Raw genomic sequence first — 72,089 nt, 5'->3', positions numbered from 1 at the left:
GAGTTAAAATGAGTAAGAAATACTTAATCACTTAGTGTAATCTGAGCTATGATTATTGATTATTAATTATGGCATGGGCAGATTGTGATTGTGCTGTTTGTGGGCCTTGAGCTTGTGTGGACTCTTGGCATTAGATAGTAGCTTACAAGGTAAGCTTTCGTGTCCTCGGTTTAGCCATGTTGTGGTTCCACCATGTCCCATGGGGGTGTGGTCTTATGCATGCTGTGTTACATGCTTTGAATATACGAAATGTTGATTGAACTTTACATGTAATGGCTTTTAATATGTATGTGTTGTTTCATCTTGATGGGAAGCCTGAGTATGTGGAGTCATACAATACGGTGGTCCGGGGTGAATGCAAGTGGTACTTGCACTATGTGTAGGTGATAGACGTACACCTGCACTATCTCTGGCCAGTAGAATAGTAATTGACACACATGACATGATTATCTGCTGCATTGCACTGTTTTGGAATGATAAATGATAAACTGCTTTTGAACTTATATTGCACATGTAAGTGAGCTTGGGGTGGAAGATCCTTGAGGACTCACTGACTTACTGAGATTTCTGGTTTAGAGATCTTACCCCATGTTTGGGGAATGCTTATTTCAGGATCAGGTAGTATGGGTACTGATGCCTTAGGCGGCAGGAGGCCGGAGCTTAGCTGATTTATGTTTACTGCTTATTTGCTAGCATGACTGGATTTGGATGTTGTTTATGTTTTCAGCTATTTATGATTATGTTATTTGAGTTGAGACTTATGTTGGGCTTTGTTGCCTTATTTGTGTGAGCATGAGACTTGTCCATGACACATTGTCTTTTTATGTCTTGTTTTATTTAAGGTTGTAATAAATGTATCAGGATATTGTCCGGACTACGAGTTGTAGATCTGTGACTTAGATACTCACTTCATGTTATTTATATCATGAGGTATTTCAGTTAGCTGTTTTATTGCAATCACATACAGGAAATGTTTTATTTGAAAAGAAAAAGATATTCTGCATTTTAAATTAAGCGCAGCTTAATACGATAACATGATAACATTATCGGATATATACGGGGTGTTACAGTGGTGGTAGGTGACGTGGCAGGGGTGGTGTAATGGTGGCGATGATGGTGTTGGTGACAGTAGTGGCTGTGACGATGGTGATGGTGGTTGGTGGCGGCGGTGGTGGTGACGATAGTGGCTGCGACAATGGTAGCGGTGGCATCGTGGCGGTGGCGTCGTGGTGGTAGTGGTGGCGATGGTTGGGGTGGTAGTGGCATGGTGATGGCGATGGTTGCGGTGACGGTGACGGCAGTGGTTGCGATAATGGTGGTGTCGTTGATGGCGATAATGGTGGTGACGGTGGCATGGTGATAGAGATGGGTGGAGGTGGCATCATGGTGGTGGGAGGTGGTGACGACGGCACTAGTGGTACGATAGCAGTGGGGACGATGGTGGCGGTAGTCGTGTCGGGATGATAGTAGAGGTGGAGAGTGATTGAGAGAGATAAGTGTTTTTCATTTTGTGCCCGAGAACAAAAAAACAGAAATTTTTTATTCTTTTTTCTGTTCTCCAGCACAAAAATTAAATTGGTTCATCTCGGGAACAAAAAAATAAATTAGTTTTATCAAACGAGTTTTCTATCCATTTCTCTTCTCGAGAACAGAAATTAAAAAAAAAAATGATTCCGGAAAGGTTTTCATGCACACCCTAAGTCTCATGGACTTTGATCCGTCGTTTATAAAGAATAACAGTAACAATTGAATTTTTTACCAATTACTGGGTATTCTCTTTATCCTATGTTGTATCGAGACTGATAGGAATACAATATGCGATATAATACAACACTCCGACACGTTAATTTTAAAAAATATTAGATTTTGACACGTTAGGACATGTTTTGATTTAAATAATACTTTTTATTTATGTAGCGTATATTATTATATTTAATATTTAATAATTGTTTACCAAAAAAAGTTCACTAATTTAAAAAAATAAAGTTAAACTTATAATTCTTATCAACTTTGCAAATAAACATAAGATATCATAAATATTATATTATATTAAATTCAATAAAATGATAATTGTAATCAAATGAATCTAATAATTGGAACTAAAAATGCAATACAACACAATCTTTGAAGTGTGGGACACGACACATCAGATTTTTTGAAGTATTGATGCATCATAAGTTTCCTGTATTAATTTCCTTTAGGCATTTTTTTAATTTAGAAATTCGCAATGCTTTATTTGGCCACCAATGCCTCTGGTGAGCTTATGGCTAATGACTATGAGTGTGAAACAAATATATATTTTATTATTCCATGATTAGGAGAAATTATCCAACTCTAAATTCTAGAATTCCTAAATTTCATATGCACATTTTTAGTGCATAAGGAATAGTTACTCCATTTCTCAAAAAGGAAAAAAATAAAAAATAAATAACTATAAAAATAAAAATTATATAAATATATATGATATCAAAAATATTTTCAAATTCCAATAGTTCGTAAAGAGATAAATTCTGTTATGGACTGGATTATATCTCAACAACTTATCCAATAAAAGATAAGGTCTATCCAAATAAGATCCTAGATAGCAAAGGATAAAGAAATCACACTCCTAGGAGGACTCTAAACCTACAGGTAATCTCTTCTATAAAAAAGAGTTAAAACCTGTCAGATACACATTTATTAATTTATTTACTCTTACTGCTAACACTGAGCACACACATTCACAACTTAGCTATAAGCCTATTATTTGTGCAGAGTGATTAATATATTGGTCTTGAGTCAATTAGATATCTTTCTCATAGATATCCACTCTCTCCCACCATAATTTCCATTATTTATCTTTTTTTCTCACTTAAAATGACATAATTTTATATTCTTTAAAAACATAAATACTAATCCCTTTAAATAAGCACCGAGTTTAATGATATTTTTACACTAATTTCATCACACCATTGTTTGTTTATTAAATTTTGTAACTAATATTTGTGGGGAAAAAAAATTATCCTTTTGAAGGATTATTGTTCATTTCAGTCACCATTGTAAGCACAAAAGCGTCAAGTAATATAAATTCATGCAAGAATAATGAATTTCCACCAAAATGGTAACTAATTGAAGGAATAAAGGACAAAAGTTATTTTAGAATAAAAGTGGATTAAACACCCAAAAGAACAGAACTAATAAAAAGATAAAGAAAAAGCATCAAATAGTTTAAATTATTCGACAAATAAAGAACAAAATAACAAGTAAAAATACAAATAAAAAAGAAGTCGCAAAATTAATTATCAATATATTGATTAATCGTTGAGGAACATACGAAGTAAATTATAATGGACTTACATTGAATTGAAAGTAATTCATAAAATTAAAAGAGATTGAAGGAGTAAATATATGACAACTGTCATTTGCAACAAGATTGCTAATAGAAGTTGGCACGCCCAACATAATTTAATTAGTGCAGATTATATTTACAAACTTTTTTATTTACAAACTCTTACAAATTATACTATCTTTTCTTGGGAGAATATAGTACAATTTGCAAAAATTTGTAAAAAAAACTTGTAAACGAATCCTTCCCCATTTAATTAAAGTTGGCATGCCCAACGAATTAGTCTCACATTTTAATATGGAAAAAATATGTATCATTTTAAATAACACAAGTTCTGTCATTTTATAGACAAAAAAAAAATAGTATCTGTACCTTTATTTATTTTTCTTTATATTTTTTTAATAAAACTCACACCTCTTTGTATCTATGAAATGACGCAATTTATGTTATTTAAAATGACATACATTTTTTCCTTTTCATATTTCGATATAAAAAATTTAGTATCTAGTTTGGATAAATGTAAAGACCCATAAGATTGAAAGCCCATAAAGGGCCCAAGAGGCGCAATGATCTTTTAGCGCAGGATGCATGAGCCAAGCATTGCGCATGTTATAATATTAAGCCGCCTTACAACTTAAAGGTTAAGGAAAGGCTTTGCAACAAGTTGAGTTCTATCACACATAAAGACCAATGCAAGGAAGCAGCTCCAGGTTGCTACCACTCTATGAAAACAGCAAGTATATAGACTTGTTTACCAAAAAAATAGCTAGAAAGGAACCATCTAAGACAGAGGCTACAGCCTACAACAACCAATAAGAAGGTATATTGTCAACCAAAGGCGGCATAAAACTTGCTATAAATACATAGGGTTCAAACTCAGGTATAATTATTTTATTCCCATTGAATATAACATAAACCTAGTATTGATATTTAACTTGAGCATCAGAGTGTCTTTGCTGGTACCCACAAGTTACTTCCATTGCGTCATAAGTATTCAACAATCTTCATATACACAGTGAACATTTCAAGTCCACAAAATACAACATATAACCCAAAGTTTTCATCTTTCAACCGTGTATAACTTAGCCTAATCCATATTTGACTGGTCCGATCAATATCATTGTCAAAAAGAGATAAATTTTAATCCACAAAACCTGGTTGGGAGGTGCCTACATATAAACAAACTTATATGTAGACACGAAAACACGAACAAGAAATATATTTATAGCATCATAAATAAAGATTACTAATATTATTTTTTTATTAAATAGATTATTAATATTATTTAAAAAATTATCATATAACATTTTTTTTATAAAATTTTAAGTTCTTTTATAATCTGTAAATACATATCAAAATTTGCATAATATAAAATTTTAAATACATAAAAAGAAATATCATATAATATACTAATTATTGTCAAACTTTATATAAAACTAATTAAATAATTTGACAAAATACATTTGATTTCATAGATAATACATTGTTTGGTACATGAATTTTTTTTGAATTTTTGGAAAATTAATTTTTTTTAAATTTTAAATTTTCAAATATTATCGTTAATAGAACGTAAAAATTATATTTTTAAAAATCAAAATTTTTGAACAAATAAAAATTTCTCCGGTGCCAAACGCCCCCTAAAATTGAACTCAAAATATTCACATTAAAAATAAAAAACTAATATAAGAATAATTTTTATGAGATAGTATATTATTTTTATTTTTATTTTTTAATTTACTCTGAAAAAGAATGTTATTTTAAATAACACAAATTGGATCATTTTATTTACGCAAAGAAATGTAAACCGCACCGAAAAAAATAAAAACAAAAAGAAATAAAAATGTCATTTGCATATCTTTATCTTTATGAAATATCTATGAAAAGACATATCTTTTTTCATTTAAAATGATACATATTCCCTGTATGAAGACATCAATCACAAAGAGGAAAAAATCTATAAATCTATTGTAGGGGCGCGCAGATGGAATGGGCCACATTAGCGTATACTAGAAAAATAAAAGCAACTTTTATATATTACACTGTGTCTTACGCATTGATGCACTGTAGATGCTCTCCAAAAAGTGATGAATGCTAGACCCATTATATTGAGCTCATTCGGGAATGGACAAGACACCACATAGAATATACAATATGGCAAGAATTAATCCATCTGGATCTATCCCAACTCGGGAGCGAAAATTATGCATATTTATTTATATGAACGGAGTACAATAAATACATAAGGATAAAAACACCTGTTTTGATGTTTTTTTTTTTTTTTTTTTGGAGTTACCCAACCCTAATTATCTCTTTGAGATAAGTTGGCTCCCTCCGGTATCCCACGAGCTTCGACTCTTTGATGTTCTTTGTTTGACTTGGAGAATCTTCTTACACAATTACAAAAAAATTATCTCGGATTCTCTGCATTCGAAACTACTTGCAAACAAACAAGCAGTATCCCTACAATTACCCCATTATACAGTAAGAACCAAAAATTGTTTATGCCATGCACGCCTCATATCCCTTATCCTCTCCTCCTGTCATGCATCTACAGAAAAATCTGGCGCAACGTTATCATATCTCGTAGTTCCAGCATAAACAACAGTAACGCACAAAGTGAGAGACTATATATATATATATATATATATATATATATATATATATATATATATGAAGCTGATAAACAAGCTATTAATGAAAGGGTGTATAAACAGCATTTTATTCATAAAATATGATACTAATTCAAGTTGTTGCACCTCAAAATTTTCAAGCTTAGTCGTTCAACAGTTAAACATAATAACTAATCTGCATAGAAGGCACTTTTGGTTGTTGGAACCCTAAGCAAGTAAAGGAAGGAAACACAATCAACGGAATTCCAACTCCCATTATTGCAATCAAGACAAAGTAAATCAGTTTGTGTTGAATCAAGGGAAAGATGAAAAAAAAAAAAAGCATAATGGAAACAAAAGCAATTAAAAGGGAAAATTAAAATGTATATAGTATATGCCTGCCATAATAGAAATTCATAAAGAATGTTCTATGCTAACACAGTGATTTAATAGTTATACGGATATACTCACCTTTGGTTTTTAGGTTTGTGAGTTCCAGATGTAGAACATTGTTAAGAGTATATTGGTCTCCAAATAGGAAGGAGTGAGGCTAGCTCAGCATGACCTAGTCAGGGTTAGCACTATGCAGCTCCCACTAACCAAAGCTAGATCATGCTGGCAGCTTCACTTTTTCCTTTGTGATCTTTTCACCATAAGATTGCTATGCTACAGGAAGTAATGTACCACCTCTGCAGGCATATATGGTTACTACAGAAAAGGAACACGGTAGCACACATCTTGAACCACGTACAAAAGACAAAAGGAGGAATGTAGATCAAACACTTACAACATGCCCAATGTGAAAAGAAAAGAAAAGTAAGGAGATAGAACTAATATCGAATGAACTAAAGAAACATTATGATAGAGGAAGAGAGGATGAGAAACCCTGAGGCTAAAAGGACAAGGGTATTTCATTAAAAACTATTTAAGCAAGAGGAAACAGCGAGATGAATCTTTAAAGGGCTTGAAAAGAAAAACAAAACTCAAGTGCTACAACAATACAAAAAATCTGTTGGTTTAGTAGAGAATATATGTAGAAGAATTGAAAAAAAAGGAGGAAATAGGTGATCGATCATAAAGAAGTAGCATAGCACACATTGTGTAACAGTGAATTAAAGGAAAGTATCATACATGCACAGTGCAATGAAGAACGGAAAATAGAAGGGTACAGCTATGAAAGTTTAGAAAGGAAGAAGCATGATGAGTTGTCTGGGGTAAGAAATCATAGAGCCATAGCTAGCTACATAGCTAGGGCGGCATGGCAGTAGAGGGATCCTGACGCTCTCAGCTTTCTTTCCTCTGTGCACCTATTCAACCCAAGATTATTATATTCCCTTAGTTTTATTCTAGGGATTTATTACTCTTATGTTGCATAAAATATAATCTATCTCCTACACACAAACTCAAAATGGGTCCCACTTTACTTTTTCTCTCTCTTCCCCTAAAAATGGATCCCACTTGCACCAATGAGTGTGTAGGAGATAATACATATCTTCTACAACATAAGAAAACTATTACCTTTTATTCTAATCATTTTAAAAATAATATTTGATGTTCTAATAAATTAAAAAAAAAAAAAAAAAAACTCTGCATTAAATTATAAAATAATTGAAAAATAAGAATAATAAATTTTAATATATATTATATTATTAATCTCAATGGTTAATATAAATATCAAATTTATTAATTATATAAATTGTTATATGCTAATGAGATCAACCATTAAAAGCGAATTAGTAACTTGTAAAATAAAAAAAGCTAAAGGGTGCAGTAATGATTGATTATACATGGTTTATAGTAAAATGATGCTACCCTAAATATAAAAGATCAACTTACATTAATATAAAATTAATAAATTATGGAAAAAATATTTCTGCTGCAGAAATATTATCTGCATTTATTTCTAAAATAACGTTCATTTAGTATTGAAATCTTAAAAAATTATAAATTTTAAAAAATTATAAATATAAAAATTATTATAACTCTGAAATAAATTAAAATTATAAAAACAATATGATTTTCGTTCAAAATAACGTCGTATTAGACTTACTTTATTTGCAGTAACTGCAGAAAAAATAATCCATAAATTATATATCCAATTTTATTTACTGATTTATCTATATTTAATATCATCTTTAATTTATTAATTATATGAATAATTAAAATCAATAATTAAGATTAAGATTCTCCTAATAAGTTTATAATTTTTCATTCCGCTATCGGTGTCTCGCATCAAATGTATTAAGCACCTACCTTATCAGGACGAGGCATGCATGGCCAATTACATATAAATAGGGTCACACTCACAATATAAATACACTGTTGCTCCTTCTGGCGAGGGACAAAAAGGCCCAGACCCTACAATTATTGGGTTCCGGAACAAAAGAAGAGGCTCTCGTTCGGGAAAATATTTTTGGTTGTATTGAGCATTCGGTATATTTTTTATTAAATATAAAAATATAACATATTTATATTCCCAAAGATAATACTTATAAAAAAGTAATATATTTATAAAAAAAATAACATATTAATAATTATTTTCTTACGTATTTTTTATTCCAGAAAAGGTAATACTTATTTCGTGAATACCGAAAATATGCTCCTCGTTCAGAATTTCTATGCAATTTTTGGCTCGTTTTGGATGTATGCATAATAACTGTACTGAGATCAACCTCAGTTGTCAATTCATGTTTTGGGTTATTTCAATTCAATGTCATTTCTGAATTTTCACTTCCCAGCAATCGAGAAAAGAGCAGCACCAACAAATGCACATCACTTTCCTTTTAGTACGATCATTTACAGTACCGAGTCCTGACTTCACCATTTGATTTCAACCAATTTCTTATGGTCAACCAGACAATGATGCATCTACGATCCATGTCCTATGACCACGGGATGTATGTATGTCTGGAGTGGATTTTTTTATATGAAAAAGTGGTCATGTGATCATGTTATTTGATCATAACCATTCATTGATGATAAAATAAGAAAAAAAATTATATAATTTTTAAATAAGTGGCTGTGATCAAATAATATGATCACATGATCACTTTTTCACATAAGAATATTCACTCTCATGTTTGTCTATTATTTTGCGCTAACATATTTCTTGTCTTTTATTTAATTAATATATTATCCAGTATGTTTTAAAATATAAATTTATATATAATCTAAGTATTCTACATACTAATTGCTTATTTCATCGACATATTACATAGATAACTGTTTGGATCCTTTTTAATTAGGAAAAATATTATCTTATGCTGTAGGAGAGTATTTTTTTCTCCTACACATACATTGACTCCCGTGTTATTTTTTTTCCTTTTTTTTTAAGTGAGCAGGTCCTACTTATAACTATCTCTATGACATATGAAAACTTCTCTTATGTCGCATGAGATTAATAAAATCCTTTTAATTAATGATAAATCTTCTATTTAATTAATGTTTCTCTCTTAGAAATCCTTATGAGTTATGACGAATTAATTGGTGAGGCTGAGGCTCTATTTCCTTTGACGATTCCCACTGAGCCTTTGCATGCGTTGTAAAGGTACGTGATTTTGTGACAGCTAAGTTCTGTAAACTCTGATTCGAGCTGTGGGAATAGGCCCATAGACCTGTAAGATATAGACAATCCAATTAATTATCCAGTTGGCTGTGTTATAGATCTGAATTTATATATACTTGTTTGTGCTGTGTTAGTGTTAGACAGCTTCAACTGAGATGTTCACACTTCACACATCTACAAAAGCTACAACTACTCAGAATGGCCAAGTAATTGTCTGGCATATTAGAAATATCGACAATTCGATTAAATAAATCGATTAAAACATTAGTTTTGACATCATGTTCTGTTTTCTACTGATTTTTTTTGACTTAAACGAGTTTCTAAATTCATTAACTTAGTTAATGTGACTCGGAGAACATGTTTTCAGACACAAAATACAAACGTGCATGTTCAATTCCCTAAATTCCATCAGATTGTACTTTGACGTTGGTTTAAGAGTGTACTAAAACATTAGTGTATTTAAAAAAAAAAAAAAAACATTAGTGAACCACACATGATACCTAATAGTGATTGTTCTGACTTGTAATGAAATATTATGACTTGTTGCATTAGTCATTTACCTGTGTTGAACAATTTAGCACAAGAGTGGCGTATATGTCATTTGTGGGTAATTGATTACAACATAAAAGTATTTTCCATAAACGAAAAGAAACATTAATTTTATTACATCAAATAGTTTGGTAAATAAAAGAAATACATGAAATAAACCAAAAACACATTAACTAAAAATTAAACTCTAAATCTAATCTTCGTCCTCATCAGATTTCGTCTCCTTGTCCTCTTCATCTGACACATGAGCCCCCTTCCCTGCTGGCTCCTGAACCTCGTGTCCTCGTGCAAGCTCCAGATGAGCAAGCCTATCCTCTATACCCTTGAATCGACTCTGAATGTGCCTAAACTTTTCATTCCCTTTCTAGATATGACTCTTCCTCCATTTTTTTTTTTGTTTATGCATCATCTTTCCTATCTTCTTAAGTGTGGCATTTATGCCCTTCATGACATCACGCAAGGATAATCCACCCTTAGGCTCAGCTTTCTTGTTGCGACTTCAACAAGTGCACCGGTCGTACAAATAATAAAGTAATAAAATAAAGTTGTCGATCCCACGAGGACTGATGACCCATCACTAATTTACCTATTCAATTAAAGTTGGATCCATCGTAAAAGTTTTTCTTGAGAATATTCTAATTTAATTAAAACTGAATTTTTAAACTACTTATTTTTAGTTTTCAATATTTAAGAAATTAAATTCAGAATTAATAATGATAAAAATTTGGTTTTAAGTTTTAATAAAAGACGTAGCTAGAACTCGACTTCCCCAATGTTTTCCTAACGAGTTTACCTATTCTTATAATTAACATTCAAGATAAGTTATCAACAGTGCTTTCTATATTTAATTAGATCACAATCCCTTGGTAATCTGATCTTTTACTTCACTCAAAAGCCTAATCCCTAACCCCCAAGGGTAGCTCAGTTGGGAGCTGAGCTCCCAAGGGATTGCTTGGTGCAGGGATCAAACCCTGTCTCAAGCAGTTTCTTGGAAAATCTTTGGGGGCCAGAGGATAAGCCAAAAAATCTTCGGTTGGGGGATTAGTCTCGTCCTTTCTCCGGTTGCGAAGCTTAGTGCACCCACTGTTACAATGAGGGGCTAGCCCAAACGGGCCGTACCCCGAGGGCATGGTGCCCGGAGAAGGTTGAATGGGGATACCTCCTGGCAATGTACCAAAAAAAAAAAGTCTAATCCCTTAATACTTTTTCATAAAGCAAGCATTAACGCAAAAACTATACAGTTATAGAATTTATAAGTCTATCCCTAGATCATATAAATTTTAGCAATTAATCAATCGGAATCAAAACACCAACATTCCTATTGTCATGCAAGATTCTAATGCTCATCCAAGATTGGCCATATCATAAACGAGACTAGGAATTTAAAACAGATTAATTGCATAACTTTAAATCAAGAATATAAATCATAAGAAAGGTAAACAGCGTTTAAGAACCCATTGGTTTCGTCTCGCCCTAACTACTTAAAGAAAATTAGCCTGACATAATCAGGAAAACAAGAACAATAAATGAAAAGAAACTAAAATTCATAAAAGAAAAATAAAACCCGATCTCCACGGTGAAGCTTTGACCGTTCCTCCGCTCCTCTACCTCGTCCTCCGAATTTTTGGAATGAGCCCTAACGTGTGTTTTTTTATAGAAATAAAAATGGGCTTTTTAATTTGGACAGGCTCATTGAAGATTAATTTTGACTAATTCTTTATTTTTCTTGATCCTTATCCTTTGCAACTGATCCCAACTACCTTTCCATCAGATTAGTGATTTGTTACATTGAACCTGAAACAGTATGAAAAGATATCAAAATCTTATCTAGTTGTTAGAATCTTAATATCTTTTGGATTTATTAATTAACACTATATTTTTAATTATATTAATCATTATTTAAGCTAATTTTAATCTTAAAAATATAGTGTATATGACACTTATCATATCTCCTGCAGGTCAGCCTCATCATCCTTCTCCTCCTCCCAGTCTTCCTCTTCAGGCTCAATCATGTGTGCATTTGGGGCAACATCAAGCACCTCTACCTCAACCGTACCTGAGAACTGCCACACACCCGCCCTGTTCTTGGAGATCTTGCACTGCTCCAGTAGACACTTTCCAAACTTGGCAGTATAGCCTGTGGGCCTCTTCAGCTTCTCAGTGTCCATGGGAACACCAAAGTGAACCAATATCTTCTGAACCAGACATGCAAATGGAAGTGCACCTTTATGTTTGGCCTTATACATCATCCAGCAAATATAGTGCCTCCAGTTCACTTGTACGTCATGACAGATAACCCACATGATAGGAATGTAATGTTCCAGCACCCTAGAATGATTGAAAGCTCGCGAATGAATGGTTCGCCCACGTCTGATATCAGGCCTCCTGGCCTCCTCCACAGAATCACCTCGGACAAATCCAGGAAGTGATACACTGTTATCTGCATCATACTCTACAGTGGGCTGAGCATCAAAGTCATAGCCTAATACCTCCAACCATACCAGAGCCGTCATGACTATGTCCACACCGCAGACGCGGGACCTCAACTCTCCCTGTATGTAGCTGAGGTTGTGGTAGAAGGCCCTCACCATAACCTCTGAATATGGATATAGCATCTCAGCCAACTCTCTCAGATGTGCTGCCTCAAACACCGCCACAATCTGAAATCCCTCCGTCATAAAGAATGTCGTATCCAACGATTTTGGTGCACATAAGGGTCTGTTCACATGGTCATGTAGAAATGCAACATGTACCGACGGGTCATCCTCAAACAGGTGCCCAAATGGGAGGTCAACGGGCTCAGGCTCAGCGTCTTGTGGTCTCGAAGAAGAAGGCTGGTCTTGTCGTTGCTTCGTTCGTCTCTCACCGTCGGTGTTGCTTGATCTTCTGCGACCCGCCATTGCAAGAGAATCCCTACAATAACAAAATAATGCATCAACAACCAATAACAACAATAAAACAGAATAATAATAAATAAATAAAAATCATAAACATGCATAATTCGTCCAAAATTAATAAAACTTTAAAAACCATGAAAAAAACCTTAAATTCATCAAAACACATAACTACACAACCATGAAAACATAAAACGGCCTTATATATCATGCCAATAAAACAAACCCCCTACCCATTCGGTCCACACTTCTTAAATCCGAACAATAACAATTTTTTTTTACAAAACGAAGCAAACTTACCGTGGAGGATGGAGAAACTAATAGGAGACCTTGTTTTCTCAATCCACACGCTTGGACGAAGATTTGTGGAGTTAGATTCAGAGTTGGGGCTTTTCTTTCCTCTTTAATCTATTAGGGTTTGAAAATAACTCCCTCTTCCAAATGGGATTTTTTTAAAAAAACGTACCTGCCGATATTTAATCAATTAACTAAAGGAGTTAATCGATTAAATATCCCGAGTTTTGATCGATTAAGAGGGATATTAAATCAATTAAACATCGGGTCAACGTTTTTTTTGCGTATTTTGACCATTTAACCGATTAAATATTTAAGTTAATGATTAAAGAGAGGCAGGTTGGTAGATAATTTTGGGTAAGAGGAAAAATGGTTATTAATTATTAATGAGGGACAAAAAAGTCAAAACACTTGTTGAACAAGGTATGGTCATTGGTTTTGAATTCATATATTTTATATAATCATAAACAATAACTATAAGTAAATTTATTTCTAACTTCACAAGTATATAAAATATAATTTTATTCATATAAGTTAATTATTCAATAAGATAAAAAAATAAATTAATAAACAATAGTATTTATAATATATTCCAATTATACTTTCCATAGTAGGTGAAAGTATTTTAAATAATAAGTGAAATTCAATAGTACTTCTCTCTAAATAAATTTGATTTTTTTAATAATTTAAACTTTTTAAGTCCGTAAGTCCATATTTAGACAAAATTGTGTCATCCAATCTTGTGTTAAAAGACAATCAGATACAGATACATAAAGTACAGGAATAGATCCTCTCATTTAAAAAAAATATGATATGATTGTTTGAGACAATTATAATTATACAAAAATAAATCAATAATTATAATTTAATAACTATTTATTTTAATATATATTTTCTCTGCTCTTTTATTATTTTTGATCTACTTTTATATGATTATCATATAATCATATCGTGCCTTTTTTAACAACAAAAAAATCTACTTCCTAGAGTACATGTATATGGAGAGAAAAGAACCTCGAGCCAGTGATCTTTCCCAACATCAACATTATAATCTTTTTGCAATATAAATTGCTCCACGAGAGTATTTATAATAATCCTGACTCATTTATTTTTTCTATTGAGGAATTGTCACTTGTAAAAAAACAAAATTCATCTATTCTTCACATAAGCAAATCAAAAAATATTTAATTTTTATTAAATTAGACCACTGAATTATATATACACCTGGAGCATATTAAACATTTGTCTTGCTCTACATGATCAATAGCAGTATTTGGCCGTTGAATGGTTACATCAGGATCGAGAAGGGCATTGAGAACATAAATGAGACAGCAAAATATACCATAGTCAAGTAGAGATTGCTTGTCGATAGGCTGCAATAAATGTAGATAAAAGAACTACTGCTTAATGCTCACAAGAATATTTAAGGAATATACAATGGAAGGGGCTTATATTTTTATTTTATTTTTTTCTATTTTCAAATGAGTTATATGGGTTGCACAAATTTTTATATTTATGTAAAAGTTAAAGTTATCTCTTATAATATGAGAAACATTAATCTCATATATAATTATGCAAATAAAATTGGTTTTACCACACAAGACGACAAACCTAATCATTTTAATCACTAATGAGTAAAAGTAGAGAACAAATTCTCTCGTATTAAAATTTCACATCACCTAAGTCACTAAGGGAGGTGTATTGAATTATGATTTTAAAAGATTTTTTTGAGCTAAAAAATCTTATAAATTTTAAAAGACTATTTAGAATTGGAGAGACTTTAAAGACTTTTTTTACAATCGAGATTTCATAAGAGTGGATTTTAAAGGATTTTAATAGAATTTATAAGATTTGAAAGGACAATATAGATTTATAAGATTTTAAAAAATCATATGAATTTTTAACAAACATTCGAAATTACAAGAGTCAATAAAAAAAGGAAAGATTATACTTACAACATATTTTTGTTTACAACATTTTACAATCATATCTTAACTGTTGATTTCTGTTAATCAACGGTTATCATACATTGCAAATTAAATATTAATTAATGAGTTTGATTTGCGAAAATAATAATCGTTGATTGACGAAAATCAACGGTTAAGATATGGTTGTAAAAGGTTGTAAACAAAAGCAGGTTGTAAGTATAATCTCTCCAATAAAAAAAATAACAATGAAATGCAATGAAATTAATAAAAAAAAGTAAAACCTAATATAATTTTCTCAATCAGTAAAACATAATATAATTTTTAACAAACATTCAAAATTACTAAGCAACAGCTTTTCACATATCTAATGGGTTGAAAATTATCTTCTTTGTTTGGTATCAAAGTTCATGATAAAATTTCGTTTGAAATTTTTTGCAGTTGATCTTGAAAACTTTGGGGTTTGTATTTTACATGATGAGGGTTTTCTAACCATATATCATATGCATATTTTCATTGAATATTTTAAGAAAATTTTGAATCTGAAATTTTGGGTTTAATTACATGAAAGTTTAGAAAATTTATCAAAAAAATTTCAATTGATATATTAAAACCTTAAATTGCTTTGGGGCTTTTTAAAAAACAAACTTTTAGTTATCTATTAACACAAAAATTGTTTGAAATTTTTTCCTATAGAGAAGGAATTTCATTCATGAATGTATTGTTACGAAATATAGGGTTCATATTATGAAAGTTTCAATTTTTCTTTAAATTGATATTGTTTCATTGATGTAAAACGAAAATTGGTTTGAGGGTGTTAGTTCCCCTGTTATTTTTTCACTGTTTTATGTTGTTTTTTTCACTATTTTATGTTGTTTTTAATACAAAAATCACACGTTTTTGTGCCAAGAAAAACTGCGACCCATAGCTTGAAAAATCACTTTCCAAACTTTCAAAATTTCTCAAAAATGGCTCAAAAATATGTTATTTTTGAGATAGATTATATTAAAATCTCGTTGGTTTGTTGTTTCTGGGTTGCTTTGTGATGAAAATCGCTAAAAATATGCTCTTTTTTTTTTTAGTTTTGACGAAACTCCCATGGCAAAACCCAATTTCAAGCGGTCAACCTGCCAAAGGAATAAAAAAATACTGCAATAGAAGAATCTCAAGAAATCCTAGGGGTTAGGGTGAGATTGTGATAGAGGCATCCTATTTATATTTTTCACTAAAAAGTTTCACGAAATTCACACCAATAAAAAATCCATTAAAATCGTCGGATTTTTGAATACCACGAGATTGTGATTCCATTGTTTAAAATCCTAATTGAATATCAACAAATTTGGACGGATTCTAAAGTAATCCTTTAAAATCCTAATCGAATACCACGATACTTTTTTCAATCCATTAAAATCCTAATCGAATATCAACGGATTTTTTTGTCCAAAAACAATCCATTAAAATCTCAATCTATTACACCCCCATAAAATTTGGTCTAACAGTGAGGGATTTGAATAATTTGTATTATGTTATATTTCAATTCCTACCATTGTATCAAAAAAACAAAAATTCATTTGACTTGGTCATGTGAAATTTGTGTCTATCTTTTTCTTTTTTTTTGGGAACTGATCCTAGTTATTCCTTTGAGGCGAATCAGAACCCCCTGGTATCTCCACAGGTTCGACTCTTTGAGCCGCTTATGGGACTAATTCAGAGTTCGGGTGCGAGTCCAAAGATTACGGTACTTATGCCCCTCTCCAGATGGTATTGGAGGGAAATTCGAACCGAAGTCCTCTCCCACCACTCAGTCCCTATGCTACCAACTGAGCCACCACACTTGGGTGTATTTATCTTTTTCTTTATTAATGATAATTGAACCTCACCTATTTAATATATATATATATATATGAAGAAAGAGAGAAACACAAATTTCACATCTACTGATCTAACAAAGTGGATCTGCTCCCGTAAAAGTATGACAGACCAAGATCACCAATATTAATCAAACTGAGATTTCCATCCAAACAAAAAATAGATGTCAGATGGAAACACAACTGCATGTTTTCTGTCAATAAAGTAATTAATATGATACTAAAGCTCCTAATATAGTGTCTTGACACCAAAACTTTTTAAGACGCATACCCCAGGTACAAGGATTTCCACTTAAGTTAATAAATTTGCTCATGGACTCATGTCCATGGTAGTTAAAATTGAAATTTTACCTAAAATTGGAAGGAGGATAAAAAATCGTAAAACATAAAATTCTAACATAAGAAAAATCGTAAAAAATCGTAAAATCGTAAAAGCGTTTGGAATTTTGGTACATCGTTTTGATTGACAAAAATCGTAAAATCTAATATTTAAATCGGAATTTTAACTACCATGCTCATGCCATCATGCACGGAAGGGTATGACTGTAAATTAATTATTATTATTTTTAAAAAAAAAAAGGGTAAGTAGCAAAAGCCAGTCATACCAAGAAAGAAATGTCCAAGACAAACCTTTGTGAATTCGGAGAAAAACTTTAGAACTTGAGAAACATCCAAAGATCTTGTTTTGCTGCTGATTTTTAATCTCTCTATATCTGCCACAGAAGCTCTTCCCACACCAAAAGAGAATATGAGTTTCAGCTAACCTGTTCATCATCAACATGTCAAAAAAAGTCAGTTAACAAAATCCAATCAGCAAGATGAATAACATATTTTAGTATCTTTAATAATAGCACATATCTTTAAGCAGGAACGATGCAGTCTATGCTTTTCAAGATCCTCGTAAGGAAAATGGGAAGATATGAAACAAGCTCTCAAGTTTATGACAATGGTATTTATAGATCTACATCTACTCAAGAAGGAACAAGACAATTTTTTCACATTTTAACTAAAAATACCATCCTTATTTTTATAATATGCTTTTAATCTTTTGGAACACAAAGTGCGTCAGCTATAGATTAAAAGTTCATTTGATCACTAAGAGAGTTTCCATTTCAAGTCCACAATTTTGCATATAATAAATCTTCCCAGAATCTCTTGAAGTCCAATTCCACTTCATGTTTGTCCCTGATTTAATGGTACCAAAGGTCATTATCATATCTGTTCTGGATAGCCCACATGTATAGGCCCACTACTAGGCCCAATCTAAAAGGCCCAATTCTAGAAGGCATCATAGGATACCCCTCTTCCCCATGCACACCAGCTGCCCCTGCACAAGGGCAGGGGTTCAGCATGCCTAGCCTGAAAAGGTTAGGCTGGCTAGGTTGACTAAGGCTCTTGCTCTAAATACCCCCTCTCACATTGAGGAACAGGGCTTCTTCTTCTCCACTCAGCCACTACGGCTGTGACTATGGAGAGCCACCTTAGCCACTTCACCATGAGAAGCTCCACTAGTGCTTGGTTTCTACCATTGCCACTATGGACATCCCCTATATCAACATATTTCACCCTCCATGTGAGACATTTATGTACACCAATAGTACAATATCTAACATAATTAACCAAAGCACGTCATAATAGAAAAACAATCCATGAGAATCAGTTCTCACCAATTAAGGAGCATACAAGAATTTGAAATTAGATACATCAAACAAAAGGATTTCAATATACGGATTCCTCTTTATTTTGCATATGATGATAAGAAGTGATTAAAAGGAGATCTTTTTATCACAATATTTCAAATCCTAGAACTACACGAACGCACCCCTTCAACAAAAGCCTGAAAGCAAGAAAATAAGTTTCTAAAAACATTTCAAACTAGCCCATTGGAATATGCTAGTGAAGTGGTAAAGCTGAACATAAACTACATGATTATAATATATAAACAAAAATTATGAAATTAGAAGTTAGAACTACATGATAATATCTATAAACAAAAGGTATGAGATCAGCATTGCGAGACAAGTTCTTTGACATAAAAAAGTATTAAGATTTTAAAGTTAACGACATACAGATGATGCTTGTGGATGTTTTTGGCTGTGCTTCTATTGTCGTTGACCAAAAGGAGACCAAATATCTAGAATTATATAAGCAGCAACAACATGAATATTCAAACATCAGAACTCAGAAGCACAGAATCAGCTCAAACTACTCAACAAAAGCAATATTTATAACACTTTTGCCAGTTGCCACTATAATGACCGCCAAGAAATATACCTCACTTTACCTGCCTAGCATGTCTATGAAGTTGTATACTGTGCAATGGAATAAGTCCTTATAACGAAAGAAAACAATCATAGATCCATTGGCAACCATTTGAAATAATAACTGAAGTGAATCATCCTCTATCAAACTCTGTTGCTGATGGATGGGTTGCTAATGCTTTCATGATATGCACTACACTTCCCTCTAACTGCTTAAGCAAAATAGTTTAAAATGTTACCTGCTTAAGCAAAATAGTTAAAAATGAAATTTAACAAAACTCACATACATGTGACATAACATTAGTTAGAATTTCTTTAAGAAATATACAATTATGTATTTGGATTAAGAATTATGAGGAGAAAAAGTATTTGCATTTTTAATTTTGGAAGGAGAGCATGTTTAATTATGTTTTTTTTTTTAATTTTTTTTCTATAAGATTATTCATTACAATTATTTTATACAATAAAAATATACAAAAATTATTTAGTAGGTCTTATTTTAAGAATAAATTTTGAAAATTTGATGATGATACACGTGATTTCAAACCACCAACTGTCATCCTTAAAAGAAGATTACTAACTAGTAACTAGTATTGAGTACCAGTTTCGGTGTTATGTTGACTGAGATGTCATAAAGAGACTAAAAATTTGAGGATCATTTTTTAATGACCGCGAGAAACAGGAATGAACCAGAGAAGTTTAGCATAATATATTTTCATATAATAATCAAAGTGTTCACCAGAAATCTCCACATGAACAAATTCCTCTTTCAAAATGATGGAACCTGTTGGCATCCCTTACAATGAGGGCTCGTTGAGAGACTTCAGATGCTATCTTAAAGAATGTATGACAATCATCACAAATTCGAAGGTTCTTTGCGATCCGAATAGAAGTACCCTTTGGGGTAACAAGCAGTCCATAACCAAGTGCCAACCTCTCACTGTGTCCATATAACATCTGTGTTTTCTCTTCTTCACTAACATTATGGAATACAAACTTAGTTTGAGCCTTATACCCTCCTTTTATCTCCAAAAGTTTTATAAGCTGATTTAATTTTAGATAGATCTCATCAGACTGTGGATGAGACTTGTCCCTTGCAATGAAGGTGTGAATCTTATTCTCAACCTCTATCCAACTGCATCCTGGTTTCTTCTTCAACCCATTTCCTTTCATTCTCAACCTCACTTCTTCAACATCATTCCATTTTCCATCTGCTGCAAAGATGTTCGATATCAGTACATAATTTCCCGAATTCTCGGTACCCATTTGTAAGAGCTTCTTCGTAGCAAGCTCTCCTAATTCTTTGTTGGAATGAATACGGCAAGCCCCAAGAAGAGCACACCAGACTTCAGCAGAAGGTTTAAAAGGCATGTTTCTTGCAAAATGGTAAGCCTCTTCCAGGGAATTGGAACGGCCAAGGAGATCAACCAGACAGGCATAATGCTCTGGCCAGGGCTCCAATTGATATTCATATTTCATAATTTCAAAAAACCTCTTCCCTTCAACTATCAACCCTGAATGGCTGCATGCATATAATAAAGCCAAGAAGGTTATATGATCAGGAATAACATTTTCATCAGTCATTTTCTTGAATAAGTCAATAGCCTCATTTCCAAATCCATGCATTCCATTTGCATTAATCATAGAAGTCCACAAAATTAGATCTCTCTGCTTTACAGAATTAAATATCTTTCTTGAGTTCTCTAAAGTTGCACAGCGAGCATACACATCCACCAGGGAGCTAGCAATGGGTCCCTCCAAGGAGAAACCATTCCTAATCAGAAATCCATGAATCTCCTTCCCTTTCTTCAAAGAAGATAAACTAGCAGCCGCAGAGAGCACACTGACAAGAGCTATAGTATCAGGTTGAATATTATTTTCTTTAAAAGAGTAGAAAAGTTCAAGAGCCTCAATTGCTAGTCCATTTTGAACACAAGAAGTAATCATACTTGTCCAAGACACAATATCTTTGGATTCAATTGATTCAAACATACGTCTTGCGTAATCTATGTGCCCAACCTCTCCGTATACATTGACAATCGCATTTTGTAGTATAATATCAGCTAAATCACTTTTCAAAACATAACCATGAATTTCTTTGATGAAGTTTTTAGAATTCAACGCACTACAAGCCAGCAAAATGCTTCCAATCATCATGGGATCAACATCCATCCCTTCTAACTGAGCTTTCCGGAACAAATTTAAAGCTTCCAGATGGCATTCATTCTGTGCATAGCCAGCAATGGTTGTTGTACAAGAAATCAAATCTTTTTCAGGCATGCATTCAAAAACATGACTCATATATTTCACATAACAACACTTAGCATACATATCTATCAGGGTGTTCCCGATCTGCATTTCAGAATCTATTCCATTTCTTATTACATATGCATGAACTTCCATGCCATTCAATAAATTTCCTGTTCGACCTGACACTGAAATCATGTTTAGAACTGACACCTGGTCAGGCTTTTGACCAGAATTCTGCATATCCCGGAAGTGGTTTAGAGCATCACTATATAGATCATTTTGGACCAGACCAGAAAGCAATGTATTCCACGATATATTATCTTTGTAAAGCATACTTTTAAAAACTCTTTCAACATCCTCCATCTTACCCCATTTTGCATAAGTAGCAATCAAAGCATTGGCAACGTAAATATCAGCAAAATGGTTAGATTTCAAGATGACAGCATGTATCTCCATACCCAGTTTAATAAAAGATGGATCTTCACACGCTTGAAGAGCTGCAACGAAAGTGTACGTATTACTGGCAACACCAACCTTCTGCATTCTTCTAAAGAGTGACAATGCCTCTAAGAACTGACCTTCTGCTACATGTGCCGAAATAATAGAATTCCATGTTACAGTGTCCTCATTCTCCATCACAATACTCTCAAACAACAGCCTAGACCCATCAAGATCACCACATTTTGCATACATAGTAATAAGTGCATTACACACAAACACAAATGCACCATATCCACACTTGAGAGCCACACCATGGATTTCAGCCCCCAAGCGGCTCTCAAAAAGAGCACCACATGCTTTAAGCACACAAGGAAAAGTACAAGCATCTAGCGGCACACCCAGAAGTCTCATTTCTTTATACAACTCAAGGGCTTGAAGATATTTACCATTTGACACAGAGGCCCCTATCATAGCATTCCAGGTAAAAATAGTTCTCTCACTCATTCTATCAAACACCTTCTTTGCGTCAAGAAACGAGCCACACTTCCCATACATATGCACAAGCTTAGTGCCCAGAAACACCGAATCACACAAACCATGAGTTTTCACCAAAAGGGCATGCAGCTGTTGCCCTTGTTTTAGAGTTTTGTCAATGGCACAGAGCTCAAGAGCCAGAGAATAAGCCTGTTTGAGACAGTAGTGAGTTGCAAATGGGTCAGTGAAAAAGAGGGTTAAGGATTGGAAAGCATCTTTGAGGGTTCCTTGCTTGCAGGTTTCCCTCTGTATCTTAATTGAGATGGGTTTGCGAGAGAAGTTGGGAACTCCAGCAACAGGGCTCGGGTGAAGTCTTTCTGATATAAGGTGACAGTGTGGGATTGAAGTGGCCATGGTAGGGTGGGTGCAAGGATGAAGCTGCAATGAGCCACGCCTAAACAAAGATCTCATGCTGAATGGGCAAATCCAACAAGAATTTATCTATTTCAGATGTTGGAATTGATATAATGTAAAACTCTCCCATGACTATTTATCAGGATTTCTTTATTTCCTCTTTCACAGAGAAGAGAAATAACTGTTCTGTCAGTACTTACTCCTTGCATATGGTGGACACATTTTCTGTTTTCTCAAGCACTGCCAATTCTTTCTGCATAACATTCAAGAAAAGAGAATGAATAACAAATGACAAATGCAGGAAATGAGGTAAGAGAGATAAGTGACTTTTTTTCATAGCAGCTAATTGATTGGCTTACACTAAAAGAAAACACTCAACTTTGTAAAATGGCCTAACATTTATTTAAGCAATTAGAAATTCAAAGCTATATAACAATTCCTTATTAAATATTGACGTCTATAACAAGATAGACAAATTTATGGGAACTACATGAACTTTTGCAAGGAATTCAGAAAGCAGAAACACGACACATTATTTTTCCCCCACTATAAGTTATTCTGTTTTAATTTTTCTCTCTTCTTGTTATAACTTTGAAGGAAACGAAACAGACGGCAGCTGAAATTTCAAGTAACTGCTCAGATTTCTCAGAAGAAGAAAAAAAGTAAATCCATATGGTTCTAGGTAGGTTTCAACTTTCCAGAAATATTTTGGAATGAATTGTGCATATCTATTGGGAAAATACATGAATTATGCATTAAAGTTGGGTTCTTTTGAATTTAGAAGCATATGCTGCTTTGTCAATTTGCAATGCAACTAGCAGTCCGCACAGTGAAGAACTGAAGATAATTTTCAAAAAGGGCAACAAATTTTAGTAGCATCAAAATATGCCATACTAAGTTGAAAACTACACACCTAAGGAATAAGGAACAGTATATAAAAAGCTCTGAACTGATTAGGTTGTGAAACTGATTTGCTAAGGTTTATACCCATAATCTTTCCCATGTAAGCATGTATTATTATTTAAGCAATTTAACAAAGGAAATCGATTGCTGCCATCACAGAGGATCCAAATGTGTATTTCTGTCTATATATAATAATTTTTCCTTCTCAGTAACCACATTGCCAAAGCTCCACTATTTTATTATAAGTCTTCCATTCCAAACTATACTATATAATTAATTAATTAATTAGTTAGTTCCCTATGCATATGAGCAAACTAAATTTGTAACAACGTCAATCCTTATTATTATTATCATTATTATTGAGTAAGATAGAAAGAATTGAAAAAATAAATAGGTAAAAGGCGTGGAACCTGAAGAAATTTGGGGTCTTGGACGAGAGTCGAGACGCTTCAATTCGGCAAGAATTCGGTGTTTGCCTCTTTTATCAGTGAATGTTGTTCCTTCCTGCAACTGAAACACCAAGAAGACAGTCTTTGTTTGTTAATTTTGTCTCCGCAAGGATATTCTAACTACAAAAAAATTCTTACTACTAATTTACTACTTATCACATCATTATTGTATCAAAGAGAGAATGTTAAAAAAAATTTGAAGAGAGAGAAAATATTAATCTAACGGTGATTAGATAGGTAATAAGTTAATAGTAAAAAAATTTGGTAGTGAAAATATCTATCCTCGACTTGTTTTGTACACTAACCAAGCGCCAACCACAAGTTGGATTAGGGATGCCACATAAAGCTGTCAAAAAGGCCCTAACCCCATGGGTGGCCCCTCATTTTCAGCCCTCCCAATTTTTAGCCCTCGTATAGTAGGATCCCCTTTTTTTTTGGCCCTCGTTCTTTTTGGGTTACATTGCCACATGCCCACCCAAGTGATTAACTATTTAACTAATTCAAGGATTTCATTTTTAATGTTTTGTAATAAATTTCTCTCTCCCGTGGGCTATTTTTAAGGTAGACATTCCTTTTGCCCTTTCTTAGATTCGATGAGATTAAGTATCAATAGGGATGGATCTCTCTCATGTTATCATGTACTATTTATTGATGAGATAAGAAAGAAAAAGTATATAATTTTTAAATGAGTGGTTGTGATTAAATAACATGATCACATGACTACTTTTTCACATGAAAATTCACTTCCGTATCAATAAATAAAGGGTTATGTTTTTGTCCAGGAGAAAAATATAACTCCTGCATAAATATAAAAAAATCCTGTCAGTTTTTTTTTTAAAGTGGTGAGACCTACAACATTTTTGTGTATGCAACCGAAGACCAAATATCTCTGGTAGAATCAATTACCCCAAGAATAAATGAGATAAAATATTCTACTCATCTTCGATATTATTGAATCAGAATATCAAATTTTAAAATGTATTAAAAAATAAAAGAATATAAACAAGAAAAGATAACTTCAACTTAATTTAAAAAAATAGTAATCAAGAGTCAACTAAGCTATTACATTACAAGAATATGCAACTATATACTTGTTAATTGATAAGAAATTACTCTTTATTTATCATATATTTTTATATAATAATTATTTGAATATTTCACTGTAAATATAATTTTTATAATGATATATCTTTTAAAGTCCAAGCTGTCATTTTTTTACAAAAATATTATTTGTTTACCATTATATTCAAATATTGTTAGCATTTAAGTATTTACTTGTAATTAATTATAAAATGCTTTAATAACTTCTCTCTTGTTATTATATTCCACGTTAATAAAAAAAAATCAAAAAGTCGAAAAGTGAAAATAAAATATGTCCTTTTGGACGGACATGTTTTGCATATTATAGAATCCATCCTCACCTCCTCCCTTTTTTTTTCTTATATTCCATTATTTGGAAAAAAAAACAATAATATATTTTGATTTCAAACTCTTCAAATTGATAGAAACAAAAAAAAAATTAGATGAAACAAGATAGAATATATTCCTTTGTGTTTATTTTATTTTATCACATTTTAGATAATCTAAATAATGCTAATTAATGACATTTCATTCCATTTCCTCTTTCTTATTCGTTTATAGGGGTGTTCGCGGTCTGGATTGGATCGGTTTTGGAAGCAAAAATCCAATCCCTTCGGTTTGATCATATAATCATCCATTCGGTTTTGATTTTTTTTCAAATCCGATCCGATCCAATCCAATTTTTTTCGGTTTGGACTGGATTGGTTTTCGGTTTTTTGAAAATCTTAAAATTTATTTCATGATTATTGTGCAAATAACATCTTTTGTATATATTGGCTTTGTAATTATTTATTTTTGATATACAAAAGCATTAGTAAACTATAATATAATTTTTTTTAATTTTGGCAATGAGATATGAAGCTCTACAAAGATAAAATTTTGTTGATGGGATTTGACTAGATTTTTTCTTGGGTTTAGTTGATGGGTTAATGAGTTTTGGGTTTAGAAATTTTTAGGCTATGATTAGGGAAATATCCAAGTAGGTAAAGGAAAATTAATATATTAGATCGATTTGGATTGGATCAGTTTTCATCAACTCATCCAAAAACCGATCCAATCCAATTAAAGTTTGCGGTTTTTAATCGGTTTTCGATTTTCGGTTTATTTGGTTATTGGTTTTTCGGTTCGGTCACCGCGGTTTGAATCGGTTTGGATCGATTGATGAACACCCCTGTTCGTTTTCATTATCCAAATATAGCTACAATGTTATCTTCATCTTCTTTTTTTAAGTAAACAAGGAGGGCAAAGGCCAAAGACAAAATAGAAGGAACCAAACTATGATAAACCTAATTTATCAGACTCCACAAACAGCTGCAAGCCATTTGGGACTGAGTGAAACAACTCTAAATCCTGGTATCTCTTGAAGGCAAATAAAAGTCATACAATCAGCGCAGAAATTTGTTTCTCGACCAGTATGGATGAACTTCAGAAGCCAATTCTTATAACTCCATCTCAGAATTTATTGGACAATGTTTTCAAGTGGAGACATATTTATCTGTCATGTAACCAACTGAATAGCCATGGACGAGTCGCTTTCAACCTCGACCTGAGAAGCATGCATTTGCCATGCCACCTCCAGGCCTTTTTATAATTGCCCTACACTCAGCTCTGTGAGTGGGGAGCAGGCACCAAATCCAACTATCCAATTACCCTTCTCATCTGTAATCAGCCCTCCGCATGCAACTCTGTTGGATTGAAGGCACATTGCAGCATCCACATTCAACTTCCAACACTCCAGCTAGGATGTTTTCTAAATATACTTCTTTTTTTTATGATTTCTATTATGCATTTAAGAATGTCTATTTAACGAGGGAAATGGTCTCGTGTTGGAAAAAAATAAATAATTAAATAATATGGTCCGAAAGATCACAAGTCACAGCCATAAAAAGATAAAAGACGTGACATCATCAGAACATCACAACCACAAAAAGATAAATCAACGGTTATGATTTTGTAATTATCTATTATAATATTTTTTTCTCTCTTTCTTTATCAACATTGATTTACTTTGTATTATTATAATTCTTCACATGGCTATGTCATTTTTTTTTTCACATAATCGGATCCACTTAACAAGAGTTATTCTTTGTTGGGTACATAAAAGGGCCCCAGGCCCATACTTTGTTATTATTAGTATTTAGTATATTGATATCTTTTTTTGTTGTAGTATATTGATATCCTTTAAATACATCTGAAACACTTACGCCAGTTACGTAGCCACATCCAAGCCAGCAGGTGCCTTGGAACTTGTTTTTTTTTATTTTTACTTTTATATAATTATAATTAATTAACTAAGGTAAAAATTATAATTTGACACCACCTAAATAGAAAATCAAATACTCAATACAAAGTAACAACAAACTAGAGGTGGCAAAGCGGGCTGCCCGCCCCGCCCCACCCCTGCCCACCAAAAGCCCGCCAAAAAGCGGGTTGGCCCGCCCCGCCCCGCCTTCGAAGATGGGCTAGATATCTCAGCCTGCCAAGCCCGTGACATTTTACACTAAAAATTAAAAAAAAAATCAGCCCGGGCGGGCTGGCAGGCTTGGCAGGCAGCGGGTTTGAGAAACTCAGCCTGCCCTGCCCCGTTTGGCGGGCGGGGCGGGCCGGCTCGGCGGGCTCGGCCCATTTTGCCAGCTCTACAACAAATCATCTAAATGCAAACAAGTAATAAGGAACATGTATAGTATGGTTATTTTTGTGTTTTACCTTTTTTATTTTTTATCCTGTATATTTTTTTCTGCTTTATTCTATTCAGTTATGTTATTTATTCTTACTCCTATTATTTTAAAAAAGAAAGACTTCTAAACTTAATCACGAAAATGATTAGTTGACCTATTTCAAAAATTGTATTATGAACTGCAATCTGGAAGACTTGGGTCATCAGGGGCCTACTTTCACTTGGCATAGAGGCAGATTGAAGGAACGTCTTGATAGAGTTTGTGCGAATGAGCAGTGGCAATTGTCCTTTCCTGACAGGGTTGTGACTCATCTTCCCTGCTACTGCTCGGATCATAGACCTCTTCTTCTCTGGGAGGGTCCTTCTCCTCACCATCCTGGAGGGAGCCGTCCATTTAGATTTCTGGCAGCCTGGCTCACTCATGAGGATTTCCCTGGCCTAGTGCAGGAGTGTTGGAATGGGAGTACAGGTTGGGGCACAGCTAGTGAAACTTTTCGATCGAATGCTTCTCACTGGCATAGGGAGTGCTTTAGGGAAGATGCCAAGCTTAAGAATAATCTTCAGGCGAGACTAAGGGGTATTGACCGTAGTCTTAGTCACCATCATTGCCATGCTCTAGAAATTCTGCAGAAAGATCTTTGGCGTCAGTTGAATCTCATTTATATTCGGGAGGATCTTACTTGGTTTCAGCGGTCTAGGGCTAGCTGGTTGAAATATGGTGACCGGAATACGAAATTCTTCCATTCTACTACAGCTGCTAGGAGGAGGAGAAATCGTATTGATGCTCTGAAAAATGATGCGGGTGATTGGATTGGTGATCCCTCTATTCTGATGAATATGGCGGTGGAGTATTATCGTAATTTGTTTAAAGAGGATAATACTGCTAGACCTGGGCTTCCAATTAGAGGCTATTTTCCTCACCTTGTGCAAGAGCACAACATTCATATTGGTAGCATTCCTTCGAATGAGGAGATTAGGAGTACAGTTTTTTCCATGGGACCTCACAAAGCTCCAGGGGTGGACGGTCTTCATAGTCTATTTTTCCAATCTCAATGGGATACTGTAGGAAGCTCTGTTTGTGATCTGGTGAAAGATGTGTTTAATAATCCCCAAAAAGTTCAGGATATTAATCAAACTCTTATTTGCCTGATCCCGAAGATAACTTCACCTCAATCCCTTAAAGATTTCCGGCCTATTAGCCTTTGTAATGTTATTTATAAGACTATTACGAAGCTTATTGCTAACCGTTTGAAATTGCAGATGGATAAAATTGTTATGCCTAACCAGTGTAGTTTCATCAAAGGAAGGCAAGGGACAGATAATGTAATTATTGCTCAGGAAATTATTCACTCTATGAGGTCAAAGAAAGGCGCCAAAGGTTGGATGATGATTAAGGTGGATCTGGAGAAAGCTTATGACAGAATTAGCTGGGACTTTCTCCGAGATACTCTTCAGGATGTGGGACTCCCCCCAAATCTCATTAATCTTGTTATGTGGTGTGTTTCTTCTTGTTCGATGAATGTTCTTTGGAATGGTTCTACAACTCAGGAGTTTTTCCCATCCAGGGGGCTTAGACAGGGTGACCCTTTGTCCCCATATTTATTTATTCTTTGTATGGAGCGACTTGGTCATCTCATTTCCCATGCAGTTAGGAAAAAGTGCTGGAAGCCGATCATGTTGAGGTGAAATGCTCCTCCCATTTCTCACCTCTTTTTTGCGGATGATCTTATTCTTTGTGCGGATGCATCCTTTGATCAGGCCCAAACCATTTCCAAGGTGCTAGATGATTTTTGTCTTTCTTCTGGGCAAAAGGTTAACCATGAAAAAACAAAAATTCTCTTCTCCCACAATGTGAATCATATTTTGGCAGAGGAACTTAGTGGTGAGTTGGGCTTCTCAAGGACGGTGGATCTTGGAAAGTATTTGGGTATTCCTCTTCATCATCGCAGAGTTGGGAGGGCGGCTTTCGGTCATATCCTCGATCGAGTTCAATCTAGGATTAATGCCTGGAACCACACCAGTCTTTCTCTAGCAGGAAGAATTACACTTTCGAAAGATGTTCTCTCAGCTATTCCAGCCTACACAATGCAAGTTTCTGTTGTTCCTCTCGGAATCTGCAATGATATTGAGAAACATATTAGGAGGTTTTTGTGGGGTTCCAATAGAGCATCTACTTGTCCTCATCTGGTTGCGTGGGATCAGTTGTGCATGGATAAAGATCATGGAGGGCTGGGTCTGAGGAAAATGAAGGAAGTTAACAGGGCTTTTATTATGAAAATTGGTTATGGGATCCTTTCTAATCCAGACGCGCTTTGGGCTAGAGTTTTAAAGAGCAAGTATAAAGTTCAGTCTGATTTGGTTCCTAATATTTCTGCTACTCGGAATAGCTCCTCTCTTTGGAAAGCAATTGTTTCGTCTTGGCCTGTGATATTACAGCATTCCAGAATTTTGCTAGGTAATGGAAATTCTACTCATTTTTGGGATGACCCGTGGGTTCCGGGTTGTGGTGCACTCTCATCCTATGCTGCTATTTCTGATCCCTCTCAGATAAATCATCAGCTAATGGTCTCTGATCTTGTCTCATCCTCTGGAAGTTGGATGTGGGGGGCTTTCCAGCATAGTCTTCCCGATCACGTCAATGCTCGTATTAATAACATCCTTCCTCCTTCGGATGTTAATGGTCATGACCGAATTTTGTGGACAAGGACATCTGATGGGAGTTTTTCGCTGAAGTCCGCTTATATGGCCATATCCAGGGGTAACGAGGAATCTACCAATTTACCTTGGAATCGCGTTTGGCAGTGGCATGGACCTGAACGGATTCGTACGTTCCTTTGGCTGTTGTTAGGAGATAAAATTTTGACAAATGAAAGGCGTTGCAGACGGCACATGGCGGGTTTAGATATATGTCATCTGTGCAATTGTTTTACGGAAACTTCCTTACATGCGGTTAGAGATTGTATTGCAGCAAAAAAAGTGTGGGAGATTGCAGTTAAGCGAGAGGCTTGGGAGGATTTTTTCTCTCTTAATCTTCAGCAATGGGTGTTGTCCAATATCTCTGAGGATCGTAATTGGTCCAATTTGCCATCATGGCCTCTTCTGTTTGGTATCATTTCCTGTTTCATTTGGCAAGCTAGGAATAAGAAAATTTTTCAGGGATCTTCTGTTCCTGCTTATGGCACTTTTAGAGCTGCTATGGTCTATGGTGAAGATTTTTCTTGATCAGAAAACACGCTTCGGGTTGCTGGTCTTGAGACTAACTCGAATAAAGAGAAATTAGTTTCTTGGGTTTTTCCTTCGGACCCTTGGGTTAAGCTCAATGTGGATGGGTCAAGTATGAATAATGGAGAAGCTTCTGCTTGTGGGGGTGTATTTAGGAATGCTAGTGGAAGGTGGCTTGTTGGCTTTTGTAAAAATCTTGGCTGTGGTAATGTTTTGTTAGCAGAACTTTGGGGTTGTCTCCTTGGGCTTGAGATTGCATGGAGGAAAGGTTTCCGTTTTGTCTGGCTTGAAGGTGATTCCTTAGTAGCCCAGTTTTTCATAAGAGAAGGGTGCAGCTCTCATCATCCAGCCTCTAACTTGGTCTTGCGCATAAGGAATATGCTGGATTGGAATTGGAGGGTTAGAATTTCCCATATTCATAGGGAAGGGAATGGGGTTGCCGATTGGATGGCCTCTTTTGCCTACTCCTTTGATTGGTCTTTACAAGAGTTTGACTCGCCTCCTTCTGGTTTTCGTGACAAACTTGAAAGGGACTATGTAGGAGTAGTTTGGTCTAGGAGGTGTTCCTAGTTTCTTTTTTTGTTTTTATGTTTCCTGTTTGCTTTTCAAAAAAAATATTGGCCCAATTAAACCAAATAAACGCATTTAAAAGTAGGGAAAAGGGTTTGTCCTTTTAAAGGACACAATATTGTAACCATGTCTTACCAGTATGACATAGTGTTAAAAACTAAAAGGACAAACACTTAACCCTTGAAAGTAACAATTATGAAACCAAATGAATAACAAGTCTATCATTATGGAATATGAAGATCCATTGAAGTATTCTGTGCTGGGTTATTGCACACACAAAGTATAGTCAAAAATATAATTCCCAAATGTGAGTACTTTCCCTCGTGTATATAATTATATAAGTAATTATAATTGGGCCCTAGCTAAAATTGTAACAGTGGTAACAGATGAGGATATGGAGCTGCTTTTCGTGTATCACTAGATAACATATTTCTTTCTTCTTAATTTCTTCTTCTTTCATCTTTTTCCAATTGAGGTTTTCTTCTAACCTTTTTTTCTTATTCGCACTCACCACCCGAAACCCATCCATTCTGCGATAAGGCACGATGTTTCGTCCTTTCTTCAAGATTTTACGGATACCTGTTCTTGGAATATGCATTGGTAATTTTATTGTCCGTTGACGAAAAAAATTAATTTATATTTTTGAACCTTATAAAAGTGAAATTCTTTATCTTTACTGACCATAATTGTGTTTATTGGGTGTTTCTAACGTGACTGAAATTCACACCCCCTTTATTTTATTAACAACTCTTTTTTGTGTGGTTGTAGTTATTGATTTTATTTCTTTTGAAAATGGAGTGTTGTTTTACGTTTACCTTTTTTTTTTTAAAAAATATTTTAATGTAGAGCTACAGTTACTATTGGTAATGGAATTGAATTGTTTATCGGTGTTATTTGTATTTTATTTCACACAAGAATGAGAATTTTGGTTATTAATTAGTGAAAACTGTTAAAGAGAAAAATCAATGAAGATATATGTATATATATGGAGTATGAAAATTTCTTATACATATCCATTAACAACTTCTTCTTCTTTTGTGTTTTTAAAATTTTTAAAATATCTAAACACTAATTAAATGATGGGAAATGCATTTGTCATGTTGCATGACAAATGAATAGTTGTCATGTTAAGAAAAAGACAAATTATATAATATTAAAAAGGGAAAAATGTTTCCGCAGTTAATGCAGAGAAGTTATCTGCATTTATTCCCAAAACGACGTCGTTTTGTTATTAAAATCTTCAAAAATTATAAATATAAAGACTATTATAACTCTAAAGTAAATTAAAATTACAAAAACACCATGATTTCCGTCCCAAAACGACGTCGTATTGGCTTACTGCAGATAACTTATATGCAGTAATTGCAGAAAAAACGAACCCTATTAAAAAAGTGAGATGACATATTATTCAATGAATTTAACTTATTTTTTTCTTAACATAACAACTATTCATTTGTGATGTAACATGACAAATGCATTTCCTTTAAATGATTTATGTGGATCCAATATCATTTAAATGATTTTAGACATTTGTCGCTGATTGTTCCATGTTTCTTTTTAATTGTGAAGTTTGTTGTCCCTCTATGTTGATGTTCTTCACATGTCACGGTTAGGGGTATAAATGGGCCAAATTAAGCCAAACTTTGGCTTTAATAACCTAAGCCTATGTAAAATATTTGAAACCTATACTAACCTATTAGCTTATTAAATACTTGATTTATGGCCTGGCATATTATAAAAAAAACTAAAAAAATCGAATACAACTTGTAAGGCCTATCAAGTTGCAAACTAAAGTTTGTATACCCAAATCAAATTAAAATATAAAAAATAAAAAAATTTATTCACAAAGATCACATGAAATCAATTTTCATTAACAACACATGAAATAAGCTTTCATTAACATCACATGAAATAATGTTGTCAAAGATCACATGAAATTGTTCATAAAAATCACATAAAAATTTCATATATGTATATATAATTTTTACTTTCTTTACTAATTTTATTTTATATTATATTTTAAATTTTAAATAAATAACTACTATTTGTTAAAATAACATCGATCCTATTACTTTGAAAATTTTAAGTAAATTTTTTCCTAATAGATTTGTGTAATTATGAAATTATTTTGATAATTTGATACGTCAAATGTTTTGACCCCGGCTAAAATTAAATCCTGGCTCCGCCACTGACTTACGCCCTATATTCTTCAATGATTTTTGAAATTTTATTGCCTTTACATGTAAAATACAACAAGGATTAAATAAATAAGTATTTCATTATGTCAATAATGAGCTAACTCAAAATTTAAATGTCTATTTTATTTTAAAATTTATTTTTGTTCATATTATTTTAATTGTATCTCATCCATGCATCACTATCGTTTCTTCAAATGTCGTATACGTATTTGTGCTTTCGAAGTAAGAATGCTCCTAGTAGCAAGAAGATTAGAGCAGCAAATGATCAAGTGTGCAACACTAGAAATTACAATTACAAGCATATTTATCCTAATTCGGGCTGCAAATGCATGGGACTATGAGAGGAATATCAAGACAAAAAATGCAATGACAGGAAATGACCTTCTTAGTTTCTTTTTTACTTTCAGGGGCCCATTAAAAGAAATGCCCCAATGTCACTGGAAAAAGAATTTCCGAGAAAGGATTACACTATCTCACCAGCAGTCCCACATACCTCAGATCGGGCCTATCATCTCAATCTCAGTCCATTTCACGACACGCCTTTTACTATACAACTTAATTACACACTACAAGCTGCTTCACGTATTTACATCAAAGAAAAAACAGTGGACTTTTATAGCCAAATCAAAATATTCTCCGCCAGCCACCCAAAATACAAGACCGCGGACAACATTTGTTTTCTCTATTTCCACCTATCATCCAGCTTTCCTTCACAGATGCTTCACCCATCAAGTGAAACGCATAATACTCTTCCCGCTTATATCTTCTTAGCCCTCTATATGCGGTGTGGTCTCATCTTTACTTTCACAACTTTGTTTGCCCTTTTTCAATCCGGCCAGCACCATTTTGCAATTTTCACGAATTATGAACATGTCTCCATCTTTTAACAGTAGATATCCACTCAGAAGCCAATGTTAGGATTCAACAATAAGGCTGGCCAGAAGCAGAAGTCAGCTCAATTAACCATCATTACCAGTTTCACCCCTGATTTAACGAACCTCGCAGACTTTCCTCAGGTAGTGTCCAGGAAAGTAAATGCCCGCCTGAATCCCCACTCAATAACTGTTTCAGGTCAGTTGCAAGGTGAATGGCAGTAACCGCATGCTTATGGAACTTGAGTACCTTGCGGAGGACCAACCGGTATTCTGGTTCTTTTGCACCAAGATTTAACCCTTCCAACCCACCAGAACCTGATTTGCCAAGGGAGCTTTCTGGGTCAGAGCAGTGAACCATTTGCCACACCTTGACAGCTCCACTCTGATGACCTGTTGCATACCACTTTGTGTCCTGCCAATCAGAAAATGTACTGCTTGTCACCGAGAGAATAGAATCAGATGGCAGTTGTGATGTGTTGGTCATTGCCAGGCAATCCCCATTGATACTCCAAACCACCAGAAGAATACCAGCTGCTGTAACAATCTCTCCAGTCAAGTCATTAACAAAAATTGCTGAAACTGGTGCTGGGAATTCTGGGAGCTGCCGTACAAATACCATGGAGCTGAGATCCCATATTATAACTGTGCAATCATCCGATCCACTCACAATAAGCATATAAGGCTGGCTAACTTGAAGGCATGAGATTCTGGCAGTGTGTGCGCAAAGTGGCTTCTTTAACTTCAAGCGCCTTAAGGCACGGGGCCCAAACTTACTAACTCTCCAAACATTAACTAGCCCATCATCAGCCCCAGTAACCAGAATCTTACCATCATGGCTAACACCAGTGCACTGAATTTGATTACCTCCATGTAAGTTTTCATGTGTTGAAAGAAGTCTATCTTGCTCATAGCTCATAAATCTCAAGCTACGATCAGGAAAACCCCAAGCAACAAATTTGGTATATGTTCTTGGTTTAAGCAAATTGTTAGTTCCAGCTATGAGAATTTTATCATTGAGAGTAACAATTTGAGTAATAGGTGAAGAACTTTTACGAATCTCATGTGGAGCAAGATGAATGGAATGTTTAAGGGGATGTGGAGGAAGTTTCCTGTCAGTTCGTCTTTTCACGTGGGGCTTGAGGAAGAGTTGCTTTGGTGTCTGCCCAAAATGGTTAATTTGTGCTAAAATGGATGCTTTCATTGCAGGATCCGTAACAGAGTCTATGTCCACACTCCCTTCATACGTATAATGATAGAACACATTAACTGATTCCTCAGCAGCCTGTCCATTGTCCAGAACAAAAAAAAAAAATATTAAGAACAGAGAAGAAATATTCCTGAAATAAAGAATGGAGGAGAAATTAGCACATTGGTTGAGAACATATCTATGGACCTAGTCATCCAGAATGTCAGTTTCACATTTTTCAATTTATGTCAAGGAGCATTCGATGAATTTTCCTCAAGTTTTTGCTAAGGATTTAATCAATGAGTAAAAAAATATCAGTGATCACTAAAAAACCATGTTGGTCAAAATCATGTCTCAATGCAAGGATTGCACAATTTTACATGCCAATACATAGATGCAGCTCAAGATGCTAATATTACACGGTACGACAATCAATACAATGGATGCAAACATCAGAATTTAAAATTATACAATGGTTGGGCAGTACAAGAGATAAAAACATTACTTTTCCCCAACTTATCAAAATAATATGAAGCATAAAGACAATATTTCACCATGGGAGTCAATCATAGACATGTCCAAGGACAAACCAGATCAGAGCCTTCCACATAAATAAATGCATGAAAAGGATTACAGTAAGTGACATTAGATTGAAGAGTTAAACCTACAACAATAAAAATTTATGAAAACTTTTAACATTGTAATAACGATATTCAGAAATTGAAAGAACAGCCAAAAAAGATGGGGGAACAAGTATCTATACAGCAAAACATGACACCCACCTTCCCTCTTTGTTTATATCCAAAAATGAGGTCAATCCAGTGATGCAAATTTTCTGAGACATAATCAGATTCAAGAGCTTCCCTATGCTTACTGATGAACTCTCTAGAACTACCTTTGGCCCACAGAGGTAGGATAACATCTCCAACCTGAAAGAAACACAATAATAATTATACTTACCAGTCAATTCACCTGTGTTTTGGATCTTGTTGATTTTAAAAAAGCAAGTATATATTGGCACTAGGATAACCTTCTCGCCAGACTGTTTCTCTCCCAAGTCAAGATTGAATCGATTCTCCAAGAACTCTGGCATGTAGAAAAACTCTGGAATCAGTTCCTTCACATCAGATGTGTTTCCTTTCCCCGCAGCACTTAACCAAGTATCCCTTACACTATTGAAAAGACGATCAGCATGGTCAAACTGGCCACCTTGAAGTTTTTGATTCTCTGTACTGAATGGGGGCAGGCGGAGAAGATAGAATAGAACAATTCCAGCACTAGAATAATGAGATCCATAATGAAACTTTGGGACCTCCGGATCATCCCAGCTCTCGTATCTAATAAAGAATAATGAAGATAATGTTACACATCAGAAGAAGGGGAAACAACCTTCCAAGATCAGGTGCCATGATTATAATTCTCTGTTTACCCATCATATATTATAACATCTTAACTGGGATAAGTGTACAGTAGTATAAATAAGTTTCTTGCAAATACAAAGATAGTTCTTATGTCTCCTTCCTGAATATAATAATTGTAGTATAAGCCCCATCTATTAAATTCTGTTGGAAACTGAAATGGATATACATTTGCGTGCATAATTCATGGAACTCAGCAGATCATTTAGCAAATAATCCCCAGGTAATGATTGCAAACAATACATCATATATAATTAAAAAGAAAAATTGCAAAATGAGAGAAAATCATGACAGCATCCACAGAGACCAACCTTTTTCTAAATTCATCTTCACCTTCACTAGTCTGGCAGCCCATTGGTTTATCAAGCCTGCGAAAAGATTTTGGATCGGACAAATCAAGATTTTCACTCTCATAATCTGCAAGGACCCATGGGAAGACTGGATATTGGGTAAGATCACTATATCCACGTCCTGCCAAGGTGTTAAGATGCATGAGGTACTGGAAATTGCTTATTTCTCCATTTTGCCATCTTTTTGAAAAGGACTTTGCCATTATCTTGAAAAGACGGCTACCCTCGTTGCTTTCTTGTTTTGATGATCCTGAAATAGTTGTGTCCAACCTGATACATCGCAGACAAATTAAATTCAAGACATAAAAAAAAAAAAAGAACATACACACACACACACACACACACACAAAAGAAATTGATATGAGAACTAAATTAGAAAACATAAAATTGACGATCAATTGTTTGGCACAACACTAGACAATCTTAAGAAGAACAGAACTTAAGTGATTGCATACATTTTACATCCTTACAATTTTTATGCTACAACTCATCATCAATATTTCTCCATAAATGCTAAGGTCACAAACTAGCAATAACATCAAAGGCATTATGCTACTAGCAATTGCTAGATGCATTAAAAATGAGCAGCAGAGAAAAATGACTGCATAAATGCAGTACCAAACATTATTAAAGTCGATCAAAATAACTCTTACATGCTATTCCGAGGAAGATTTAAGGCAACTAGATTTTTAAAAACTTCCTCTCTCTCTTTTTTGTGAAAAACCAAGAGATCATTACATCCATCCATGCTAAATATTTCAATAGCAACTGGACGAAGCTGGTAATCACGCTTCAAAATCTCATGAACACTATCAAGCTTCCACATGCGCCAAGGATGAGGTAAGTTCCCACTGCTATGTACTTTCTCCTTTCCCCATGCACCACCACTATAGGCCCATGCCCTTCCCCCAACCAATGACTTAGCTGTTGTACTCCATGACAAAGTTGATTTGGATTGAAAATCTAAACTTCCATTAATATCTTTCTTGACACCCAAAGCCTGATCAATAACTGAAAGTTCATCTTCACATTCCTTCTCACAAAAGCAACCAGAGTCATCAATATAGAAGTTTTCAATCACATACAAACAGAATTCACCTATCAGGAATATACCATCATGTTTGTCCAGACCTACAACCCGTTCACAGTTATATTTAAATCGTATCTTCTCAAATGGTTCCAGAAAAGGTCTGATTAAGTATTCACCATTATCGTTTAGTTCTTTATCAGACTTGTCATCCGCAATCTTAACATCATCAACTTTCACGGAAGAAGAATGCCTTGGAGATCCCATATCAGATCTTCCAATTGTGCTTTCTTCTATTGGGACTGATACTGTGCTGGACTTGGCACCAAGCTCAAGTGCAGAATGGAGGCTTGCTTCATTTATGCTACTAGACTTCTCATCATTCCACTCATTCTTATCAGAAACTGTATCATTGACACTGTCCAACTTATTAAAGAAATGTTCATCAAATAGCGCACCATCAGGACAATTCTGTTTACCATCATTAGCCAAAAGTTGAAAATAAGGCTTTGAATCTGATTCATCAGGACCATTTTCAATTTTTCCTTTGGACAACTCTGTTTCCTCTAATTCAAACTGCCCATCAAGAACATTTTGTATGGTATCAATTTTAAGTTTGCAGCACTCAAGTTTTTTCCGCATTCGATACGGACCTTCGATGGGACAAAGCTGCCATTCTAGCTCCTCTGTCAAAGAGGACTTACTGAGTGCAAATATCCCTCGTTCATGCACAAGTTGCTGTAGATGGCATTGCCACTCACTCTCGGCATGTAGAATCCATCCATACTTATCTTGCCTAACAACTCTCAACTCTGTGGACATTGCATCACGGACTAAATCCAATGCATATCTTCGCTCATTTACCTGCTCCCAATGTCTTAAATCCAATTTTGCAGCTTCTCGAGATTTTCTTCCCATTTCCCTCTTACGACGACCTTCCATGCCTTTGATTCTTACTCCTGGAAACTTTGCCGATCCAGCAATATACTGCACCCACATAATGCCAGCACACTGCTCCAATACCTTATTCACAATCTGTTCAGTATTCTGATACCACTCAAAAAACTCTGGTAAACTTCTAGTCAACAATTTATCAAAACCACCATGAAGTGCATCAAGTTGCTGCCCTTGATTAGGTTTAGAAACAAGCAAGTCTTCTAATGCAGCCCTCCTATGTACCAGGAGATACTTGAACACATCAATGGTAATACTCTGTACATTTTGTCTTTTATCACAGAGAAGAGATATCAGATTCATACATAGACAGCAATTAAGATCTGTATCAATATTGCTTGGACAGAATACAATTCTTCTATGAGCAACCAATAATTGCAATACTGTGAGTATGTCAATTCCTGAATCATCTACAGAGGAAGTGGAGGACAACCTCTTTTTATGTTCAGGGAGCAAACCCAACCTTGAAAGAAGATCATCTTCCCCTATACTGACTAAAAATGATGGAAGGAAGCAATATAATATCATTCTATTAGTGTTTTTAAGAATTGAATGAATATAAGCCTCAAGTTGCTTACTTCCTCTTGCAATTGATAAGAGCCTCTTTCCACCAGGAGCAGCTTCTTCAATTCTACCATCTTTGTTTGCCAATTGCAACATTGATAACAAGAACTCAAGAGTTTTCAGTACCCCTGAAGGCTGAGGAATAGCACCCATGTATACACGATCCACTATCATCCAGCACAAAGCATCCAAATTTGAGGACCAGCGAATCTTATCCAATTTTTTCTCATCTTCTTCATCATCACGCAACAACCGCCTTTCAAGGAAGTTTATAAATCTACTAAGGCACAGACCCTGGAAAACTAACATAGATTCACCATCAACATATAGAGGAACGCTTTCCAATATGTTCTCTATGAGCTGTGATGCTTTCAACTGCTCAGTCACAAAATCAGAAAGGACTTCTGCAATGAAATCTAACACAGCAGTAGCTCCTGCAGAACACGGACCACCACCATATCCAGAATCATTTATATCCAAAAGTAGCTTTGAGGTAACAGCAAAGAAAGCATTTGCAGAAGATGGCCCATGAGAACTAGACTTCATGTTTGAAGATGGATCAAACTCCCCAGCAGACATGGAAGAATCAAAAGAAGGAGTAGCAGTTAAGGGAGATTTTGCTTCATTATGGTTTGCACTTCCCAACCAAGATGTCAATGCAACAACTGCTGATGAAGAAGGTGAAAGGGGAATTCTAGAAATGGATTTTTCTGAAAAAACGGGAGAATCCAACACAGTGAAAGATGCAGAACTCTGGGAATCTGTTGGTGGGAGAATATGCAACTTGCCTTTGATACTATGAAAGCTGAAGTCATGTGCACTGGAAGCGACAGAGCCTTGATCAGCATTATCACCATCCAAGCTCTGAATAGTTTGCATATCTTCGCGAACAGATTTAGTTGACTCCAGCTCAGATACAGTAACATTATTCTGTGATCTCTCACCAGCAATAGAGTTCACTGGTGCTGCCATATCATCAGAACTTGTACTTACCTGCCCTTGAGGAAAGCTTCCAACACTAATGGAGGTTTTGACAGACTGTTCCTGATCCAGAGGCAAGCTAGAAAATGTATTTTGGGAACTGCAAGTATCATCACAATCGTTCAAGGTTTTCTCTTCTGTCACGGAAGAGAGTTCTTTAGCCATCTTAACAGCATGTGCAGCCCTGTAAACACAAAAGGTTTAGATCAATAGAAAGGACCCATTTCAGTTGGACAATGATCAAGTGTCACAAAAAAAGTCATGTGAGTAGTCAGCCTATGATTAAAAGTAGGAAATCAAAGAGAAGTTGTGAAAAATGATACAGAGAGATCATCTCAAAACAAACCTCACACAAGAAAAATATAGGTCAATACAACTTTCAAGAAATTCTGCACGTCTGCAAACAGCAGTAAAAGGGGGACACATCTTAGCAAGATCGACCATAAATCTAAGAACTGAAGTAGCAGCAGCAGGGGCTGATGCTTCTCCACCCATAAGGCGAGCAGCATATGTCTTGTGCATCAAAGCTTCCCCCTGAAGCTCACCAGCCATGTCTGAATTTCCCTCTACAAGCTCAGCCACAAGGCTTGCACCAACCTGGGAAAGATTACCAGTTTGGTGGGCAAGCATCGACTGCATGCTTACTCTATCAAAAGTAGTTTTTGCCATAGCAATCACAGAATCCAACAGTTCTACAAACTTTAATTCTGTATAACTCCCGTCGCTTGGCATAAGGGCATGAAAGTCCAACATGCGGACCTCCGGTAACCTAGGATAAACTGGCTTGCCAAATATCAAACAGAATAAAATATAATAGATGTCTGGGGAATCATAGAAACTGGGGAGCACCCGAACTAAACCCTGATAACCTCCACCAGTGCGAAATTTAAGTGCAAATGTCGGAGAGGAAGTAACACACACACCAAGTAGAGTCATGACCCATCTCATACTTGTGGGATGAACTGCTTCATCAAGAAAATATGTAATTAACTTAGAAGAAACAATTTTATGCCATTGCTCAAGCAACTCTTCTGATTTTATAGTGACTTGTAGATCAATGAGCATCTCTAGCAACATATTTCTGACAATTACATGTTTTCCCATTGACTCTCTCATAATTGGACGCTGTGGAGCCAACCCAGGTGGATCAAATGTCATAATTACAAATCTAACCACATTTTCAAGCTCAGAAGATAAAAACCCATCTTCCAAAATGACCCCAAGCAATACAACCAATTTTTCTAGGACAGGAACTTCAACATCACCCCTTTGCAAAGTCACTAGTAAATGTTGAACAAGGTTCATTCGCCGCAAAACTGTAAGATTATGATTTCTGTACCAATGCATGGACACTAAATTTTCAAGAAATCCAAGCAATGCAATCTGGATTGAAACTGGGGCAGTTACCCACACTGTCCAATCCAACAAGACATGTTCAACCATGTCTGCATTTGACAAGACAATGCAATTTGAAGTTTCAGCAGCAATATCAGTATTTTCCAGCTCTGAAATGTGACTAAATGAATCTTTTTGTACAGAAAAATCATCCATGTCCCCATGAGATCCAATTGAAGAATTCTCATCATGAAATTTTGACAAAAAATTATCCTCAAGACTGGTTTCCAGCAGAGATGCAGCAGGAGACAAAGTAGTCCGAGTAGTTTCCAACATTTTTGGTTCAGAAAATGAAGCTTCACAGGCAGCAATCTGAAAGAAGATCTCAAGAGATTGCATGTCAAATAATGACATTCTAAGACGCAGAAAAAGTGCAAGCAGATGGTAGCCCCTATATGTTTGCATATCCTTAAGATTTTGAGGATTTTGATGAAGAGCACAAGCAAGTAGAGTAAGGGCCATATGCAGCATATCCCTAGTTTCTGCAGCTTCAACAAGAGCAAGGACAAGTTCCATCCCACCTATAGGACGGATAGTCTCTCCAATCACACCTTGCTTACAGATGTAAATATCTCCACAGAGACGTCCAAAACGTGGAATACCTGCAACCCCAAAATGACAATAAAACTAAGATTGAATAAACAACTCCAATAGGAAAAAGAAACAAAAGCTGTAACTTTCTAGATTTATTCACACACCTCCAATTGGTGAAGCAGCAGCTGACATAGGATCAACCAGATTGAGCATTGAAAAACTACCTGATGATCGAATGAATTCTGTAGAAGTTCCATCAAATGCAAAAATAAGTTTCTTTCCAGAAAGCTGTACAGAAAGGTTTCCAAGTCTCTCCAAATCCCAGACAATTCCACTCCCATCTGCCCTGAAATCTCCCTGCTTGCTGGTGGCATCCAGTCTCTGACCAGTAGCAGCCAAAGTCAAATCAGCATCTAAAGAATCTAAAATGGCCATACTACCACCACCACAGGCCTGGTTAGGAACAAATTGCAGAAGATCTGTGTCCTGGAAGAGCCCTCTATACCCTCTACCAAGTATATACATAAAACAAATACAGCCTGGCGTAAGCACTTCCTCAAAAAGATAGCAAGAGCGTAGTTTCCACGTCAAGTCACTAACTTTAGCATTTCCAACTGGCGTCCCAATAGTGACCTGCAATGGTTTACCAGGTGGGGATGGTGAATATCCTAATTTCCCAGTGTATCTTAGCTTTCCATTTAGATAAACATATGCAACACTAGCTTGAAACAGCCCAGCAAGAGCATTTGGTTTGCTGTGAACGACTGCAAGGTGATGCCATCTTCCTTCTTCAAGTTCTAGACCAGAAAATGATAAGAAGGAAGAGTTGCTGGTTGAAAGAGTTAGAACACCATCCTCCTGGATATAAAGATCAGCATAGGTTGCATTATCATTGTTAGTAGCACCAACAGAAAAAATTCTTAAGATATTTCGCTCATGCAATCCATTTGGGCCAGACCGCTTCTTGGAAGGGACAAACTTGGAAGGGTCAGTGTCTTTTGATTGTGATTTTAAAAAATTTCGAAACTGGAACCAACAAACAAATGAATAACCAGCAGCCGGAGGCCATGATCTTTCACCCAAGGAAACCTGAATGGCAGCGTGCCCAATCTTGCTCATATCCATCTCTACAAATGGTGCTAAAGAACTATTTTCTGAGGCCATATCTTCCATCAGAATTAATTTTTCCATCATTTCAACAATTATATGACCAGAATTTTTCAACCTCATTTGTAGAACATATCTGATGAGCATACGAAGTTCAGAAACCGATAGCCTAATCAAAAGAAATATATTGTTATTCAAATATAAATAGAGGAGCAAATTAAATGGATGCAATAACTTGTAGACAACATCAATAAGTATATGCATGCTACCTGTAAGAACCAAGGACTTCCACAATCTTCAATGCGTAAGAAAGTAATGAAGATGAACTCAGAATAAAAGGGTGGATTGTCTCCAGTAAAAGCTCCACACAACCTATAGATACAAGAAAAATTCGAGTGAGCATACAAGAATAGCAAATAAAAGCAAACAATTTAGTACATACCTACGGAGGTGAGGCTTTCCTGATTAAAGGGGCCAGCACGAGCCAGCTTTTCAATTAAGTCTAAAACTTCTAACTGCACCATAGGAGTAAACAGCAATAACGAACGAATAAGAATTCTAACAGCACCAGCATTGTAAACTCGCTCTTTATCAGGAATAACTGGACCTGACGGAGTCAACAAAAGATTATGAGAAGACTCATTCTCAATTGCATTCGATTTTGTCGAACCCTCCGATGCTAAGAAAGGCGGAATCACTATTTCAAGGGCAAGTTCCAACATCAACTGGATGACTTGTTTTTCATGCTCCACACAAAGTAAGCCAGACTCACACAGAAGATCAAAGAAAGTTTGTGATGATATAATAGCATGCAATTTCATTCTATTTACAGCATTGTCAGACACTCCAGCAGTTACAACACGCAACAAATACGTAAACACCTTAATGTAAACATCCAATGAAGATTGGTCCAAGTCTCCACCATCACTTTGGAACCCATGGAGCGTCGTAAGCAAAAGGGAAAAACCAGTGGCTTCACCAAAAGCCTTCTGAGCAGAGTTATTAACTCCCAGGATCCGCCACAGTGCTCCCATGGTGTCACATTTTGCATCAAGCGAAAGACGGTATTGGGATCCCAAAGCACTGGTCACCATTTCACTTTTCAAAACTTCAACCAACACACCTAATTCTTCAGGATGAGCCTGGTAAAAGTTAAAATAAGATAATCATCTTGATGATTTCAAGTGAGCAATAAAACAACAAGAGTAATCTTATAGTCAGAATGCATCCCAAGACATTTAGAGCATTCATTTCACGAATTATCCATTCCTGATTAATAGCACACTAATTTTAAGTCAATTAATGCAGGAACCCAGACAGAAATTAAAAATCAGAAAATTTGTGAGATATTGAAAACATACCTGTGAGGTATCTTCAATAATAAGACATGACAATATCCTAAGGACCCCAGGACGATGTACATCAGACACCAGAAAAGGCAGTATGGCAGTCACACCATTACCTGAGCGGAATGAAGCTTGATTAGCCTCAGCTTTCTTCAATAAAGATACCAAGCAGTCCCAGGCAATAGGAATTGTAGCTTCAGCTTCAAAAATAGGAAACTTCCCAGAACCAGATTCCATAAGCTTGGGTGAAGTAATAATAGCATCCTTATTGCCCAGATGTTTCTTGAAGCTGCTTGCACCAGTTTTCCTCTCCAACTGGTTGGAGTTAACATTCAGTTGATCTGGACCCAAAATCCTGTGTTGCTTCAGATCATCTAACATAACTTCCAAAACACCAACTTCTCGCAGAACTTTCTTGTACTGTTGGTCAAAGGACAAGAGTTTTACAAAGAAAGAAAGTATTGTCTGCTTCAATTCTGATGTAATTGGTTGCTGTAATAAGCAGCAAAGTGAAAGTAACTCTTGCTCAGGAACACAATTTACAACAGTCACAGCATACTCAAGAATTTTCAAGATTATCTCTTGCAAAGGAGAAGGAAAACCAGCCATATTTAGGATTAAAAGTGGAACAGTTCGTAATTGCTGACACAACATATAGTTCTCTAGGTGACCTGAAAAAATTTTAAAGAGTCTATTTAATACTTCACCCTGCAACTCGTGGCTATTAGCTTTGAGGAGAATATCTTGCAACATCTGGACTGCTTCAAGGTCCTTAATTTTATCAATGTCCTTCTCCCATAATTCATCACCAAGCCAATCAGAAGATAAGGTACGACTTTTGCTATTATGACCACCACCCTTGTTCTGAGAAGATTTAGAACCCTTTCCTCCGTAAGTACGTGGAGACTCATTAGGCCCAGTTTGAGCTAGACTAACTAGGACATCAAGCAACCTAGATAATGTGGGGGAAAGATATTGAATGGAGGACTTTTCTTGTTCATTGGAATTTTGTTCTCCACTATTCTGGGACCCACCTGAAGCAACATCTTGGTCATCAAATGTATCGGAATGAGTAGACTGAAAGCCCTGACTTTTTGTCATGTTGGACAGAGTTAGGGAAAATTGAACAAGGAATTGATATCCATGGGCATTGTGTATATCCTCCCGTAGTCTGACACTACCAGCCTCTGCAAAATCAACAAAGGAAATCAGAACTACACAACCTGGGGGAAGATAGAAAGCCTTCAAAATTAACTAGCAGTCCCCAATGCAAAAAGAAATATATTCAACCAGCTTTTATACAGTGATACTGTTACATTTATGGGAACCTCATTCATTCCTCTTCTGATAAAGCATTTGAAAATTACCAGCTCTATGTGACAATTCTACACATTTGAGTAACAAGTCAACAATGCCTACGGTATATGCAGAATCTCCACAATTGGGATCAAAATCTTTCACAGCCAATAAAAGAACTTTTATCTGCATGGAGGAAAAATACATCATATAAGGAGATTAATTTCAAATACATAAAATGAATACTATGAATATCGTGTATCATTACCAGTGCAATTTCCTACAACAATGATAATGCTTAAAAACTGAATGCACTAATTTCATGATTGATAAGAAGGACCTCAGAGCATCACCCAACACATTCCATTGACAAGAGATACTTTCAAACAATAAGACATGATTGTTTAAAGAAAATTATTAAGATAAGGAATATCTGCAGTGAGCCTGCAGAGCAGTGAGTTGGTTTACAACAATTTCATGAACAAAACGACAACTTTCAGAACTGTCTTTGGTTAAGAAAAAAGAAAATTTCAGTACTGATGTTTTATGACTTTGTGATTATGACTACTATATCTATGTTAAATATATAGTGTTGGTTGCTAAAGACATGTTTGTACAAGTTCTTAATTGGTCAGTTCAATATTTCACATATTATACAAGTAAATAGGCCAATTGCCTTTTCTTTTTTTCTTTTTCTTTTTTGTGGAATATCCAAACTGATCAAGCGAACCAAATCAACCATTCAAGAACAGTATGGACTGTTCCTATAATATTTTTAATCCAATTATTTTGGATATGTTTACAGTTTATCCCCCCAGCAAAATAGTAAGCACCCCTGCTTCATGTTATAACTTTATAAGCGTTTTCTCCCACGTACTTCCCTAAAGCTTTGAAAGGAAGAGCCTGATTGACCTTATGACACATTTGCCATTAAAGAACAGATATACATTTCTATTACAAAACAACTTTTTTTTATGAAACATGGAACATATATTACATATATGCAATTGCACAGTACAAGGGACATAATGGGATGTAATTTCTCGTTGAGAGTACATTTGATAGTATTTCACACTGGTTTCCTCTTTATTTTGCATAAGGTTTGCTCTTGTTTTGCATAAGATGACAAGAAGTGACCAAAAGAAGATCGCTTTGTCACAATATTTAAATCCTAGAACTACACCAAACCACCCCTTGAACAAAAGCCTGAAAGCAAGAAAATAAGTTTCTAAATGTATCTGATAAGGCCCAATTACGTAAAGCCCAAATGAGCAAGGTGTATGTGAGAGATAAAAATAGGAAACGCTGGGATGCATCCACTAAAGCTGTTAGTGATGAGTCAGCCATTCTGTTACAAGGCACACACGTTGCAAGTTAGTTATTGTGGGGGAGTTAAGTAGGCGTGGGAGTGGTGTGAGAGAGGCACCTTGGAGGTCATTAGAAAGTGTGAACATTCTGGAGATTCGCAGGGCATCTCGAAGGTCCCTGAGTTATTGCATTTTTCTGTTATTTTTCATTTCTAGAAACTCTGAGCCATAGCAGTACTATGGAGAAATATGTAAGGAGATCTAAATTATAGAGAAAGTCTCAATACAGAATTGTTATTCAGTTAAAATTGTGTTTCTGCTGTTTCCTTTCGTATCAATTTGGTATCAAAGCTCCGTCTGGGAGTGGGTTATGGTGTGGACGAGAAACATGGAGGGAATGGAAGAAAGATTCAGACGCAGTGAGCAAGCTCAAGAAGAACTAGTGCGTAGGATGGATGCTAGCGATACTAACCAAGCTGAAATTATCCGTCAATTAAGGGAGCTGGGAGCTGGAATTAATCAGCTCAGATCTGAAGAATTCCGCAATGATCGAAACCATGGAAACGGAGAAAGGAGAAGGAACGGTTCTGAGGGTTCTCATGGGAGCCATAGGGGAACAAATTACGGTGATTCAAAGGTCAGGAAGTTGGACATCCCCATTTTCTCAGGGGAAAACGCTTATATGTGGTTGAGTAAGGTGGAAAGATTTTTCAGGTGAATGAAATCAGTGATGATGAGAAGGTGTCAGCAGTGATGTTGGTCCTTGAAAGTAAGCCCTCACCTGGTATCATTGGTGGGAATTGGAAAACACAGCGGTTTCTTGGGATCAGTTCCGACGAGAGCTTTTGGGCAGATTTCAGTCAGAGATGTTGGATAATCCTTATGGACCTTTATACTCTTTAAAACAAAAAGGGATTGTTGCTGAATTTCGTTGCCAATTTGAGATGGTGGTGGGATCTATGAGGTACGCAGATGAAGAAATTCTGAAGGGAGCTTGGTTGAGTGGGTTGAAGTCGAGTATCAGAGAAGAAGTGTTAATGAATCCTGGTTTGCGTTTGTCAATGATGATGAAGCTTGCACAAAAAATTGATCAACGAAACAGTGCTTGGGCTGAATAAGAAGTTGGTTATTTTGGGCCTAAAAATAATTACGGGCCCAACAGGATAAGTGGAGGAATTCAGCGTTTTGGGTCGGGTCGGATTACCTCTAGTGTAAATAACACTTCGGGTATGGTTAAGCTCAACAATTCAGAAATGCCCAAATCGAACACCCTAAATCAGGGAACCGCGACAGCTGCCCAAACGAGTGCAGTGACAAATCGAAGGGAGGAAAGTCAGGGGAGTAATTTTCGTCGATATTCGCAGGCTGAGATGCAAGAACGACGGCGAAAGGGGTTGTGTTTCCATTGTGACGAGAAATGGAACTTTGAACACAGATGCGCAGGTAAGCAACTGCACCTTCTTGTTATTGATGAAGACGATGAGGATGGAAGAGAAGTTGTTGAAGCAGAAGTTGTGGCAGTGATTGAACAAGATCATAATGACGAAGATCTTGCCATGCAGCTGTCCTTGCATAGTATGATGGGTCTAACTTCGAATCATTCCATGAAGGTATGGGGAGTAGTAAAAGGAGAAAAGGTGGTGGTATTAATCGACTGTGGGGCTTCTTGCAACTTTGTGAAGGCTGAGTTGGCACAAAAATTGGGTTTGTCTGTAGAACAAACTCCGTTGTATAAGGTTGTAGTTGGAGACGGACATAAGGTTGAATGTAAGGGGGTATGCAGGCAGGTGAAAATTGAGGTTCAGAATCAAGAAATAATCCAGGATTTGTACTTATTTGAGTTGGGTGGTGCAGATATTGTGCTTGGTTTAGAGTGGTTGTAGGAATTGGGGGAAATTCAAGCTAATTTCCGGGAGATGACGCTACGATATGGCAAGCAAGGCAAGGAAGCTTTTCTGGTGGGGGATTCTGGGTTATCCAAAACCATTTCTTCATTCAAAGCAATGTCCAAGGCGTTGTTGATGGATGGCCAAGGTTATTATGTCGAAAGAGAGATGGTGACTACGGCTAAGGCTGAGATTGAAGGAGCAGCGCAACACGTTTGGGAGGAGTTAGAGAAATTGATTAAAGAATTTGCTGATGTGTTAGCAGAAACGAAGGAATTTCCTCCACAGCGAATCTGGGACCATGCTATCAACCTTAAACCAGGGAGCCAGGTGCCACACAGCCACCCGTACAGGTATCCTTACTATCAGAAGAATGAGATAGAAAAATTGGTTACTGAGCTGTTGAGTGATGGGTTTATCAGACCTAGCATTAGCCCATATTCAAGCCCTGCTATTTTAATAAAAGAAAATATGGAAGTTGGAGAGTTTGTGTGGATTATAGGGCTCTGAACAAATTAACCATACCGGACAAGTTTCCCATACCACTAGTAGAGGAGTTACTAGATGAAGTTGGTGGTTCTAAGTGGTTTAGTAAGTTGGATCTTAAATATGGTTTCAACCAGATTCGAATGAAGGAAGGGGACATTCCCAAAACGGCATTTCGTACACACGAGGGCCACTACGAATATTTGGTGATGCCTTTCGGTCTTACAAATGCTCCCTCCACATTTCAAGCTTTAATGAATAAGGTATTGAAACCTTTTTTGAGAAAATTTGTTTTGGTATTTTTTTGATGACATTTTGGTATACAGCAGCAGCCGTGACGAGCACCTAGCACATTTGAGACGGGTTTTTGAAGTTTTAAGGCAGCATAGGCTTTTTGCTAATAACAAAAAGTGCAGGTTTGGGCAGAACAAAATTGAATACCTGGGACACTTTATTACTGCAACAGGGGTGAGTGCAGATCTAGCTAAAATTCAGGCCATGTTGGATTGGCCGAGTCCTAAAACGGTGAAAGCATTGCGTGGATTTCTTGGTCTCACCGGGTATTATCGTAAATTCCTGAGGGACTATGGAAAAATAGCTCAGCCTCTTACTGATTTACTAAAAAAGGACAATTTTCAATGGGGTCCATCTGCAGAAGAGGCTTTTCAATTGTTGAAGGCAGCAATGAGTAGTGTTCCTGTTTTAGCCTTACCTGATTTCTCTAAGCCCTTCGAAGTCGTCACTGATGCTTCGGGCAAGGGTATTGGAGCTGTTCTTATGCAGGATAATCAACCATTGGCTTATATCCAGTCAAGGATTTTCGAAAAGGGCACAAGGAAAGTTAGTTTATGAAAAAGAATTGATGGCAATTGTGTTTGCTATACAGAAATGGCGTCCTTATTTAATGGGGAGACATTTTATTGTGAAAACAGACCAAAAGAGCCTCCGTTTTTTGCTAGAACAGAGGGTGTTAGGGGAGGAACAACAGCGATGGATGTCCAAATTATTGGGGTATGATTTTGAAATTCAATATCAACCCGGAAAAGCAAATGTTGTAGCTGACACTCTTTCTCGCAATATGCAATGTGCAGCGATATCACTGGTTCAGCTTCCACAGTTGGAGGAGGTAGCAACAGAGATTCAGAATGATCCTAATTTGCGGGTAATTGTGCAGGATCTGTTACTTAACTCAGAAGCACATGTTGGGTTCAAACTGCTGGGTGGTAGGCTGTTTTACAAAGATAAATTGGTGTTGTCCAGAACTTCGAAGTTTATCCCTTCAATCTTACACGAATTCCATGATTCTAATTTTGGGGGACATTCCGGATTTTCCAGAACTTATAAGCGCATTGTTGGCGCAGTTTATTGGGAGGGGATGCGAAAGACTATACAAGATTATGTCATGGCATGTTCGATTTGTCAACAGAGCAAGGTGCAAAATTTATCTCCTGCAGGTTTATTACAACCGTTGCCTATTCCAGTGCAGGTATGGTCTGAAGTTTCTATGGATTTTATTGGTGGTTTACCTAAGACATTTGGTGTTGACACTATATTTGTGGTTGTGGACCGCCTTACAAAATATGCTCATTTTTTGGCATTGTCTCATCCGATTCAGCAAAGGATGTTGCATCTATTTTTGTGAAAGAGATTGTTCGTTTGCATGGGTTTCCCTTGGTGGTGGTTTCTGATTGTGATAGGGTCTTTTTGAGCAACTTTTGGTCTGAAATTTTTAAGTTTTCAGGCACCAAACTGCATTACAGTACGGCATATCATCCACAATCGAATGGGCAGACGGAGGTTGTTAACAGGGTACTTGAAACCTACCTACACTGTTTCTGTAGCCCGAAGCCAAAGGAGTGGCCTAAGTGGTTGCATTAGGCTGAATTTTGGTATAACACCACACATAAGGAGTCTACCGGCATGACACCATTTAAGGCTCTTTATGGTGTAGATCCTCCTCAATTGTTGAGAGTGGGAAACAATTTTCCTTCTGTGGATTCTGTGGCTACCTTGTTAGCTGAACGTGAAGCAATTCTAGAAGAGCTTAAGTTGAATTTGATCAAAGCTCAAAACCGCATGAAGACCCAGGCTGACCAACACAGACGTGATGTTAGTTTTATGGTTGGGGATATGGTTTATTTGAGGATTCAGCCTTATCGTTTAAAGACTTTGGCTTCTCGGGTCAATGAGAAATTAAGTCCCCGCTTCTATGGCCCTTTTCCGGTTGTGGAAAAAATTGGTGAGGTTGCTTATTGTAAAGAACCTTGGGATACACCACCCCAAAAGCTAGCTCAAGGGGTGGGAGTGCCCAAGACTTTATAAACTCCACATTAGTTGCACATACAACCAATGTGGGACTATATATCTCAACACTTATCGTTTATCGTTGCCTCCGGGGTGTAAAATTCACCCTGTTTTTCATGTGTCATTGCTTAAAAAAGCACAGCCTACTGTGGATTCTGTTCAGCCTCTGCCAGAACTTTTGTCCGAGGATTGGGAATTGCGGGTTACACCTGAAACTGTTTTGGATTGGCGTCGTGGTTCAAAAGGCCAAATTCAGATTCTCATTAAATGGTCTCACCTTCCCGATTTCAAAAACTCTTGGGAGGATTTTATTGCCATTGAGAATCAATTCCCTAACTTCCACCTTGAGGACAAGGTGCTTATTTTGGGAGGGAGTATTGATAAGGCCCAATTACGTAAAGCCCAAATGAGCAAGGTGTATGTGAGAGATAAAAATAGGAAACGCTGGGATGCATCCACTAAAGCTGTTAGTGATGAGTCAACTATTCTGTTACAAGGCACACACGTTGCAAGTTAGTTATTGTGGGGGAGTTAAGTAGGCGTGGGAGTGGTGTGAGAGAGGCACCTTGGAGGTCATTAGAAAGTGTGAACATTCTGGAGATTCGCAGGGCATCTCGAAGGTCCCTGAGTTATTGCATTTTTCTGTTATTTTTCATTTCTAGAAACTCTGAGCCATAGCAGTACTATGGAGAAATATGTAAGGAGATCTGAATTATAGAGAAAGTTTCAATACAGAATTGTTATTCAGTTAAAATTGTGTTTCTGCTGTTTCCTTTCGTATCAGTATCATTTCAAACTAGCCTACTGATGCGCTTGACCAATGGAATATGCTAGTGAAGTGGTAAAGCTGAACATAAACTACATGATTATAATATATAAACAAAAAGTATGAAATTAGAACTACATGATAATAACATATGAACAAAAAATATGAGATCAGCATTGCGATACAAGTTCCTTGACATAAAAAAGTATTAAGATTTGAAAGTTGATAACATACCAGATGATGCTTGCGGATGTATTTGGCTGTGCTTCCATTGTCGTTGACCAAAAGAAGACCAAGTATCTAGAGTTTTATAAGCAGCAACAACGTGAATATTCAACCATCAGAAGCACAAAATAAGCTCAAACTATTCAACGTAAGGAATATTTATAACATTTTCGCCACCAAATTGACTGCAAACAAATGTACCTCACTTTACCTGCATAGCATGTCTATGAAGCTGTATACTGTGCAACGGAATAAGTCCTTCCTTATAACGTGAGAAAACAATCAAAGATCCCTTGGCAACCATTTGAAAAAGCAACTGAAGTGAATCATCTTCTATCAAACTCTGTGCTGCTGATGGATGGCTTGCTAGTGCTTTCATAATATGCACAACACTTCCCTCTACCTGCATAAGCAAAATAATTTAAAATGCAAATTAACCAAGCGCACAAACTTATCCAAATTATTTACTTGAAACCAAGTCATGTTTTTTACTTTCTATGCTCTATGGAAAGGGTTTGGACTGAGGGAATTTAGAGCTTATGTGACAAGAACAATCAGAATTAAAGTCTCCAATTAGAAGTTAATATATTCAATTTATCAAAGACCTGTCAACCTTAAGGTTGTCATAAACAAGAGAAAAAAATTATTTCAACAAAATTGGGTGTCATCCAGACATGGTATATATTTCATGGAGAGAAAAAAACCTCAAGCCGGCGGTCTTGCCCAACATCACCATTATAATCTTTTTGCAATACAAACTGCTCTTCATGATCAATAACAGTACTTGGCCGCTGAATGGTTACATCAGGATTGAGAAGGGCATTGAGAACATTAATGAGACAGCAAAATATCCCAGAGTCAAGTAGAGATTGCTTGTCGATGGGCTGCAAAAAAAGATATACAAAGAAACTACTGCTTAATGCCAATTAGAAAAATTAAGGAATATACAATTATGCAAATAAAATGGGTTTTTACCACACAAAACAACAAACATAATCCATTTAAACGTTAATGAGTAAAAGTATGACAGACCAAGATCACCAATATTAATTAAACTGAGGTTTCCATCAAAACAAAAAATAGATGTCAGATGGAAACCCAACCACATGTTTTCTGCCAATTGAATAATATGTATACTATAGCTCCTAATATAGTGACTTGACACCAAAACCTTTTAAGAAGCATACCCCAGATACAAGGATTTCCACAGAAGTTAATAAATTTGCCCCTGGACTGAAGCCATCCTGCACAGAAAGGTATGACTGTAAATTAATTTTTTTTTAAAACAAATAAAGATAAGCAGCAAAAGACAGTCATACCAAGAAAGAATGTCTAAGACATACCTTTGTGACTTCAGAAAAAAACTTTAAAACTTGAGAAACATCCAAAGATCTTGTTTTACTGCTGATTTTTAATTTCTCTATATCTGTTACGAAGGCTCTTCCCACAACAAAAGAGAATATATGTGTTTCAACTAACCTGTTCACAATCAACGTTATCGGAAAGTCAGTTAACAAAATCCAATCAGCAAGATGAATAACATATTTTAGCATCTTTAATAACAGCATATATCTTTAAGCAGGAAAGATGCAGTTTATACTTTTCACAATCCTCATAAAGGAAATGGGAAGACATGAAACAAGCTCTCAAGTTTTATTTATAATAATGGTATCTATAAATCTACTCAAGAAGGAACAAGACAATTTTTTCACCTTCAACCAAAAATATCATCCATATTTTTATAAAATGCTTTTAATCTTTTGGCCACAAAGTGAGGCAGCCATAGATTCAAAGTTCATTTGATCACTAAGAGAGTTTCCATTTTTAAGTCCACAATTTTGCATATAATAAATCAAGTTACAACAGTATTAGATATTACCATTTTCACCTTCATCAATGCTCATTTATATCCAAGCACTAAGAACATAACAGTTAAGCGCAGAAGTAGCATTACTGCACGATAAAGCAGCAAAGCAAATACATACAAAAGCATGTTGCAGCTTCCAACTGACAGTTTAATGTATATTTAGGGTTATCATTCTTTAAAACCAATAATTCTATATTGGGGACAAAACATTTCCTCCTGCTCCCTAATCACAACAATAATGTAACAAATAAATTAAGGTATATGTAGCAATGCAACAAAGCAAAGGAGAAATTGTTTATTTACATGGTAACTAATTGAGCTACATTGGCATGCTGCTTCACTAATCTACAAAAGGCATCTATACTTAAATTCAAGGCCGCTTCTTTTTCCTGCAGGGAAATGAGAAAGCATTAGCAACTGCATTTAACGTAATCAACCATTGCAGATCATATATGCATAAAACCATCAAAGAAACAAAGCAATAACAAGAACCTTCTCAGAGCTGGATGACCGAAACTCTTCCCAGAATCTCTTGAAGTCCAATTCCAGTTCATGTTTGTCCCTGATTTAAAATAAAGCTAGAAAAGGTCATAATCACATCTAACAAAATAACCAAAGCACATCATAATAGAAAAACAATCCAAGAGAATCAGTTATCACCAATTAGGGAACATACGAGAATTTGAAATTTGATACATTGAATAAAAGGATTTCAACATACGGTATTTTAAAATAAACCAAACAATTAACCAAGTCAAGAAATGTTCTGAAATCTGTTAACGCAACCATGTAGCAATAAAATTATACATCAGCTTACATGTCTACTAAAGAATGTATGCGGGAAATCAAGAAACAGTATGTTTTCATTACTTAAAAACATTTGCTAATTTTAAATCTTCCAACTGATAAAAAACTGAATTAGCAGATAAGCTGACCTGCCCAAAATTTAATGCCTGATACCCTAATTGAGCTACCCATGATGCAGAATGACATATCATTCAGTTTAGCTCATACTTGTGAATAGCCCCGCTTTAGCTCGCTATAGCAGAGTTGCGTAGCGGTGCAGCGGCCGGCAGCCACAGACCGCGCCGTGACGGTCAGGTGAAGTGTAGCGGATGTAGCGGCGCTATTGCGCCGCTAAAGTAGTTTCTGCAAAAGTGTTCTCGTCGTAGAAGGAAGAGATTTACAACTTAGATACAAGTGAAAGTGAAGATGGAAGATTTAGATGTTCATGATTTCAATTATGATTAGTTCCTTAAGTTCTTTGATTTTGACATTTCACTTACGTGGTAGTGCGAATTTTGACTAATTTTGCCACTTTATTTTGTTGTGTTACATTATTTGAGACTTTAATTCCTTCAATTTGCTTATGATTTCAATTATAATGTTTGAAATCATTTATGTTTGAGTTTAATCCTTCAAATTTGTTTTTTATGTCACATTTTCATATTTTAAGTTTTATATTTGTGGAGTACAATTTAGTGTATCACTTAGGGACACTTTGCACAGTAGCGTTGTAGCGCTACCCGCTATAGCAGTTTGGAGGGTTAGCCGCTACGCGCCGCTATCCGAGATTAATAAGTATGGTTTAGCTTCCATAAATGACAAATAACCATTATTTGGACCAGTGCGAAACTCGATTTTTACTATTATAGTATTATCTAGTGTGGGGGAAAAAACAAACAGACAAGAAATTGAACCCTCCCGCACAAGATAATAATTTAAGTAACCATGTGGACAAATTAAAACTTATAGTTTAAAAAAAGTTGGCAATCTCATGCGCAACTAAAATACTACTACCACAGCTAAATCCACAGCAAATTCTGCACGATAAGTTTAAAGAGTATCACACACAGAGTTTTAAGAACCAAGCTTTCTCTGCCCAGCATAATCCCTTCATAAACTAAACTGAGCTTAGAAAAATCCTTACAACTTAGCATTGACAACTGAGTCAAATATCACCTCAAAAAGGAATAGCAGCAAATAGAAACTAATAAAGGATCTTGCAACTACCCGCAAGCTTACATTTGCGTTAATCAAAATTTAATTCATCCTTTCATATAGTTGATACTAAAACACCGTGTACTGATGAAATGTTCGAAAAGACAAAAAGTACGGCCACCTTTTTCTCTCTTCTTTCTTTTCATTGTTTACAAGGAAACCGAAGCCAATGCAATACTCAAATCATCCAATCCGAACAATAACAAATACAATTTTCATTGCTTAAACGTAACCACAGAACTAAGTGCTGTACGAACCAAAAAAAGAAACACGAAAAATAAACTGGAGAAAATTATGTATGAGTAAATATTTCGGACCTGGTAGGAGATGAAGCAAAGATTTGCGAAGCTGAGAAGGCATTGTTATCGCGGGAAGAAGACGAAGGAGGAGAAGCAGAAGGAGGAGGAGCAGCAGAAGCAGCAGAGGGTGGCGATTGAGTGAGGCCAACCTTCTCTTTGAAGTCCTTAAGCAATGTAACCCATTTCATCGTTCTCCCTCTCGATTTTTGAAACATATGAACACCTCTCTCATCCGATGAACATTCACCAGATCCAGCACCTACCTACCACAACGCTCGATTTCCCTTCCCTCTCCGAAAAGGGAAGAAAATCATCCAAGCCAAACCACGAAAAAAATAATAATAATAATAATCTACAATTACAGCTGCAAATGCATTCAACCGCGCCGATGAAAAATGGCAAAAAGGTCAAGAGCAGCAAGATCTACCAGATAGCGATTCGTCGATTTTGGATTTGTCAATTCAGTTCTTCTCCGCGTTTCGTTTCCCTAATTTTTTTTATTTTATTATTTTATTTTTTTCAAATTTGGTTCGATCAATCTAATCTTTTCTAATTTTTCGGAAAATGTTTCGGTGGTTCGCAGCCCTAGAAAGCGGGGGGGGGGGGGGGGGAGCTAACGAAACAAAGAACAAAACGGTGAGTGCTGTTTTAGAGAGAAATGCCAGCTTAGATTTCAAAGTGGAAAAAATGAAAATGAAGGAAAAAGAAATAAAAAAACAAAGGAAATCGCGTTTCTCTCTCTGTGTTGTGTTTGTGTGCCTGTTTCGGACGGCCACTCGCGCCTTGTTCTTCGATCAACAAAATATCGCTTTTGTGTTGTTAATATATATGAATATGAGTCTAATCTGTTTTCGCATACACACCTCGACCATGTCAGCGTGGGGTCCACGAATTGTAACCCTCCACGTGGAAACTCGTGATTGGAACACAATACGTGAAAGCCTCGTCTCTCCCACCCTTTTTCTCTCTCTTGCGTCTTCTTCTTGCGGTTCGGTCTGCAAAACGGGGTTGAATATTTGAATTAAATTGTGGATTGAAGCCCCCTTTTTTTTTTAAGTAAAGGAATCGAAGCCCTTTACATATTTCTCCTTTTGACATTTGGTATCGACCTGTGACCTGTTGTTAATTAATTCATTCACTATTCACTTTTATTTGATTTGATGGGAAATGATATTATAATAATCAATTAATATTATTATCAATATTACTAACAATCAATTTTATCGTTATACGATTATATTGATTCAACGATTATATTTATTTCTATTTTTATATGGTTATGATTCCTCATATTTAATATTTTTTATTTTTCATATGGGTTTATTAATATCATGTTAAAGGAGATAAGTTATCTCATGCCATAGAGACAAACTTGTAGGCTCCACCACTTGAAAAATAAAAAGAAAAGAAAAAGGTGGCACTGTTGTCTAAGGATGTGTAGGAGAGAAATTTATCACATATAGCATAAGAATAGTTTTTTCTTTTTCATATTTAATGATTTCACATTAAATATAGGGAGAGCGACCATTTTGCCACACCTTGCAAAAAAATTTACCAGACTCTCACGCCAACAATAAATTTTGCCAAAATACCACGCGGCATATTTCGCTACACTGTGTAGCGAAATATGTTTGCATATAACTCATTACACAGTGTAGCGAAATATGCCATGTCAGGCTGCACAGACAGCAAAAATGACACGTGTCAAGCAGGTAGAAATTCGCTACACTGTGTAGCGAATTATGCTTAAATTCTGCCTGCTTGACACGTGTCATTTTTGCTAACTGTGCAGCCTGACATGACATATTTCGCTACACTGTGTAGCAAATTATATGCAAACATATTTCGCTACACAGTGTAGCGAAATAGCCACGTGGTATTTTGGCAAAATTTATTATTGGCGTGGCAGTTCGGTAAATTTTTTTGTCAGGCGTGGCAAAATGATCATTGTTCCTTAAATATGGAAATCATAAGCATATACAAATGGAAATAAATATTACCGATAGATTAATGTAATCGATCCAACGCTGAAATTGATTAGTAGTAACACTAATTGATTGTTAGAATATTTTACCCCTGATTTGATTGGGTGTTTTTAATTTTATTTTTATTTCATTCTTGAGTTATTACATTATCTTCCTTAATGACAAAGGCATATATTACGAAGCCAGGTTCCTTTGCTTTGGGGGAATGTCAATTTACAATGAAGGACTGTTGCCAAATTTACATTAATTTTTTTTTTCCTTTAGTTGTAAGCCAGCCAAATAAAACAATCCCCTGTTACATTATATAAAAAGAGAGAATGTCTGCTACTCTGCTACGTTTTTCTTTTAAAAAAAAAAAAAAATTCTATATATTATGTAACTTAAACTAATTATTTAGAAGAATAATTGACTGCAAGTGCTGATTTCAAGAGATGTTAACACGTTACAACGAGGGGAAAGTTATATTTATAATTTATTTTTGTTTACCATCTTTTACAATTATATTTTAACTGTTGGTTTTCGTCAATCAACCGTTGTCATTTATTATGAATTAATAATTAATTAATAAATTTGATTTGCGAAAATCTTAACTGTTGATTGATGGAAATCAACGGTTAAGATATAATTATAAGAAGTTGTAAATGAAAATAAGTTGTAAGTATAATTTTCTCCTTAGAATAATAGTATTATCGAATATATTATAATTTCTATTTAAAATTAAAATTCATATACCACAACTATATGATCTAAATTTAGGTGGTTGCTTTTTTTTCTCATTATTATTTGTTGTACAAGTAAAGTTGTCAATTAAGTCACACTTTATAGTTATTTAACATTGCAAATATAAAAATTATAAAATATTTATTTATTGGTGATTGAACTAAAATAATGAAAAGGTAAAATTAAAAGCATACTTTTTAATCATTTAAAAATTTTCAAGTAAATATAAAAAAAATAAAAAAATTGAATGCATATCGTTATCGTAATATTATGGATTCTGACAACAACAGCACCATTATTTTAAGAATGAAGTACTGTTGGGTTTTCATGCATTAAGTATGTTGCTTTTTTGGTTTTTTCCATCATATTTTATAAATAATGATAAACAGTTTTGTATTAATGAACCGGGTGAATCTCCTCTGTGACAAACACTCCCTCTCATTATTACTCAATTAATTAGCGACGTGCCATGCACGTATTTCCCGTTATTATTAGAAAATTATTTTTATAAAATAAATAAATAAAGATTTTTTATTAACATGCTTCTGAGTTCAGACAGAGAATGATATAGTATAAAATAAAATAAATAAATAAAGATATAGTACAATGAATGATAAATCTCATCCCATCTTTTTCTTTTTTGGGGTACATAATCTCATCCATGTTTAATAAACCCGAAAATTTTTAACTAAAAATTAAATATGACCAACAGCAACGTTAAAGACACGGTGGGATTCACCGTTACCAAAGGTAGTTATAATAAGCCGAAAGCAGATATAAATAATGAAGCTCCCAACAACTCTTGGCACCGTCAACTGCAGAAGCAGTTAAAGATAAAACAAAACGATCTGAATTTTTTTCAGCCCTAAAGTCTATTTCTATGGAGGTAAAAGTTATACCAACAAGTTTATCAAAAAAAAAAAAAAAATTATACCAACAAGGTGTTGGCCAATGGAAGGTATTGGCCGAGTGAGTTGTAGTAGCTCAAGGCTCTCATAAGATGGAAAAAGCAAGTTTAAGACCCAGAAGTGTATTTATTGGAAGAGAAAATTTTTAACTGCTCGCAACCCCGACCAGATTAATTCTAATAAAGGATGAATCTGTTAGTAAAAACAATAAAAAAAAGTTGAATATCCATGAATCAACCACATTTAAACTGTAACTAATGATTAAGAGCACGAGAAGGAATTATCTATAAATCCGACGAAGAAGAAACTATGTCTACCAAGGAAACAAAAATAAAACAAAAGAGCAAACATCATATTAATTAAACAAATTTAAAAAAAAAAAAAACATTCATCTTACGCTTTTTAAATAATTTTTTTAACATAGCTATAATAATAAAGTATTATTTTTCTTTAGCTTAATTTCATTAAAAAAAATTATATTTACTTGGCTCCTCAGGTATTAATTAACAAAAAGCTATGCATTGTGTCAAGACGAATGTGCAGTTGAACCAATTCACTAGCTTGTAATAAAAATTATGCATTGGGTCGATTCAAAAATTGTTCGGTTTTTGAACTGATTATTTGAAAATCAGTTTGGTTCATTAATTAATTTTTAAAAATCAATTATTTTAAACGCAATTCAGTTCGATTCAATTTTTTAGTTATTTTACACATCTCTAATTTTAACAGCACGGGGACATAACATGCATTTTTGCCTAAAACCAATAGATTCGTTGTTGTCAAAATTGATTTTACAATAATAAAATTTATAAAATACAATTTAATATTCGATCATTTATTCAAAATTTTAATTATAATAATTTTATTTAATTTTTTTGTTGGGGAAAAAATAGTTAGATATAAGACTATTATATTATTGCTAGAATACTTCACCAATCAATCTCGAGATAATTTTGGTATTATGTAAACTTAATTTACCTTTTCAAAACTGTGTTTAGTGCATCACAACAAGCAGCCTCGAACACAAATATATTGTTATACAATATATTTAATGGAATATATTACTTTTTAAGAGATTGATTATTCAAATATTTGAATTATTTTTATTTCTGTCGGTATTGTTATTCTTTATTCAGATCAATTAGTTTTATATATAGGTCAAAAATAAACAAATATATTTCCTTAAATAAGTCAATTTTGTCAAATCTTTAGGAATTAAATTGATCCGCTATCAGGGAGTCGTTTCCCTATTTAATTGTAATCTCATTCAAAGTAATATACAAAGCACAATTTTCAATTTATTTATCTTCTTTTGTGAATTTCTTTATGGGAAAAACTACTCATATACAATATAAGAATAGTTTTATCTCCTACACACTCATCGAAAATCGTGTCACTCCTTTTTTTTCTTTTTCTTTAAATGGCGGGCCCATCACATATATGTCTACAACATAAGAGAAGATCTCTCATGCAACATAAGATTAAATGAACCCTTTCTTTATAGTATCAAAAAAATTATGACTTTTATGGACTTGATTAATATCCTAACAACCCTAATATAATACTAGCAACCAATGTTATCAGACCCGGCCCGGTCATTGAACCGGTCGAGGTACTGGGTTATTGGGTCACTGGTTCAACCGGTGGGTCACCGGTTGAACTGCATGACCCGGATTAGTACATCAAAACTTATATTTTATATATAAAAATATTCAAATACATGTAAAAAATTATTATGCAATTCTGCAAATATAAGTGGACAATGCAACAGGCTCAGCCTACCTGTGCTAAGAAACGCCACAAGAGAAATTGGAGGGCGGTGAGGCTCTCATTTGTGATAATCAAGGAGCTCTACACATTTCATCAAATTCAGTGTTTCATGAAAGAACCAAGCATATAGAAATAGATTGTCACTTTGTTCGAGAAAAGGTTCTTGCTGGTGAAATTAAAACTAGTTTTGTACCCTCTAATGAGCAATTAGCAGATGTGTTTACAAAATCTTTGAGGGGGCCTCGAATAGAGTTTATATGTAACAAGCTTGGTGCGTATGGCCTATACGCTCCAGCTTGAGGGGGAGTGTTAGAATTATATTGTAATTAGAGTTTCCTTATTTCATCTATATTAAGTTTGGGCTTAGCCCATTAGTTTGTCTATATATTGTACATCTCTCACCAGATTATTTCAATGTTCCTCTCTTTTCTTGTTATTTAACATGGTATCAAGAGCCTAAGGAACTTTGAAATTTTTTTTTCCGGTGAACCTACTGTTCATCGTCTTTTAATTTATTTATTTTTCTGGAACTGTCTCGCTGTCAGTTTTCGGTACGCTTTTTCTTCCGCTTTCACGTTCAGGATGTTGTCTTCATCAACCACCATCGTCAGGTGGAGTTTTCCTGCAAACCACATACCGGCGTGCTCGTCTTGGAAGCGCGATCCCAACCGCACCGGCCGCACCTCCATCGGAGCCCTCACGCGCCCACACGCGCGCGTGCAAGCTCCGATCATCCTTTCCCCAAGGCGGCGGCGCATGGCGGCGCGTAGGACCTCCTCTCCGGCCGCGGCTGGTGGCGTTCTCCTCGTCTCCCTGTGACGGTTCTGGTTCTGTTTTTGGACTTCATTTTGTGTTGACGTCAGATCCCTCTTCTACCGGTTAGTTGTGTGATCTGTCCTTTTTTGGTTATTATTTTCTCTTAATTATGGACCCTCCTGTCTCCAATGACTCTGGTACTCCGGCTGATAAAAAGTGGGACTCTGCTATTTTTTTAAATTATATCCTTGCTCCGTTGAGTGTGGATAAATTGGATGGTTCCAACTACGATACTTGGTCTTCCGATCTGCGACTTTGGTTGGATATGCAGAATTATACATCTCATCTCACCACTAAGGCTGAATCTGTGGCGGAAAAGGAGCGCACACGGTGGAAAATGATTGATGCTCAGCTGTGTAGCCTCATTAAAGCTACTCTTCATCCATCTATCAAGCAGATTTTTCGACCTGCTGTTACTTGTGAAGCTATTTGGAGTCAGGCAAAAGCACTTTACACCAATGATACCCAGAGACTCTATGGTGTGTGTCAGAAATTGATGACTACATTTGCTCCTCGAGACTTCAATTGTCTTATGACTGAATATTTAGGGAAAGCTCAGAGTCTACTTCATGATCTTAATGAGCTTCTACCTCTCACTGGTGATGTTAATAAGGAACAGGAACAACGTAATACACTGTTTATGTTGTTCATTTTATATGGTTCGCCTGACCATTTGTCTGCTAATTGGGATCAAATTTTGGGATCTGCTACAGTTCCTACACTGGATTCTGTGATGTCTACCTTGCTTCGAATCCCTCTAAGCCCTCTCTGTCATCAGCACCTCTTATGATGCATATACCCCCAGCGGATTCTATTGACTCTTCCGCTCTTGCAGCTCAAGGGTATGGTCGTGGACGTAGAGCAGATTCTGTTAACTCTTCCGCTTTTGCTGATCAAGGATATGGTCGCGGACGTCGAGAAGATTTTGTTGACCCTTCAGCTTTTGCTGTTCAAGGGTATGGTCGTGGACGTCGTTTCTCTAAAGGAAAGCTGTTATGCACTCATTGTCATCAGACCAATCATACTGTTGACCGCTGTTGGAAGCTTCATGGCAGGCCACCTCCACCTTCTCGGAATGCTCATGTTGCTCAGGATTTCTCTAGTACCTCTGCTCCAGAGTTACCTTCTAGTGCACAACCTCCAACTGCTCTTCTGAATGAATTTGTGACTTGGTGGTCTGAAAAGCAAACATCAGGTCCTACTGCATCCATTGCTCCCTCTGGTAATTCTTTTGCTGGCATCTCTCAGTTGCACTCTATAGGCCCTTGGACTCTTGATTCTGGGGCTTCTGATCACATTTATGGTAATAAGTCCTTATTCACTTCCCTTTGTACTACTGGTTATTTTCCCACTATTACTATGGCCAATGGGTCTCTGGTCCAATCAAAGGAAATTGGCACGGTTCTTCTTTTACCCAATTTATCTCTAGATCATGTTCTATATGTGTCTGATTCCCCTTTTAACTTACTTTCTGTTAGTCGTTTGACCAAATCCATTGACTGTGTTGTTTCTTTTACTAAAACCTCTGTCATCTTTCAGGATCGGAGTTCGGGGAAGGAGATTACCAAAGGATGTGAGTCTCAGGGCCTCTATCAACTAGTTCCCTCTTCTTCAGCCTGCTCCACTGTGGATTCTTCTCTTACTATCCATGCTCGTCTGGGTCATCCTAGTCTTGCAAAGCTTCAGAAGATGGTTCCCAATTTGTCGTCTCTTTCTACTTTAAATTGTGAGTCTTGTCAGTTTGGGAAACATTATGTTTCCGAGTCGTCTTAGTCGTCAAGCTGTTTCTCTTTTTTCTGTGGTCCACTCTGATGTTTGGGGACCCAATCGTCATTCTTCTACTTTGGGTTTTAAGTATTTTGTTACTTTTATTGATGATTATTCCAGATGTACTTGGTTATTTTTAATGAAAAAGCGGTCTAAGATGTTTTCTATTTTTCAGTTATTTTATAATGAAATAAAAACTTAATTTGGTATTCCTCTTCGTACTTTTCATAGTGATAATGCATGTGAGTACTTATCTCATCAATTTCAACAATTCTTTTCATCTCATGGCATTCTTCATCAAACATCTTGCCCTCATACTCCTCAACAAAATGGTGTAGCTGAGCGCAAGAATCGTCATCTGGTTGAAACCACTTGTGCCTTGTTAATTGATGGTAATGTTCCATACACATTCTGGGGAGATGCTATACTTACTGCATGCCATCTCATTAATCGCATGCCATCATCTGTTCTCAATCATAAGGTACCTCACTCTATTTTATTTCCCCATCAGGTTTTATATCCTTTAACTCCACATGTGTTTGGTTATACGTGTTTTGTTCATCATCTTGGTCCAGGTTTGAATAAATAAACTCCCAAGTCTCATAAATGTGTTTTTCTGGGTTATCCTCGGTCTCAGAAGGGTTACCGTTGCTACTCTCCCACTTTACGTCGATACTTTATCTCGGCGGATGTCTCCTTTTTTGAATCAGTTCCCTTTTTCGGATCCTCTACTACCCCTGTGGATACTGATTATGTACAGTCGTCCTTCCCAGGTGACCTTCTTTACCTTCCGTCTTTACCTGTCCATGTTCCTGACTCTCATTCTATCACCTCTTCTGCTGATGAGATCGAGCATAGTTCGTCAGATGTCTCTGTGGACTCACATTCAACTGCATCTCCTACCACAACTTCGGTCCCACCTTCGGATAGTGACCTTCCCATTGCTCTTCGTAAGGGTACTCGTGATACTCGCCCTCTGGCCAGGTATACAGTCAATATTAGTTATCACCGTCTTTCTCCATCATACTTTGCTTACCTTTCCTCTTTATCCTCTGTATCTGTTCCTAAGACTACAGGTGATGCACTTTTACATTCAGGATGGAGACAAGCTATGATTGATGAAATGAGTGCTCTTCATCATAATGGCACATGGGATCTGGTGTCTCTTCCTTCTGGCAAATCTGTAGTTGGTTGCAGATGGATTTATGTTGTTCAGGTTGGACCTGATGGTCAAGTAGATCGTCTTAAAGCTCGCTTGGTGGCAAAGGGTTTCACTCAAGTCTTTGGCTTGGATTTTATTGATACTTTTTCTCCTGTGGTGAAAATGTCTACTGTTCGCCTTTTTATTGCCATGGCTGCTATTCGCCATTGACCTCTCTACCAACTGGATATCAAGAATGCTTTTCTTCATGGTGATCTTGAGGAAGAAATTTATATGGAGCAACCTCCTGGATTTGTTGCTCAGGGGGAGTCAGGTCTTGTTTGTCGTCTTTGTAAGTCTCTCTATGGCCTCAAACAATCTCCAAGAGCTTGGTTTGGTAAATTTAGCTGTGTTGTTCAACAATTTGGCATGACTCGGAGTGCAGCTGATCATTCTCTCTTTTATCGTCATTCTGCTTCTGGATCTACTTATCTGGTGGTATATGTGGATGATATTGTCATCACAGGCAGTGATCGGCATGAGATCACTCGAATGAAACAATATTTATGTCATCATTTTTAGACTAAGGATCTTGGGAAACTTCAATACTTCTTGGGAATCGAGGTGGCCCAGTCTAAAGCTGGTGTTGTGATATCTCAGAGGAAATATGCTCTGAATATTCTTGAAGAAACTGCTCTGATACCATGTAAAGAACCTTGGGATACACCACCCCAAAAGCTAGCTCAAAGAGTGGGAGTGCTTAAGGCCTTATAAACTCCATATTAGTTGCACATACAACCAATGTGGGACTATATATCTCAACAAATATCAACTCCAGCTTCGCCGTCAAAAATTTCAAAGATCTCGAGTTTGAGTTTCTGTAAGGATTCGAAAATGTCAATAACTTGAATAACATCTAAACATGACAAGAAAGACTTCTAAAGTTTAGAGGTACCACATCGACCTTAATATAAATTGAGAAGCACTTTATAAACAACACGAAAGCTATTTCTGGTGTCAAGTTTGGCTGCGTGACTTGATGGTTGGAAGCTGACCCGGGTTGCTGCTAACCGGCTGGTTCACGGTTTTCTATATACCCGGTCGGTCGAACCCGAGTGACTTCGGTTTAGCACATGACTGATCTGATTTCAAACTCAAACCGGTCCCTCGGACTGGTTCACCGGTTTCAGGGTTGAACTGGCCGGTCCGAGCCGGTTTTAATAACACTGCTTCCAACATTGGAGAGGGATATCACAATCATATAATCTAGACCTAGAGAGGATCAAGGGATAAGATCCCTATTTCTATCAATCAAGGCAGATTTCATATCAACTTGGAGATATCAAAGACCCAAACACACTTTTGACCTATTTACTATTACTGTCAATATACATTAACGTCTTAGTTATACGCCAATTGATAGTGCACAATGATTGAAGTATTAGCGTTCAATAGGATCCAGCAATAACCGAGTGATTCACATTTCGATTATTGTTATGACATGCTTATTGGATGTGAGTAAAAGTGATTGTTTGAATCCCAATATTGAAAGTTCAATCTTTGAAGAAATATCATTGAAGAAATCCAAGAATTTTATCACGCTTGGACTAAAATTGCAAAAACTATATATATCTCAAAAAAAATAAAAAATAAAAAGGTTTGGTGACATGATATCAGAATACTCATCCAAGGGCTAATTACCTCATGGCGTCAGTGTGATTTGGCAGAACAAGTGGAGGTGACTCAGAAGATGATTAGAATACCATTTAATTACCTAGTCGGGTTCAATGAATTAAAATATATTTTAATCCAATCATCTCTTGTTATCTTGTTCAATTTAAATATGATTTAACCAATAATTTAATTATTTGAATGTCTTGCAAGTTTAATTTCTGATTCATTTTTTTTAAATTACGTTAAGAAAATAACACAAAACTAAAATGAATACAAGTATGAAGCCAGAACCGAGATAGGTTTGAGGCTGACCTGAGACCTAATGTAAGGCAAGTAGGCAACTACAGATAGAATTCATAGAAAATATCGGTCTTGAGATTCATTGTCGTATGGCTGCAAGTATGCAAGTGTAAAAATAGAAAATTAATTGATAGGAATTTTCAATTTCGACAATCTCTTCGGTTTTTTCTTTGAATTAAAGTAACTATGAAAATAAGAGGTTAGGTAAAAACGAATCACCAACAGTTTACTGGCAACACGTGGGGATGCTAAAATATCTATTTATTTTGATTCCTTATGACACAAATAAGTCCTGAGTACACTAACGTAAATATTAATTTTACTAGAGGGATTTGTTGATCTTAGGCTTGTATTAAGCAAAACGAAAGGACAAATCAATTTACAAGTCGTGCTTTAAAAATAAAAGAACCACTTTTCGTTACTTTTTATTTTATTTTTTGGTGGGGGCATAAGAAAGGATGAGATTACATATGTGATATTATTGATATGCCACGGGGTGCTTTTCAAAACGAGATTACGTCAAATTGAGTTTAAATTTGTTTCTCCAAATATATAGCCATATCAAATTGATTATTTGATGATATTTTTTTTATTAATAAATTAATATTGAACATCATATATATCCTTATATAATAAAATAAATCCTTATTATTCATAGTAAAATAATTTCTTATTGTTTATTCTCTATGGCATGTGATTGAATTGTACCGTGATTTTTTCTTTTACATCTGTAAAAAAAGTAAAGGATTTCCCAAGATAAATTATCTTCGGTGAGTCAAAAATGATGTCGTTTTGAAATAAAAATTAAGATATTTTTGTAATTCTAATATATTGCAGAGTTACATTAATCTTTACTATTATAATTTTTTAATTTTATAACCCAAAACGACGTCTTTTTGAGTTCACCGGAAATAATTTTATCTCCAATGGAGAAATATTTTTTTCTTTAAAAATATTCAAATTATTAATTACTTTCAAATCCCCCCATATATATATATATATATATGGAAAAAAATTTGTTATCTTATTAAATCCCAAGTCTAATGTTTTTTTTTTTTTTTTGAAATAACAATTTCTTATATCCTCGGATTAATTGTTTTTAGAGTCATCTTAATTTTAACAATAAAATTTGTTCCTTTTTTTTAAAATCAAAGTTTCTACTCTTATATATTAAATTATATTATATATTTTCAAGATTGACTTAGTTTTTTAATATTTTCGTTCTTAAACGATTACATGTAATTTTAAATTTCTTTTTTGTTTAAATTTAAAATCTATAAAATAATTATATTTATTTTCTAGTTTTCTTTATAATGTTATTTTTTTATTGTAATTTACATTTTTATATTCTATGGAATCAATTATGCATATATTTGTTATATTTTTAAATAAATTTGGAGAGAAAAGTGTTTGTCATTTTAAATGACATAAAGTTATGTCATTTTAGGAGAGAGATAGACACAAGAAATTATTTTTTATTTAAAATTTAAATTAGAAAAAAGCACACACTTTCTCTCCCATGATTTTTATTTTTTGTGTCTATCTCTCTCCTAAAATGACATAACTTATGTCATTTAAAATGATAAACATCAAATCCAAATTTTAAATTAATATAATTTAAATTGTGCCTAAATTTAAAGGAAAATGTTATACTTATTACTTATTTTTCTTGCTACCTCTTACTATCAAATCTTAATCGTTGATTTCTGTCAATCTAACAGTTATAATTTATTGAAAATTAATAATTAATTAATAAGTATGACCCAAAAAATTACAATCGTTAAATTGGTGAAAAATCAACGATTAAGATTTAGTATTAAGAAAATGAAGTTGTAAGTATAACCTCCCCAAATTTAAAATACTAACGTAATTTATAACATATTTGTTAGTTTCGTTTCTAATTGGGTTCTTTTGAACCTTTTAGTCTTTCTTAATGAATTTCTCTTATCAGTGAAAAAAGAGACTTGAAAATACCATTTAATTAATTTATAAATGAAAAAAAAAGTAATTGCATTAGTTATTAAGGAATCAAATAGCTAGAACCAATTTGATGATATTGAAAAAATGAAAAGTAAGTCACTGGGGCTAGTCTGGTAGTGAGGGAATAGATAGTGAGTAATAGAGGGAATAGATAGTAAGTAATAGATGCTGTGTTCGATTCCCAATATATTAAAAAAATGAAAAGCAAGTGCTATATTCGGTATAATTAAAGTATAAACTACCAGCATACCCAAAAAAATGTATAAACTACCAAAATGAATATATACTAATTTATATTTGGTTACAGATAAAATACATATCTGAATTTTTTTTATCTAAATGTGTTGTTTACTAAATTTCTAAAGGCTAATTTCATTATTTATTAGTTTTGCGATTTTTTTTCAAGTGGCAATCATATTAGACACTTGTTTTTGGTACAAGCCTCAATTTGAGTTGGGTTGAGTCTTTTGAGTTAGTTGATTGTAGATTTGCTTACATTGAGTTAAGTATAATTTGAACCAATAAAATATTAATTTAATTTAACACTATTTTTTAGTACATTAATTTAATACTATTTTAGTTGAGAGTTATCAGAGTTGACCAATTTTTTTTTATTCACGTACGTACATAAGTTAAAAATATTATTTAGGTAATTTGTTCAATTAAATCATATTAAATACTTAAAATAAGGAAATATTTATTTTAATATATATTAAACTAAGCAAAATACTTAATAGTACAAATTTTATGTCGTACAACGCACATAAACACAATTAAGGAGGAGACTGTATTGTTTACCAAAAAAAAATAAAAAAATAAAAGGAGGAGACTGTATTTACATTTTGTATCACCACGAAAAAAAAACTCTCTAGAACGTCCGTGACAT

General features: G+C 35.3%; 2 protein-coding genes across 3 annotated transcripts; both read right to left on the bottom strand.

Moving 5' to 3' along the window:
- Positions 1-11,991: 11,991 nt before the first annotated feature.
- LOC133284977 (pentatricopeptide repeat-containing protein At3g63370, chloroplastic) lies at positions 11,992-22,869 on the bottom strand. Its single transcript, XM_061482125.1, has 7 exons — positions 20,030-22,869; positions 18,819-18,866; positions 18,438-18,635; positions 17,682-17,793; positions 14,461-14,609; positions 12,325-12,961; positions 11,992-12,243 (listed from the first exon to the last, which is right to left on the bottom strand). Exons 1-7 carry the CDS (start codon positions 22,867-22,869, stop codon positions 11,992-11,994), a joined length of 4,236 nt encoding a protein of 1,411 aa, XP_061338109.1.
- An 11,468-nt stretch (positions 22,870-34,337) lies between these two features.
- LOC133284969 (protein SPIRRIG) lies at positions 34,338-58,357 on the bottom strand. Of its 2 annotated transcripts, XM_061482116.1 has the most exons (20): positions 58,161-58,330; positions 56,335-56,404; positions 56,146-56,231; positions 55,319-55,454; positions 55,163-55,219; positions 54,680-54,859; positions 54,187-54,378; positions 53,985-54,050; positions 47,073-47,187; positions 45,721-46,892; positions 44,802-45,501; positions 44,629-44,731; positions 43,417-44,528; positions 41,670-43,320; positions 41,336-41,507; positions 38,451-41,245; positions 37,759-38,067; positions 37,060-37,366; positions 36,812-36,958; positions 34,338-36,125 (listed from the first exon to the last, which is right to left on the bottom strand). In XM_061482116.1, exons 1-20 carry the CDS (start codon positions 58,328-58,330, stop codon positions 34,947-34,949), a joined length of 10,719 nt encoding a protein of 3,572 aa, XP_061338100.1. In that variant the 3' UTR covers positions 34,338-34,946. The 2 variants fall into 2 exon arrangements, with proteins under 2 accessions (XP_061338100.1, XP_061338099.1); XM_061482115.1 differs by having other exon boundaries at positions 38,451-41,507; positions 58,161-58,357.
- Between the last annotated feature and the right edge of the window lie 13,732 nt (positions 58,358-72,089).

The sequence above is a fragment of the Gastrolobium bilobum genome, unplaced genomic scaffold (genome assembly GCF_033153095.1).
Source record: "Gastrolobium bilobum isolate Gb01-03AN ecotype WA unplaced genomic scaffold, APGP_CSIRO_Gbil_v1 utg6195, whole genome shotgun sequence".
Lineage (NCBI taxonomy): Eukaryota > Viridiplantae > Streptophyta > Magnoliopsida > Fabales > Fabaceae > Gastrolobium > Gastrolobium bilobum.
The sequence above is the reverse complement of the archived record's forward strand: the minus strand, read 5'-3'. Positions and strand labels throughout refer to the sequence as shown.

Bases quoted from the DNA above. Each gene is read 5' to 3' on its own strand.
- LOC133284977 (XM_061482125.1), bottom strand. From the start codon at position 22,869: ATGGCCACTTCAATCCCACACTGTCACCTTATATCAGAAAGACTTCAC. The intron at 18,867-20,029 runs GTGAACACTTTG...TCTTGCTTTCAG, and splicing joins TGTTCATGTGGAGATTTCTG to GCTTTTGTTGAAGGGGTGCG. The intron at 14,610-17,681 runs GTTTTTCTCCGA...CATTTATTGCAG, and splicing joins GATGTTTCTCAAGTTCTAAA to CCTATCGACAAGCAATCTCT.
- LOC133284969 (XM_061482115.1), bottom strand. From the start codon at position 58,357: ATGTTTCAAAAATCGAGAGGGAGAACGATGAAATGGGTTACATTGCTT. The intron at 54,379-54,679 runs GTTTTTTTCTCT...TTGCTTATGCAG, and splicing joins GGCAAGACCGCCGGCTTGAG to GTAGAGGGAAGTGTTGTGCA. The intron at 37,367-37,758 runs GTTGGTCTCTGT...ATTCTTTATTAG, and splicing joins GAAGATGAATTTAGAAAAAG to ATACGAGAGCTGGGATGATC.